The sequence below is a fragment of the Patella vulgata genome, chromosome 3 (genome assembly GCF_932274485.2).
Source record: "Patella vulgata chromosome 3, xgPatVulg1.2, whole genome shotgun sequence".
Classification (NCBI taxonomy): Eukaryota; Metazoa; Mollusca; class Gastropoda; family Patellidae; genus Patella; species Patella vulgata.
In genome coordinates, this window is record NC_065881.2 from 70507243 (window position 1) to 70579331 (window position 72089).

The window sequence follows — 72089 nt, forward strand, 5'->3', positions numbered from 1 at the left end:
TTAGAGCTACCGTGTTAGACATATCTGGAATAATGATAATATTGCCAATGGCCCGGGTCGTATAATTTTAATATACTATCATTCACAAAAATAATTCTCATTCAATTTATTTTCATTGCATGGGAAATACAGCTGCGGCCCACCCGTTTATTTTATTGTAAGGCAATTAGATGACGTCCCAAATTAAAACGCCAAAAACAAAACAAAAAACCTCAAAACCCCAGTAAACAAAACTTGTTACTATTTTATATATTACCATACGATTAAAGTATAAATTATACCATGTTTAAATAATTAATAGAAAAAAAGAAATCTAAACTCACTTCACATCTAATGTCTATAAAAAAAATCTTTGTAGGCCTACAATTGTTTAATATTGCCAATTTATAGGTATTAAGAGAGAGAGAGAGGGGAGGGGGAGAGAGAGAGATGGTTTAACGTCCATTTTTAAATAATTAATAGACAAAATTGTTACTTCAATTTAAAGTCTTATGAAAATATTTTCTAAGTATCAAAGAGTATTGAAGTTAAAAATACAATGAAATACATGTACTATCATTATTAGGGCGTTAGCGGTATTTCTGTCTTCGCTAATCTCCATTTCATTTCACTAGCGATATTCGTACAACTTTCATACAAACTATAGATTAGAAATCAAAAGTAGACTTTCCACCGACTGAAATGGTTACTTCCGCTTGTGTTTACATTAATAAGTTTCAATGATGAAACGGAAATAAAGCTCGAGATATTTAATAATAAAAATCCCACGGCAAATCTATTAACTTACTTCCAGGTCTTAAAGATACATTCCCGCGTACAAACTTTGTGATTTGATGATATATTTGGACTAAACACATATTCAAAGTAACCAATCCATCAAACATTGGCTTCAATTCTCTTTCAAAACTTTGTATTCGCGTGGGATACCTATAGCACAACTCCAATTGGTAATATCATCCGAAAACATGGACTTAAATATTAAATCTTTACGTTGATGACACACACCTAGATCTTGCTTTTTAATCCTTGGAAAGGCTTCGTCGAAATCTGTAAACTTGGGGCTTGTATATATGACATTAAACACTGTAGGAATCATAATTTTCTAATATTAAATGACGAACAATTTTAATTAACATACAAGAAGGGTCACAGCACTGCAACAACGCTATTTTGTTACTAACACAGATAATAAACAGCCTGTCGTACCAGTGGTACTAGACTTACGTGTAGTTACAAACACGTTTAGCGTCGGTGAATTGTTTAAAATGGGTACACCCTTATCTAAGAGATAGGTCACGATATGTAATCATGGATAAACATCTCCAAATCCTCTACGCGTTGGATTTCCGCAAGGGTCGGTTCTAGGCAAAATTTTGTTTACAGCCTGCACAACACCAATTGGTAATATCATCCGAAAACATGGAATTAAATACTTTATCTTTACGCTGACGACACATACCTATATCTTGCTTTGAATCTTTGGAGGGACTTCGACAAAATATGTAAACTTGGCGCTTGTATATATGACATTAAGCACTGTATGAATAAAAAAAAACACAACACAATTTATATGTAATAAAATCACTGGTTTATACACATATAGCACGACGTTTCGACAAGTATTCTCGAAACGTCGTGCTATATGTGTATAATCCAGTGATTGTATTCCATTAAAATTGTGTTGTGTTTTTAATGTGCTCAATCACTAAATGCCACTCAAGGATTAAACTGTATGAATCGTAATTTTCTAATATTAAATGACGATAAGACAGAGGCTATCTTGATCAGCAGGCAGTCTCTTTCCCAATCCGTTACAATTGGCGATTCAACTATAACATCTACACAATCAGTTAAAATTCCTGGAGGTTACTTTAATCACGATCTAAAAATGTAAAGTCACATCTCGACTACTTGCAAGTCTTTAAATTTTCATCTATACAACATTGGTAAACTTCTATAATTTATAACTACAAATATTGCTAAAATGTTAACTAACGCCTTTGTTCTCTCCAAACTTCATTATTGCAATTCACATCTACATCAATTACTAGCATCCAACAGACACTAGAAAATTCAGAACAAAGCTGCACGCATCGTCTCTTAACTAAACTATTTGAAGTATTTAACAGTCTTAAAACTGAACTTTTTAAACGTGTTTTCAAAGTGTGAACATTTTGACATTTTAATTTTGTAATTTTTTAAAACTATTGTTTATACGTTTCGTGTATTCCAATTGTAAAGGGCACATTTGCGACAGCTTATTAGCTGGAGCACTCAGCGCTATACAAATTAATTATTATAATATTAATACATAAGTTATCTTAACCCTGTGCATCTATAGTTGCGCACATTTTTTTCCATTAAATACTTTTAATAACAACACATAAAATCTACAAAGACAATACCTATAATCGTGTTTTAAATGTCAAGGTTGTGGGAACTTTCCGGTTCTTGGCTATTGATTAGGCTATGACCATTTCACATCTTAGTCCAAAAATTCTAGTTTACTTTTTGTTCTTCCATTATGCTAGTAAGGTTGCTTTCCTTTGGTCTTCCGTGAGTTTTTCAACTATAAATAAAATAAAACTTTCAATGGATGTAAACGATTCTTTTCCTTTATGTGTTTGTATCAGTTGTCTGTGGTGGAGGGGGTAACGTACCTAAAGGTTTGGGAATATCAGACTAATCTCGCAACGGCTAGTAGTTGCTCCATGAACATTGTTAAAACCCGGCATTTTATTTCCATATATCTCGGATGCATCCATTTTAAAGTATGCAAATCTGATACAATTGCTTTTGGTATCATATAAATCTGCTTCATTAAATTAATTTTAATGGAATCAAATGTTTGAAGGTAACAGCATCCTCGAAAATATTTTGAAATCTGCTTGTCTTTTACAGAGGTTATATTGACATAATTAAGTGCTTTAAAAGTATACACACAATATAGGTTTATGATTTAGTTATCTAGAGTCTGAAAGGACATATCTTCAAACATTACTCCCCAACTGGAGGAGTATCAACTGTAGAGTAAATATCTTCAAAGTCCTGATTTACGCATACTCACATCAACTCAGTGAATAAATGAACTCCGGTTGTACGTTTGTAAGGAAAATATAAAAAAGTCGTCGTATTAATCCAGCGGAAGTAAATGTGACTATATATATAGACATTAATAGAAAATGTAGCACAGGACACTTTTTTTTCTTCAATGCTAACTTTAACGAAAGTACACACATAGTTTCCAAAATGTTTCTGTTCAAGGATTTATTCGTGGAAAACTCCCAATGATGTCCTTGAAAAACATATTCTGAATTGTTAATAATGTCTCATATCTACAGTGATGGAATACTTTCTCTCTCATAATTCTTTTAGCTAATTACAGTCGTAATAGTTACTCATTTGGAGTTTCAGAACGATCACTGTGCTGTCAGCATAATCAGATTGTTTTCCACATACCCGTACTATTTTGGCCACAACAATACAACACATAGCCAGAGATCATTATCAAAATCTGACTTTCTTTGATAAGTTCACAGAGTTGAGATTCTTGTGAACAAAATTGGTTGAAATAGTATCAAAATATTAAATAGCTGTTTCTAGTAAATAATTAAAACAAACCGTTAACAATTAAAGCTACACAATTAAAGACAAAACCATGAATGTGAGTATGATAACTGCGATCCAATTACCAATCTGAAATGCAAAATGACAAAACTAAAAATGACGTTCAGTCTACTGTTCTGCACTGGTTAGACGAATGAATACGGGCATACGTCATACAGTGTGCTAGGTCAATTTTGCACGGACAACGGCGTTACGGCCTACTACTCTTATATCGAATTCCAACTGTCAGAGGCTATTTTAGTAGTACAAACGTGTGTACACTGTACCTCGGTATTTTGTGTCATCCGTACGACTATAGTGTTACAAACCTAAGTAATTCGTATTTTTGTAAGCTAGGAAATTTTGTACATAATATTGTATACATGTAGTGAAGACGTCATTACTACACAATAGTAAGTTCATTCATAAGTACCGTTAGTTAAAGCTCGCTAAGACAGTACAGTCGGGCGAAGTACTCATTTAGATTTGAAGACTACACAGCTCGGTTAGTAAATGCCAGTCATGTATAAGGGCTTTATTTATTAATATGTTTGTTTTTTATCATGGCTGTTCACGGTTATTATGTCTTGTTGGAAACTACGATGCCAATTTCTTACTTAACGCGATATCGGACCGTCTTAGTCAATTGCTCGTAGAGGGGTCCCGTTATTTGGCGTCATGTGACGTCTCACTCGGCAAGCCGCAGCTTATCGACACTTGGTCAACGGACTCGTCCCAGATAACACGGGACGCGGCATCTTGGAGATTCCCAGAATACCCATGGGCCAGGCTTCCTGTAGTCTTCGATCAATAGTGAGTCGGGTACGGATCAATTAAATACTATTTGATATTTTTATAAGTCGTTTTGACGATTCGGGCTTTAACTTTTGTACGGAGCTTGTTTGATGCCTTGATCCACGTTAAAGCTCCCATTGCTGCTTTACAATTATAATTTTATCCGAGTAGACAAATCCGATTCCGAACTCTTTGTAATTGATTAGTCGTACCGACTAGCCGGTACATGACGTTACCAGATCAGGGATTCAACCCGTGTCAGCGTATACGGTACAGAACAGCCGATCTAGTCCCAATTCACGCTGCGGTACCTGCATCGATGCCAGATCGGGCACTGCCGGTAACTAGATGAAACAACAGCTAATCTGCTTAACTTCACCGGATCAGGTATTTTTTTATTACCGCCGTATCCGGTAGTCTAATTAATCTATACTTATAGTTGTAAAGACTTTTACGTGCTATATATTTACGCCTCTTCCACATGCAGTTATTTATATATGCATTATGAAGTTATACGTTAATAAAGTTTGATCGTTATTATACTAATCGACATTGTTGTTATCCTGACTGTATCATTTCCGTAGATCCCCGTTCGTGTCTATGATTTGTGGCCCCATGGACGCCCACTACACACGCGCATAATTGAGTTGCTTACCCGAAGTCTGAGTTTGGGTCGCAACACTATAGGCCGCTGACACGGGGAAAACACACCAGAAAACATGAGGAACTTACTCCGCCATCACCGGGAGCGAACCCGAGACCTCCAAACTATCGATCCAGTGTCTTAATCACTGGGACACCGCGGTTCCATAAATGATTCAAGATTCAAGCAGGATTTAAATGGGACTAATTAAACCCAATATAAATTCAAAATCATTTTGTTTAAATGCACATTTTGTGATTTCCCACATGTAAAATAGCTCTTCCGTCGACATCGCAAAAAATAAAATATGATCAAATGTTATGTTCTCGTTAAACATACATTATGCAGGAGCAAAATCTGATTATTGCAAGTCTTAATTTAGGCTTCAGATGTTATAGAAATTATAAATCAGATCTTTATTTAAACAACAAGCCCAAAATCAACTCTGTAGACCCACGGATGGCTCGGCTACAGCTCGGATTTAAATAGGATTTCAGTTATCAATTAATTCAAATATGGCGCATCCTGATGAGAATACGTCAGTTAGATCGAGGCTAAATGATATAGTGTACTAAGCGAGGCCGCTGTAGAGCGTTTCCGCATGCCATTGAAAACTTTACTTGATAATCGAGATATGTAGATCGAGTTAACGCCTGTCAATCAAACGATCAGCCACGGTGAAGGCACATTTCACCACCATTTCTAGTCAAATATTACAACGATGATAACTATGTTCAGAATAAAGTAATTTGTCTGAAATTTTCAAAATATTCTTCTTTCATCATCTACTTTTGAACTGTTATAGCACGAATGGTCAATTCTCTGTAAAAATCTCCCATAATGTATCTTTCATAGATATACCAACCTGGTTTTAATATGACTTACTTTGTAAAGAATTTACTTTGTGGTATTTCTAACTGTTATTTTTCAATTACTTTCTTTAAATTGTTGTGTTTCTTTCATAATCCAGTTTGCTGATGCAGAAGAAGAATTTCTCCATGCTGCGGAATTTGGTGATATACATGGAGTAAAACGGTTGATAAACGAGTTCCCTGATTTAAATACAGATTGTATTGATGTACTCCGGCGAACACCTCTCCGACTGGCTGTTAAAAATGAACATTTGGAGGTAGGTAGATAGAAATTTGTATTACAAGAAAATACTAGTGATTGTCTTTTGATATTATGATGGAAATTTGTGAAAATAATTAAATGGAAATTTGTGAAAATAATTAAATGAAAATTTGTGAAAATAATGACATGGAAATTTGCAGCTAGTGGAGATAATGGTTTAATTCGCTGACTCACGCCTTGTAGTGCTACCATTAACTATTATAATATGGACTCCTTTGTCATTGACTTTATTTCTAATGAAATATACCTTCTTTCTCACCGTCACTCGACTACGTTCAAATACAACGTAGTTGTTGTTGACTTGTTTATTACAAATTCAGCGCCCAATACATTGTAATATGATAACCTGGACAGGTTGATTTAATTAAGTTATGTACGTATGAAGGCGTAAGATAAACAAAAAGGAAAATGGGCAAAAACAAGTTCTTGTATATCAACAAGTCACTTTAAAACACGATGTTAAAATCGCTGTCGTGAGAAGAGAGGACGGGTCATCTTCTTCCTTTCTCATAAAAAAAATCAAGTTAAAGCAGAAGGTCCAGCTGACTGATGTTTGGTGTCATCAGTACGGATAAAGCTGCAATACAGAATAAAACAATTTAAATATTTATAAGATTAATACATGCAAGAGCTAAATCGGATTATTGCAAGTCTTTGTTTAGGCTTCGGATGTCATAGAAATTATAAATTAGATCTTTATTTACACAACAAGCACAAAATCCACTCTGTGGATTCAGCTTGGATTTAAACGGTATGTCGTTGACTGATTTAATTTTAAATGGCGTTACGTTGACGTCATACTCCCGGATCGAGGCTAAATGATAGAGTGTACGAAGCGAGGCCGCTGTTGGGCTATGCCTTAACAAATGACATCTAAACTATTTAAAATGCAATAAACTAAACACAGATAATGACAAATTATACAATTCCTGGAGACCGTGTGATGACTGATACAGACATACAAGTAAGAATGAAAATTTACCCTCTCACTCATTTTTGTCCAATTCTTATAAAAATCCAAAAAGGTAAAACACAAATTCGGATATGATGACAGCAGACAAAAGACAGCAGAGATTATGTAGGTGGAGTTAACGCCTGCCAATCAAACGATCAGCCATACTAAGAATCGGTGAAGATGGAATTCAATCCCTTTTCTAGTCAAAAATTACACTGGTGATAACTATGTTCAGAATAAAGTAATTTGACTGAAATTTCCAATATATTCTTCTTTCATCATCTATTTTTGTGAACTGTTATAGCAATGTTAAAAAAATGAAATGAAATGGAGTTTAACGTCCTACTGTTCTGCTCCTAACCTGGGCTAATGAAGACGGGCATACGCCATACAGTGTGCTATGAGGGAAATTTTGCCCGGACAGCGGCACTACGGCCTACTCTTATATCGAATTCCAACTGCCAAGGGATCTTTTACGTGCACGCCAATGTGTACACGGGACCTCGGTTTTTTCGTCCCATCCGAACGACTAGACAGCTTTCCTTGTCAGCCCCTCCGTCCTGCATCACTGACAAGGGAGAACCACGCCGGAAAATCTGGATGAACTTTCTCGGCCAATGCAGGGATCGAACACCCGACCTCCAGGCTAGCGAGCTAGCGTCTTACCCACTTAGCCACGTGATCCCCTATAGCAATGTTAATAAATGGTTGTGTAGGCCCGTATTTCTTTTGTCATTCTTTTTCTTTATATATTATTCTATTAAACCATTCATATTGAACCGCCATACTATCCTTCCCGTGTAACTAGATATGTGATTCCCAACCTTAATGATAATTTATTTTGATAATATTAAGGCATCCAGTTATTTTCCATGACTAGTGATCCAATTTGGCGCAACTAACTTAACATTTCATTGTCGATTTTGAGATCGCTTCATATATTTTATATGACACATGGGGGGGGGGGGCTACATTTTAGAAGGTATATTGAAGTTTAGAATCTTCCATTAGATTTCTCTCAGTGGTTCTTTTCTCTTCCAGTTTATTTCACGCAGCTGATTTACCGTTAAATGTGTCCGCATTCGCACTGAAATGGTTTAAAGTTATGGTGGGTTTTTAAATTTTTGGCTCTCAGTCTTGTGATTAGCCCTCCATTTTTGCGCTTTGTAAAGACCCCCACTAGAACGTTTTTAATGTGAATCATCTAAAAGTATTTGCTCTGGCCAACTCATTTTTCCATTCTCATTTAATTTTAGTTTTAACAATGCTATTAAATTCCTGAAGCTATATTTTAAGTCTTCGGTTGATAAGTAGAGCAACACATCAATTTATACTTAAATTGGTACTCAAAGTAACTGAATATCAATTTATTCTATCAATTTACAATATTATGTCGTTCTATAATTAAATACCAGTAGTTTTATTGGCATGGTTTAAAGATATACTATCGCTAAAGATGCCTAAACATGTAAAGGGGAATTTAAGGAGAACTAGATAATTCGACGAATTATGAGAGAGCTCTTACCTCTTTAAGAGGTGACATCTGTTTTTTCATATTAATCTCTTATTAAACTAGCTTAGTGATTAGTAGTATATGTGTGATTATCAACTCACGGGACACTTCAGCGAGATACAATAGAGATCAAATAATGGAATTAAGAGATTGTAACCATTTATACGTCCACATTTTAATGTGGACGCATATTGTCGTCGCCCCAGTCCGTCCGTCCACAATTAGTTTGTGGACACTCAACAGGTCACAATTTTTATCCGATTTTGAGGAAACTTGAAATATAGGTCTATCTCCTAAAGATCTCCGTTTCTTTCGATATTGGCATGTATCGGACCATAAATTCATGGATTATGGCCCCTGATTGTACGATTTTGATGAAACTTGAAATGCATGTTATAACCCAAATATCTCGTTTCCTGTCGATATTAACGCATATCGGATTGTAACTTTCTGAATTACAGCCCCTGATTGTACGAAAAATCGCGTGTATAGCTTGTGGTCCCTCTAGAGTTCACAATTATGATCCGATTTTTAAAAAAAACAACTTTTGAATATATCACCGTTACACCGTAATTTTGGTTGAATTCAAATTTCATGAAATTCGGACCAAAACTGCTGGACAAAATGGCCGCCCCTCGTACACAAATAGTGTAAACATCTGGTATATAAAGGTTTTGGACCCTCTAGAGCTCACTTTGATCAGATTTTGATGAAACTTGGCTCCTTTCGATATTCGCGCATATCGGATCGTAACTTCCTAAATTATGGCCCCAGATTGTACGAAAAATCATGTTTTTATAGCTTGTGGTTCCTCTAGAGGTCACAATTTTGATCCGATATTAATGAAACTTGAAACACATGTTGATAACCCACAGATCTTAGTTCCTTTCGATATTCGCGCATATCGGACCGTAACTTCCTGAATTATGGCCCTTGATTGTACACAAAATCACGTTTTATCCCCTCGTACGGAAATAGTGTAAACATCTGGTATATCAAGGTTGTGGACCCTCTAGAGATCACAATTTTGATCCGATATTAATGAAACTTGAAATACATGTTGATAACCCACAGATCTTAGTTCCTTTCGATATTCGCGCATATTGGACCGTAACTTCCTGAATTATGGCCCTTGATTGTACAAAAAATCACGTTTTTAGCTTGTGGTCCCTGTAGAGGTCACAATTTTTATCCGATTTAAAAAAAACGTGTGAATATATCACCGATACACACTAAGATCTTGGTTCGTTTTGATAATCGCGCATATCCGAACGTAACTTCCTGGATTATGGCCCCTTAATGTTCGAAAAATCGCATTTTTAGCTTCCGGATTACCTGGAGGTCACAATTTTTTTTCAGATTTTAAAAACCGTTTAAATATATCACCATTTCACCATAATGAAGACTGAATTCGAATTGTGGGAACATCGAAATTGAACTGCCCGACAAAATGGCTGCCGTTTGTACGCAAATTGTGTAAAAGTATGTATATGAAGGTTGTGGACCCTGTAGAGGTCACAATTTTTATTCGATTTTCATGAAACTTAAAACATACTTTCAAATCCTAAAGATATCAGTTCCTTTTGATATTTTCGCATTCCAGACCATAACATTCTGGAATATTGTCCCTGATTGTACAAAATTCGCGTTTGTTTTTAGATTGTTCTCTATCCATCACTTGCAAAATATGGGCGTATCCTGCCTGGCAGCCGCTGGTTCATTCAAGTGAACAGTTTTTAAACTCAATCCCAAAATCAATTGTGAGATGCACAAACCATTAAGAAGGAAAATGAAATCAAATGTGACAAATAATAATGATAATTTATTACAGTCAACGAATAAATGTGCAATTATCACAAAGACATACGAATGATAAAACAAGCATCCCACACGGATCAAATCAGGATAATTTATTACAAATATCCCTTGTTAACCACTCGGACTTACGGAGCAAAACAGAAGGACGTCAAACCATTTCATTTCATTAAAGTTTTGTTTATTAAATGTCCGTTCGGCAAGAAATAAAACTGTTGAATTATGTGAATACATAATTAATCATTCATGATCTTGGATAGTATTAACTTCACAAGCTTTGAACTGCTTCAGACACGTGTAGAATGTAGTAGCGATGTGATTCATCTGATCAGTATATACCGTCCTCCCTATCGACCAAACATAAGGTAACCACTGGTTGTTGATTGATGGGGATTTCAACCTCCATTTAAACAAATCCAAGGACATAAAATCCAACCTGTTCTGCGATCTTCTGAATTAATGTAATCTTCAACAACACGTTAAGGTATCGATACACTGGAAGGGACATACCCTTGATATACTTATCATCAGACTTAATGATGATCTTCTCCGCAGCCATGATGTCAATCTCTGATCATTATTTATAGTATTTTCGGAACCTTGTCATTGGCAAAAAGCAGGGTTATTATAGAAACAATTGTTTTCCGGGAAACTAAAGAAAATGACGTAAATTGGTTCTGTCAATACATTCTGCCATTAAATTTACAAACCCAGATTGTAAATTATATGATATTTAAACACAAGTACCGCTTTACGATTCTGCTCTGAGTAAAATTTTTAACGATCATGCGCCTTTAAAATCAAACACTCTGGCTATTCGATCAAATATGAAGTGGTAAACCACTGAGATATTAATTTCAAAACAGGCAAACGTTCTGCTGAAAAACTATGGAGGAAAACCAACTTGGAAATAAACAGGGAGATATATATAACAAATAAACCGATAAAACAGGCTAAAATATCTTATGCTGAAATGAAATGAAAGGAAGACGGCCATACGCATGCAGTGTGCTATGAGGAAAATTTTGCCCGGGCAGCGGCACAATGGCCTACACTTATATTGAATTCAAACTGTCAGGGGATCTTTAACGTGCACCCTGCACGACTGTGGAGGAACCGAGCCGGAAAATCCCTATGAACTTTCTTGGCCAATACATGGATGGAACATGCGACTTCCAGGCTAGCGAGCCAGCGTCTTACCCACTTAGCCACTGTGGCTCCCTATCTTATGCTAATATTCGATTTCAGCTTGAGTATTCTGGCACAGCATCTCCTCCAGACAGTGAGTTTTTCACAGGACCTGTGATAACTAAGTTTGAACCATTATCAGATACTGAAATTTCCAAAATTATTGGAAAATCTGTAAATAAATCTTGTGACCTTGACCGACTTGGTTAATAAAGTCATGCTCATCGTCGATGTCTCCTATGAAGTTGTAGCTTTCAGATTCAATGATCATATTACACAGAACAAACGATATTGTTATTCCGATTAAACATCGTTTTGAGATCGAAGACATTGTACTACCATGGTTCACGACTTATATGGATTGTCGGGAACAACTAGTAAATATCCATAACAGGCTGAAATACGGTGTGCCGCAAGGTTCGGACCTGGAACACAACACTAGCTTCCAGCTTTACGCGGATGTATGGGATCTTGGTGTAAATTTCGACTCTGCACTGAACATGAAATTTCTAGAGGGGTACAGAAAATAAACAGCGATCTGGTCTGGTGAAATATTGGGAACCCATTTTGCGTTTATGTCATGTCTTTAATAGTTGGTACACTACGTTGTAAAGATAATATTGGTTTGTTTCGTAACGGCAATCAAAGTTATATGCTATTTAAACTTTTATTCAGCCTTCTGACAATATTAAGCAAATGATACTGAAAGAGACCGTCCTACAGCAATAGTATTTACAGGAATGGTATTTGACACGCTCGATTAGCTTATATTTTCTATTACACCACAACGACACACAATCGTACATATGTTCACGCGAGCATAATTACGTCCTTTTTGAGACCTACACAACTTATTGTATGAAACTATAATGTTAATGAACTAAAAAAAATTACTCAAATTTATAATATACACTCCTTTAAATAAAATAAGATAATTATCAGACTATTGCTTTAGTCGCATATTGCATGGAAGTAAGTTAACTATATCTGGAGACAGCCGTGATGCAAAATTCATAATGTCAAGATTTTAAAATGCAGAATAAATGAATTTTGATATCTATTCTTGATTCAGGTGGTTGAATATCTTTTGGATCGATCCAGCCAGCATCATATAGATGAAGCGGTTCTTCAGGCTATCAACGCTGGACATGTCCAGATCGCTGAGACAATACTTAAACACCCACGTTATCTTGAAATGTGGCGGGAAAGACGAAAAATAAGTGATACGGATGGCTTCGTCAAAAAAGTGAATTTAGCAGAGTCACAGTTTTCACCAGATATTACCCCTCTTATCCTAGCTGCACAGAAAAATATTTACGAAATTGTTCAGCTACTACTTTTACGTGGGGAATTGATTCAGAAACCGCACAAGTTTACATGTTCGTGTACGGAATGTCAGAATAAAACAGAGGTTGATCATTTGAGGTTGGCCAAATATAGACTGAACGCATATAGTGGGCTGGCCAGTGAGGCATATCTCTCCCTGCACTCCTGTAAAGACCCTATTCTGTCAGCATTTGAACTTGCTAAAGAATTACGAAAATTATCCAAAGTGGAGAAACATTTCAAGGTATTAAACTTTATTTTGTATTTATTTTATAATCTATGTTCACTATTGCACAAATTGAGGAACCAAGAGGGCTACGACATTTTGGTTTTGTCTTATGCAGTTTACCAAAATTACTATAAAATCAAATATAGTAAAAGATGAATCAAATGCAGACTATGGGGGCGTAGAGGGGTCAATAGCACGAAAGATATCACGATATTAATGAGGTAATATTATGTCTACATATTGTGAATGTTGCGATGATTTTACGCCTCAAAAGACAAGATTCTGGAGTAAATTTGTTGGCAATACTTCAGAATTGCAACATCTTAACGCAAATGTACACATTTAAAACGATCGAAGACATACAAAAATGAACAGTTGATTCAATTAACGCAACAAAAATTGTTATTTCAGGGGTAAACTTATCTCAACGACCACAATATGTTGACATATTACCTTATTTATATCGCAGCAAAAATCGTTATTTTAAGGGTAAAATTAACTTAACGACCGCAATATGATGACACATTACATTATTAATATCGCGATTTCTGTCCTGATATTGATCCCTATATACTTACCTACTGAACAGATGACATAAACCGAGTTAATTGAATCAACGCGCTATGGTGTATGTCGTTTTTCTTTTTAAATGGCCACGTTTGCGTTAAGGTATTGCTATTCTGAAGCTATGTCGACATATTCCATTTCGCCGTATTATATTTCGACATGTTCGTAAAATATCGCCATGCGCTATGTCGACATAATTGGAGACTTTTGGCAGGTGGAATTTTTCCCATCCGTATCACGTATCCGTATTGCGTCAATGTAGTTTTAGAGTTTTGGTAGATTTTCGCGCCGCGTACGTATAATTAGATGAGCAGAGCTTAGTTCTATTACAGCATGATGGCAGTTATCTACCAAGATCACCATCGGTACTAGTCAAGTGCCTAAACGTACGAATACCTGGAGTGAGTAAAGTCACTTGGCAGTCGCTGAGCTATTAAATTAAATATAATGACGAATCTAATTTAAAAAATCTTCGAATTAGACTCGACAGCACTTTTTGGTTTCATTAATGTATCATCTAAAAGAGTGTATACCTCTTTTTCCATAGAATCACATCATTTACAGATTTACAAGATCCCACCTCCCTAAATTTAGCACTTAGATCAACCAACATGTGGAGAGACAGACGGGGAAAATATGTAAAATAATGATTAAATTCCAGTCTGTATCATGGTTAAGATCACCTTCGTGTTCTAGGATACACATAGATTCATAAAAACGCCAAGGCGCAACATTTCAGCGTCTAAAAGTAGCAAAAATGACGAGGATGTTATACGGACCTTTTCCGGATGAAAGCTGTTCGATACGTGCACGGTGCCGTATCACGTATGAGAAATACACACACATTAATGACGTCACACGCAAAATCGATACGAACACGCGATACGGACCAGGAATTTACGCTTGCCAAAAGTCTCTAATACAACTCAGTGCGTTGATTCAATCCACGCGACAAGACAGTCCATATGTTGACATATTATTACCTTATTAATATCGCGGTATCCATTGCACTATTGACCCCTATAAATCTATTTCTTAATCTCACACTAAGATTCTGTTAATGATTTACAAGTAACGTTCCATGAATTGATCTTTAAATTCTACAAAATAAAATCTACACCAATACACAATATGTCCCGAACGTATTTATCTAGAAAAACGACATACCTTATGTACCGTTTTTTTTTTTTTTTTGTATGACGTCACCTTATATTAGTGTTTTGAATGTTATCACAATTGGTGGTTAACGCTTTTCATCTCTGCAGGACAGAGGGTCTAGCAAGGGACAAGGCATAGTCGTTCGGATAGGACGAAAACTGAGATCACATGTACACATTGGCGTACACGTAATAGATCTCTTGGCAGTTAGAATTCATGATAAGAGTAGGTTTTTAAGCCGCTGTCCGGGCAAAATTACCCGCATAGCACACTCTATGGAGTATGCTCATCTCCATTAGCCCAGTCGGAGCAGAACTGCAGGACGTTAAACCCCATTTCTTTTTCATTTCATTTCTCCTTTAACGACATTAATTTTAAATATACTGGTGTGTAATTCACAAAAACTTATACTAAAATATCTTAGGAAATCAGCATTTTCATTGCCAAGAGTTAAGATGTTAAATCTCAACCTATGAAATGGTTGCATCATTAAAATATCGTGACTGTTACGATCTTTCAGAAAGAATACAAGGAGCTAGCAGAGCAGTTAAGTGAGTATGTTATGAAGTTATTAGACAGAATTAGAACCCAAGAAGAACTGGAAATGGTATTAAATAAAACTGGTCAAAGTAATCAGGAGAAATATGAGAGCTTAGCCAGATTTAAACTAGCATTACGCAATCACGAAAAGGGAGTAAGTACATTTCTGTTATTTCTGGATACGGAACAACTTGATTAAAATTACATGTACATGTTTTTCAATGCGTTTCGTTTTATATTCCCCATCTTATAATACATCGGACTCAGTTTTACTTACCCATTGACGAGATTTATCAATGTGGCCTGTTTTAGACCCTGTAATGTAAACATATATTTGGAAGCAGAGAGTAATCCCGTTAAGAAAAAGAAGAAGCCGCCCTAACGGGAGCCGCCTAAATATATTCCAGACCGAGACTATGAGGGATCTCGGGTTTTTTTACAATTCGAACAACTGCTGCTTCTTATCAAACCCACACTTGAAAAGCACTAGGAACAGTGCCGGACTGTCCGTGACAGGTGGGCCTAAGCTCATTAAAAAGAAAAAAAAGAAAGAAAGGAGAGGGAGAGGAAAGAAAAGAAAGAAGGAAGGAGATAATGATAGTGCTCTTAGGTCATTCTGTTATCTAATTATATCAGGAAATCAAAAATTTGCATTCTTCTGCTTTGGTCTGAAATGCTTGGAAAATGGGTTTGCGGTTGTCAATTTTCAAAATTTTCATTGGGGACCCCCCCCCCCCCCAGAGACCCCCTCGGACGCTCTAGCGCCTTCGGCGTCTTTGTGTGGGCCTTGGTCAATGACCTGACAGGTGGGCCTTCGTACCACCAGTCCGGCACTGACTAGGAACATTCCCAACATACACTAGGTCGAACTGGGTGCTTTTTGGTTAGGGATTAAGCTCGAAACGAAATAAAGATTTATTATTTTAATTAGACTGGGGTTAAAGTGCCCAAGCAAAATACACCAATACCATTGAACGCTGATTGCCAGTCAAATTTTAATTTAAAAAAGATCGGCTATAATTATTGTTTTGTTTGGTGATTATCAAAATTTCGCGGAAAGGCATACTCTAACCAAATATCCTACGACTGTCATTGGTCGGATAATTATATGATACTCGGTCCTCGTATAGCTAACTAAAATGAAATGAAGTGGGGGTTAACGTCCTACTGCTCTAGTCCAACTGGGATAATGAAGACGGACATACGCCAAATAGTGTGGAAATTTTGAACAGACAGCGGCTCTATGGCCTACTCTTTTATCGAATTCCAACTACCAAGCGTTATTTTAATAAACACACCCAATGCGTGTACGGTGTTTGGTCCCATCCGAACGACTATACGTTTCCTTTGCCAGACCCTCTATCCTGCATCACTGATAAGAGTGTGCACACCGGTATCGAACACGGGGCATCCAGGTTGGCGAGCCAAAGTCTTACTCACTGCGCCACTGCGTCTCCCATATAGCTAATTACATAATGCTACGGAACGAAACACGTAATGTTTTCGTAATAGTTTTTTGTTTATATATTTTTCTTTGAGGAGGGGGAGAGAGGGATTTTAGTCAGAAGTTGCAGCTAAAATTGTGCATGGTTCAAACATTCTGTCGATGTAGATATTATTGGCCTCCGTGTAACTAATCTATCTATATATATATTTGTGACTGTCGTTTGTCTGTCTGTCTGTCTGTCTGTCTGTTCGGGGTTGGCGGCTACACTAGGTCTGCCCCGAGTCTGAAATTTGGGGTATAGGGGTAGCTCGGACCGGGGAGTAACATAGGCCAGGTGGCGTTAGTCTCCCACTTCCGGTTTCGGAGTTATGACCCCCGAGCGAAGTCTGTATGTTCGGGGTTGGCGGCTACACTAGGTCTGCCCCGAGTCTGAAATTTGGGGTATAGGGGTAGCTCGGACCGGGGAGTAATATAGGCCAGGTGGCGTAAGTCTACCACTTCCGGTTTCGGAGTTATGACCCCCGAGCGAAGCCGGTCTGTTCGGGGTTGGCAGCTACACTAGGTCTGCCCCGAGTCTGAAATTTGGGGTATAGGGGTAGCTCGAACCGGGGAGTAACATAGGCCAGGTTTCGGAGTTATGACCCCCGAGCGAAGCCGGGTATCCTGCTAGTTATTAAATATAAATGGGTCATTTTTGACAAACAGGAAATAAATAGTCTCTGATTGCCCATATCTCGGTTATGTGTCATGTTGATCTTCGTCGGATTTTCATTTTTGGATTCTTTGGACGAATCCCCCAAAGGGGCTCTAGCTGACGGTTTTTCGAAATTCGGAAGTTCGTCGATTAGTTTTAGCATCAATGATTTGCGAAAGTTTTCTTCAGCATTTTTTCGACATTCAAGATGACGTATCTCCGTTAGTATTTGAGGTATCGGTAGAAAACAAAGAACACAATGATTCCTTCAAAATGGCAGATTAAAAGTTTTTGTGACGGCTTCCGGAAACTTCATAAAATTACCGAGGCTTTCGATTTTTCCCGAACATGAATATTTCATTTTCAGAGACCTTGTTCGATAACATTTTCAACCGTTGGCCACCGTATTGGATTTTAATATTCAGCCGCCATTTTGCTTCCTATGTTCGAAAACTTTTTTTTTGGGGGGGGGGGGAGGGGGAGTTGAACCTACTCCAAATGACAATAATTCATAGGGAGACGATTTTTTAATTTCGATTTTATTTACTTTCGGTTTCACTTTGAATTTGGTTTCATTTTTGACCTACTATCTGGTGACCTAGCCGTTCAATGAACCTTGGCCTTTGCATATGGCCACAGATTACTAAATATTTCCCCATTGACTTCAATGTTAATTCTCGTCTCTTAGACCGGCCCTAACTTTTCCCCAAATTTTCGTTGGGTAGAACGCTTTCTGCCACAGACGGGGCAACAGGTGGCAAACTCTTGCCCAAAAGCATGTATGAGGTTCACCATGAAAAACTTGAGATACACAAGCTGGAAGTAGAGACAAGTAAACATGCAATTTTCGACCCTAGATTTCAACCTAACCAACCTCTCAACTCTTGTATCCTTCCGCCTCAAAATCATGAATATTCACCAAAACCTGGCAGAAAATGGAAAATGTATCATCAAACCCTTTTCTTCCATTCTACACCAGAAAGTCACCACAGCTCGCCATGCAAAGGGTGTGGGGAGAGAAAGACTAAAAATAACTTTGGCCCTTGTTTCGTGGGTCACGGCGTAGAAATATTTGATGCTCTGTGTGCATATACTGTCAACTAATATCAAAAAGTTCTATCTTGAAGTATAACTTCCGGTTTTATTAACAGTTCAATATGACAGTTTTTTCCACTTTAGTTGGTATTGGATGTTACTATACTAAATAGTTCATGATGTAACTTTATCGCTGACGCGACAAGACGTGACCTGACGTGACCTCACTTACCGAAACACATCAGTAATGCTTTTAAGCGGTTCTAATTATTTTTAGAGTTGTATACTATATTTTAACTGTTATTTCTAGTTTGTATCCCACCCTAGTTGTCAACAGAGATTGGTTGAACTATGGTATACTGGTATGGGACGATGGGAGAGAAATAGATGGTTTCAACGAATCTTATCCGGCTTTTTATTTATGCTTTATTACCCATTTTTAACCATTGCTTATGTATTTAAACCAAATTGCAAGGTAAGAAAAATTATAATGTCTAAAATGTATTTCTTTGATTCAAAACATAATTATATAACTAACCTAAGACTCTATAACAAGTTTCATTAAAACCAGTCAGTAACTCGATACTCCGTCTTTTCAGACGATTGCAGACTCTGGAACCGAATGTCCATTTCTTTATCCTTGTTGACAAGTTGCTCAGCTGTTATGTTGATATACAATAGGCCTTATTTTGGAAATCGGACATTTTGTATGAACGTCCACTCGAAACAAACTAGGTCATATCGGGACTAACATATGGTTCAATTTTACTTCAATAATTCTCTTGCGCGTAGGGGTAGAGTCCCATATATGATTCCGCGAAACTGACTATATTTTCTATATATCTTACGACGTATCGTCTACAGTGGATTCGGAAGTTGCAATTCATGATATCTTTGTCATTTATGAATGGAATTGAATCATATTTGGATTGATATTTCGTTTAGAGATGCACCTAACACAATAATGTGGTTTACAAGGGATTAACAATCCTTCAAATGTCGCTCATAAATGAAAGTGTTATACTTTTATTGTTCTATATTATTTGATTTAAAGATACATTATGGAAGATTAAATAAAGAGCTGGCAGTTTCCACCATAATAGTTAACAACTTGATAATGTAAAGGTAATTTGCTGAACATTTCAGTCAAATTGATCCACTCTGAACCGAGAATTTAGCGATGGAATTTTCGGCCTAGCCTGGATCATCGTTACACATGTACTAAAGTCTGTACGATTAAAAAATATAGTCTCAATTATCCATTTCATGATTAAATCATGAATGAAAGTTGACTAGAAAATTGGATCCTAATCCAGTAAACATCACAGGCTAGAGATGGCATCGAGAGTTAATTATGATCTGGATCAGTTAATTAATGTCTAATTAATAATTGAGATACCATTTCATGCCTAAAGAAAGACATGTATGTCTAATAACTTACATTTATTTCAGTTTGTTGATGTGTTGAAGTGCCCATTCGTCAAATTTGTTGCCCAGTCTGTGTCGTTTTTCATATTTGTAATGTTAATTACATCATCTATGTTCGAGTCGTCACAAGGTGTATCTAAATATAGAACTTACAAATCAACATTTCCATCGGATCATGTTAAATATGAAATGGTTATCAACTCTACCGGTTGCAGGCCTTTTGGAGATGATTTTCCTTTGAGAACAGAATCGCCTTCAGTACTAACAATACTTATGAGTTTGTGGGTTCTAGGTTAGTAATAATAATATGTTATGAGTGTTAGTGTGCACTGACACTGTGTGTCAATTCTGTATACATACTTTCATTCCAGTATGTTTGGAACATTTAATCCGAAACAAGCGAATAGTAATTATTATTGTGTTGATTCCATCTAGTTAAAGTGGCATTAGGTAACAATATTTAAAGTGCTGACAGTTAAAACATAGATAATGAAAACAAAATATGATGAAACTTTCTGTCAAATTGCTTCACCCTGAACAGAGATATTAGCCATTGAATTTTAGGCTAGTCTCGGTCGTCATAAAATATCGCAAGCTAACGATGGTATCAAGAGTTGATTATGGTCTGGATAACTTAATTATATAATTTCCAAGAAAGACCTGCGGTAGGCAGATTTAGCTTTTGCATAATGCATGTTTTATTTCCATGTTAAATGAGCTAAGTCTCTAACTGAATATGCTCCATAATTAAAAACACGAATGAGAATTCAATATTGACCACTTTAAATCAACATTGATGTTGTTATCTTGCCGTGAAACTATAGGATCATATAGTTATGGTTTCGTGTGCCATTTTGTAATGAATAAATAAAATCATATCCTACAACACAATGTGGAAGTAATTAGTAAAGGCTGATTCACAATCGACAAAATAAGAATTTAAAAAATGTGTAGAATGCTCTAAGTAGGCGTAAACGACTGTCATTCAATTTGAACTGTTCATACATTCATATAACATTAATATGTCCCGTTAGAATCATTTTTGTCTATTTCAAGGTACCAAAAAATATGAAGCCATTTAAGCAAGCGCAACGTACCATTGCCTTCTGTTTTGTCAAAAAGCTAGTTTTATCTATCGTTCGATTTTGTCGGATATATAACAGACATTATGATATTAAAGCTACCTATCTTATTACACTAGATAGTGCTTAGAATTTGGTTGCCTTTGGGAAGGAACAATGTCCTATTTTATCCCAGTCTCTGATAGTGGAAAAATTCGCCTCAGTTAAGGGAGAAGTTATTAGGAATATCAAACTGGGCAACCAGCAAGGTCCCACGTTCGTACACAAGACATGTATCCACTGAAGGTATGGTATGGCATGGCATCACATCTTCTTTCGCCTTGTACACGAATCCACAGACCAGACATTCGTCTCAAAATTCCCCCATGCTGCGCTGAGGGGGGATTAATTAACTAAGTTTCAATAAAGGGTTTCTATTTTTCAGGATTTATGTTTCAAGAATGTAGTCAGATTTATCAGAAGAATTGGAAGGACTATATAACATCATATTATAATGTGATCGATTTTCTTCTTATCTCAGCTTATACAACAAGTTTTACACTTCGATTCGTTTGTATGTATAAGGTACGTTAATAACAAATTCTTCCGACATAACCAGATCCCGTGGACTTAGAAAATTGGACCTCTAAATATGAACTGGGCATATAGCGACAGCGCATTCTCTTTACTTGACGTTTTCTTATAATCCCAGTTGTCGACAGCTACACGTGGAAAAGTTGTAAACACGAAATAGACACCCTTACTCGGATTGGAATGGGGCTTAAATGTCCAACTTGTCTGCACCAATCGTGCTTTAACAGCTGAAATAGCGATTACCTCCCCTTATATAGTCCTTGAACGTGCTGGGGGAGAGAGGTGTGTTTAATACAAGACTAAAGTACGGTAACGTGTGCAACGTAAAGGGGAATGTTTTCCAAAACACCGAGCTTCCGCCAACTGCACCTTTTTTAGAATTGAAAGTAGGATATTTTATATGCACTACCAATTCATACAGTTGATCTCCGCAGGCACGCCTCAACCTCGATAAAATCCAAATTAGAACAATAGATATTCTAGTTAGTTGAATGTCCCCACCACTGAGGTACAATTGGGATTATTTTTTTCTCTTTTATTTTTGTATTTATTGTGTATTTATAGTTTTGGAGCGCTCAACGTGAAATAGAACAATCAACCTCACTTGATCCTGACAAAGCTTTTTACACAATTTATTGGTTAAATGCCGGTAAGATTCTTTATATTATTATTTGTTATTTATTTGACTTCATTGATTAAAACATTGACTTCACCCGGTTATATACGTTTCCGCTTACATATCTTTGAATTTTAACTGTCAAGGCCTTTATTACAATAACTCCTATATACACACAGGTTAACCTCCCAATAGGCACACGTTTCTTGTCTGTCACGCGTATGTCTTCTCCAGGTCCGGCGCAAACAATTCTTGATTAGGGGGAATCTCCCGGGGTCTAGATCGTTAGAGACACTTTGTGGGCTATTTCTGGCTAATAAAATTACTCAGTAAATGAGGTGAAAATTTATTCCTTTTCTAAATCCCTGACCATGCAAACACAGTCGATGGTGGTTTGCTGCGATACCGAACTTGACAAATATATGCATAATAATACCAAGGTTATGAACACTCTATAGTGATCACAATTTTTATACGATTTTGATAACTTGACAATGTATGTTTATAAACGAAATATCTCGGTTTGTTTAGATATTGGCGCATATTGGATCGCCACCTCTTATTTTTATCTTGTGGGCCCTTTACAGCTCACAGTTTTTATTTTATTATAAAAAAAACGTTCAAATATATCGCCGTTACACCATGATTACGGTTGAGTGCAAATTTCGTGAAAATCGGACCGAAACTGCCCGAGAAAATCTCCGCTACCGTTAAAAGTATTTATTACCCAATTTGTGGATCACCCAGAGGTTCGAATTGGACCGGTGTTGGACCGTAAATGAAATGAAATGAAATGGGGTTTAACGTTCTACTGTTCTGCTCCTATACTGGGCTAATGAAGACGGGCATATGCCATACAGTGTGCTATGAGGGAAATTTTGCCCGGGCAGCGGCACTATCGCCTACTCTTATATCTAAGAATCATATTCTTATTTTGAGAGGATGCGCAATAAATACTATCGGTGTAGACTGGAATTACCAGACGCTGGAGATTGCCATTCGATTGAGACCTCGGCGTATTTCGCCGAACATAACTGATTTGAAATTAGAGTAAAAACGGAAACGATTTAATGTAAAATCAGTTTATATATATTCATGTTACATTATTATATCCGTTGTGACGCATTTGTGTCAATTTCTAGGTCCAAAATATTAGCGATTTAGCTCCTTTAAAATATGTGTTAAGGATCAAAAGTTCGTAGAGAGAGAGAGAGCGAGAAAAAGGGGTTTAACGTCCACTCGATACAAACTAGGTCATTCCGGGACTAACATATGGTTCACTTTTTAGCAGTGGGAGGAAACCGGAGGACCCGGAGAAAACCCACGAGGTTGGACAGGCGACCCTACTCCTTGTCACGTACAATTGTTGCCCCATTCTGAGGAAACATAACAAATATGTTAAGGATCAAAAGATCTTGAATAAGAGGATGATAAGGGACACAAGGAAAGAGAGTGAGAAAAACTATATCCCTTCGTTTTTTTAATTACCTAATCTGTTAAGTGTCATAGATACAAATGGGAGTGAGATTGAAATAATGTTCAGTTAACTAATCGTGACTCTCGCAACTGGGGATCTCTCAACCCAGGGATCAGTATAGAGCATTGCAGGGTTTTCATCGGAAAGTCTACGTTCTAGAAGTCTCACTATGTTAAAATCATGTCTCGTATCTAACCGCATAATTACTTGTGTGCGATAACACGGAGAAAGGGGGGAGGCTAAAGACCCCCACCCTAGCTCCGCCGGACCTGTTCTCTGACGACCGAGTGGTTCTTCTTTGCATACCCCGGGACTTTCTACTCTAAATCTTATTTCCATGATCACTCGATTACCATGGCAGAGGATAGGTTGGGCCATTTTGACAAATGTCACAGGATAAGATCTACACCCATTTCTCATAAAACAATTCCATTATACATACTTTCTATATTAGGCGTATTAAAAGTCTTTCAGTATGATTATTAAACTTCTTTCAGTCTACTCCGTCTTCATTAGCACGGATTATGCACAAAGCCAGGACGTTAAACCCCATTTCATTTCTTTCAGTCCCCTGGGTGTCTGTGTCCTTGTACATTTTCTTCTTTTCTGTTTTTAAACTAGGATTCCTCCCTCAGACTATAATCATGAACTTATATTGTGTTTCATTTATTTCCCTCCGGAGCTGGGATAATATTTAATTGATCGCGATATTCTTTAGAGTCATTTCTGGTATTCTTCTACTGGAAAGTTGGTGATAAGTTATCTTGATTAGCACCTCGTTTTGACACAAAACAAATAACTAGCCTGAAACCAAGGGATATTAAAAAGTATTTAATACCCTTGAGATGGAAAGAAGAGACAATAATTACAGCTTATTTTTAAAATCTTTGCAAATTTCTTCCCACTGAGTTGGATTTAATTTTTTTAAAAATGAAAAGACCACAGAAAAGGCGTTATTCGTGTCTCGCATGTATTCTCGGCGAATTTAAAGGAAACAATGGCCCTGATTTGGAATATATATTCATAGTTTAATATGGCAAAATCTTTATAGTGTTTAAAAACCTAGAGGGGATTTTAACAAAAAAAACTGTGCTACGTGTCTGGTCGTCATACAATTGAGCCAGTCCTTTTCTTTGGTTGACTTATTACGTACTGATATGGAAATCGAAAAGTTTTTTTAAAAAAAGAAAAAAAAGGTTTTCTTGTCTAGTTTGTCAGCAAATTGAGACAGCCCCATTCTTTATTTGCCTTTATTACCCACTTATATAAAAATAAATCGACAAATTTGGTGATGTATATTTCACGTTTTGTATTTCGCATTCATAGGCCTATAATAGAAAGAACACGTTTACACAATTTGAGCTTTGATCGAATTTGAATCGCTGCTTACTGGTACAAAAATATACGACTTCCATTGTATCTAAGACGAAGATTGATTTAAGTTCAAACTATTTTAGCAAGGAATATTATTATTAAATAATTCTCTTCCTGCACGGTATGAATTGTCCAGCCCACACACGTTTCACTAAACGTAAAGGCTTTAAATTGAAAATAAAAAGCGGGGGAATTGTGAAGTGAAATCTCATGATAATATCCATGTTTAGAAATTAGCTGGCTGTACAAAACGCGTGTGTACATTTTTGCATTCATCAGAAAAAGTATCTCTCAGTCTCATGGCATGCTACTTCAAATAATATATATATATTATAATATTGTTTTTAGCATGTCGAATAAAATGATTATATCTGGTGGCAAAATCACGAATAATAACAAACTACCAGGTCACTGTGATATTTAAAGAAGATGAGCCCCTAGAAGTTAATGCACAGAATCGGGCTGGCTTGATGTGTTTTTTATTAATGATAGCTGTGCGATTAACTTTTAGCTCTGAAATGCTAGACGGAAATATAGTTTCGCTTGTAATTTATGCTCAAACATTTACTGAGAGTTCTCCATTAAAAACGGGGGTCACGTTGGCTAAGTGGGTAAGACGCTGGCTCGCTAGCCTGGAGGTCGGGTGTTCGATCCCAGCATTGGCCGAGAAAGTTCATCCAGATTTTCCGGCATGGTTCCCCCTTGTCGGTGATGCAGGATGAAAGGCCTGACAAGAACAGCTGTCTAGTCGTTCGGAAGGGACGAAAAACCGTGGTCCCGTGAACATATTGGCGTGTACGTAAAAGATCCCTTGACAGTTGGAATTTGATCTAAGAGTAGGCCGTAGAGCCACTGTCCGGGCACGATTTCCCTCATAGCATACTGTATGGCGTGTGCCCGTCCGGAGCAGAACATTAGAACCTTAAACCCCATTTCATTTCATATCATTTCCATTAAGAACGGTGTAGTTTCCCCTTGGTAGTTGATATAGCACGGAACAGTGTCTAGTCGTTCGGATGGGACACAAATAAAGTTAGCGTGTACGCATTGTCTTGCACGTAAAAGAACCCCTGGCAGTTGGAATTCAAAAAAAAGAATAGGCCTGTCTTCGTTTACGATGGATCAAACTTGACTCAGTACACATCGTTATCCCATGGTTGTTTCAGCTTGGTAGCCATTTTCTTTACTCTACACAAGATGCCGAAAGTTATACTAGCGTGGCGTTCTAATTATACTTTGGCACTCTCTAAAAATTTCTAGCAGAATAGGACGGTGCAAAGTGTTACTTTAATTATGAACTAATATTACCAATGTGGTGGAATTATTCCAGATCAAGTTTAACCATTAGGATTGTGACAGGGAAATAATGACGTCTGGTTCTCATCTTATAACAACGACCTATATAAATATAATACCGTAGTTTCATTAACGAATATAATTACCATACTACGCCTTTATGAAATGACATTACTGGGTGTCATTTATTTGGCGCTACCTGACGTGTCATAACTAAACTCAATTAACTGAGGAAAGACACTAGAAGCGGATATTAATCCAGTTATCCCTAACAAAACGCTTAATATCTAGTAGCGCCTCCTTACGCATATCTTTATTGATAACGCCCTGACCGATCAAAAGACATTATTTATTAATATGATTTAACTGATCATATTGTCTTTGTGATCACCCAATGATATAAATTATGATGTGAGTCGATCAATGGTATTGTATCAAGAACCGTTATTGCAATAGGAAACCGGACGTCCTTTTAGTAGGATTACTAGACATAATTATTGATAGGGATGCAAACCATGTAGCTTATTATATTGATGTATAATTCCACAGCAGTCTCAATCTCAGAGAAATGTTTATATACTATATAGTTTCGGAGAATGAGTTCATCGATATATTTTGGGGATTTTATTCAAGGCTATATGGAGGAAATGCGAAATTCAAATGCAGGGTAAATTATTCGTTGAGCTGACTCCAAAATATAAAGACAAAATTCAACAAGGTTCAGTGCAGGTAAAATTAAACTGTAGGCTATCTATACGACCTGCATGGGTTTGTTTGTAAAAATACATCTCGCCCTGGCTCTGCGACCCACGCCATTGATTTGACATAGCCGGTAAATTTAAGTTATCCTGTTGATGAATAAACCGTTTTTCTTGGATAATAAAGGTTCTAAAAAATCAAAGAGAATGAATCAGACTTGAAACACAACAGGGAACCCATTATAAAGAAGTAATTAAATCTTAATGTTGTGGAGACTGAGCCACAAAATATATAAATCAAAATAAAATGATTAAATTTTTCATAGACTGATCCCTATTGTGACATCTGACTTTATAACTTCTTGGTATACGGTTAGCGCTATATGATCATGTCGGCTAAATTTTTCGTCATAGGTCACGAGATGTAAACAGGGCTAGCGCTAATCCCAACCCTAACCCTGACCCTGGACCAAGCCCGAATGCTTACCTACTAACCTACAATCTCGCCAACAATTACGTGTCCTAACCTTATTTACATCTCAGCGACCTTGACAAAAATTGAGCTGACCTTAACAATCAGATTTAGCCTTGCGGGAGAGGGGGAGAGAGAAATGGGGTTTAACGTCCACTCGACACAAACTAGGTCATTTCGGGACTAATATATGGTTCAATTTTATTTTCATAATTCACTTGCGCGTAGGGGTCTTTAGCAGTGGGGGGAAACCGGAGGGCCCGGAGAAAACCCACGAGGTTGGACAGGCGACCCCACTCCTTGTCACGTAAAACCGGGGATCGAAACCACGCCAGTTGATTCAATGACAGACTTTATGGTACAGCGCGCACGTGCTAACCATTCAGCCATCCAACCCCCCATTTAGCCTTGGTATACAGCATGTACGTACATTAATAATATTTACTATCCAGATCTAGTCAGATTGTGATCTTGGATGGTTTTGGTTCACTGACAAAGGCCGTTGCTGAGGAAGAAAAGTCTTTCTAAAAGGTCACGTCCAGTCTATGAAGGATAGAGAAAATGCGATCAAATTAGTAAAGCATGATGAGATAAAATGAAATGGAGTTTAATGTTCTACTTTTTGTCTCCAACCGGGATAATGAAGACAGGTGTATACGCCATATCACTGTCCTTCGATAGGGAAAATGTAAACGGATTCCAACTGTCAAGGATTACCACACGTGCACGCCACCGTGTACACGGAACCTCGTTTTTACTTCCCACCCGAACTAATAGAAAACTGACAAGGGTAACCAAAGTGAAACATCCCAGCGAAATTTCTAGACCTCTTGATATCTGAGTCAAGTACAATGAAATAGTGGGTATTTACATAGAGTCGAGGCCAGTCAACTCTCATTGTTAAAAATTCCCTAGAATGTTTCCTACTTGAGCTTGTGTATCCCATTTTGGAGGATTTACAGATTTATATTTGGATTTGATTTCCCTTTCTTTACGATATTCTTTTCTGTGTTGAATGAAATTTGAACGGTCACATTACGAAACGAAATAGCATCCGTGTTTTAATCAGAAGTAACTAATTTAGTAGTTTGATCTTAAATTAAGTCCTAGTGAAGGGATAGTAAACAAATCTAAGAATGATTTGATTTATAACACCTAATTGAAATTATATATTGATTTCTTTTCCAGATCGATTTTATTGGGATGCCTGGGATCCAATCAACCTATCGGAGGGTCTGTTTGCTTTTGCTAACATATTAAGCTTTGCCAGAATTAGTTACCTTTTACCAGCTAACGAAAGTCTTGGACCTCTACACATATCACTTGGGCGAATGTTAAATGTAAGATTTGATACATTCGTTTAAAGGCGCTATGCGTAATCTTAGCGATATCGCAATACCTTGCGAACTACAATATTGTGAAAGTTGAATCTCCTAATAACTAGGAGTATCAGTCCAAAAATGGTTCAATTCTGTTCATAGTATATACAACGATATGACGCATTGAATATTCCACCGAGCTATGCTGTCCCCTATGCAACGAGACCGCAACCATATCTGTTTGCCGTGACGGAAATTGATTACCCTGTTTTAAAATTGATTGAATCCAGTAAGGGAGCTTATCCGGCGTTGTTCGTTTGATTTGTTTTCTTCAAGAACTGATAAAAAAAATACAATTTAGGTATATATTAGCGTGGATTCAGTCGTGGGGAATTTTATATTTTCCGAAAATTGCAGAGTTACTTTAAGGCAACAAAGATTTATTTACTAAACTTTCTATTTAATTATTTTTAAAAATAAAGGTTATTATTCTTATATTAAATGCCTGAATCAATTAAATAAAATCATCCATATTCCCTTCAAATTAGATTCTTAGTGTTGCTTTATAAAACTATCACAATTTTGACTTTAGTTCAAACAATTTAGTATTTTGGCAAAGGATGTCACTTACTCCAGAATACCCCGGTGATAATATAGGCCACTTGCCTTCTCTATGGTTTGTGACAAATACTCTAGAACTTATTGACCCCAGCTAGTTTTTCAACTCTATATACTTCTGTTTAGTCACGTTCTAATTAGACATGTAATTAATCCCATATGTCATTTATAAAGGAATACGCACTGGTTAGTAATGACGTGATAAGAAGACAATTTCATATATGATCATGAGTCTTATCTATTTTCCTTATTGTCGGACCCTATATAAACAGGAGTATGCTAACAGAGACGAAAGTGGAGAAGAGGGGCTTGGACGAGTGCATGGACTCACCCGCGTTCAGCCGCTGCCTTGTCAGAGGGGCGGAATGGTGGATTTAATATAGTTATGTACCGTCCCGGTGTGTTCTTGTAGTAGTCTAGTTTCTGTTTAATATATGCCCCTGTTGTAGTTATGTAGCTATGTTATATTCTGTTCCAATGTAAATAAGCCCTATATGTACGAAACCGATCTCTGTTATCACTAAGATAGTGTTGTTGTAGAAATTGTTGGTTAGAGTTTCGTTAAGGTTTAGGGCTAGGTCCAGGGTTCGGGTTGGGGATAACGCTAGCCCTGTTTACATCTCATGACCTTTGATCAAATCTGGAGGTCGACTTAAGAAGTAGATCTAACCAAATACATCCATAAAACATTCGCCCTTACCGGATATTACATCATCACATACATTGTAATAATAGTTGTTTTTATAAAATAATAAAGCAATACGTTTTAGAAATGCACAAACCTCCATAAAGTAATAAATGTGTCTACATTTATCCATTGTTGCATTGTTTTGCCTCAACCCTTCTAATAAATACACCAGTTTTGTTTAATAATTACACGTACATTTGGCCATCTTAATATCAGATCGGCACTTTGGCTATTGGGATCTAGACCACCATTAAGATGTAAAAGACATTTTTCATTGGTTGATTGTTTTGTGGGGTTGCTAATTACTTTCACCTGATTGGATGGTTTTATGTGATTGTTCTTTACAGTTTATTTAGATACTAAGACTGATGGGCCTGTTCATAAAACTATCGCTGCCCAATGAAAGAAAAATAACAATGTGACCTTCCGGTTATGCACATGTTAAATGCATAAGTTGTTTCACTATAGAAAATACAAATTGTTAACAATTTTTTAAAATTTTATTTTAAATTTCAGGACATTGCTAAATTCATGATTCTTTTCGTATTTGTAATGGTTGCCTTTATGATTGGCCTACACAATCTGTTTTGGTACTACAGTAATCACGAAAGTCTGGAGATTGAACATAAGAATATACCAAACATGAATGCCAAACAAAGTTTTGGAGAGTAAGTAGTTTGATAAATCATCATTGCTGCACTATGCCCCTGAAATAAGTACGAGCATGGTTAGTTCCCTTTGTCGAAGTACTGAAGACCAGTCAAATCGCACACCGAAAGATGGCTTTTTCAACATCGAAGTTTTATCCTAAGTGTTGTTTATGGATTATATACAATTATATTAAACACGACTATATATCTAACTAATTATATAAAGCACTACTAGATATCTAACTAATGAATAGTCTGGAGGCTCAGTGCGGAGGGGTGTCCATCAAATGGGCACAAAACCAGACCTAATGTAAAATTTTGCGTAGAATACGATGCCGGGGGGTAATCAGTCCACCGTTCGGGCGTTTTCGAGATATTCGGGGTCAAAGGTCAAATGAGGTCATTTGCACTGAAAGTGAATGCGCTGTCAATATTGTATCACGAAAACATGCTGAAAATGATTGAAAGTAATCAACCTATCAATAAGAATGTAAACTTGCTAAAGGTCAAAAGGTGATATTGTCAGTTTTTGCACTAGGAAGATTTAAAGCAATAAAATGTCAGCGTAAAATATAAAAACTAAAGCTAAACCTGTTCTAATTAATAAAATGAAGATTAAAAACTTATCTTTAGGTGGTCTTAGCACCGTACATTTACTTTAGAACGTCGAAAAAGATCTTGCATAACAGAACCAAAACACTGAGCCTGAGCCTCCGGTCTAGAAGCACAAGTTTAGGACATGCAAATTCATCACAGAGAATCCCATGTACTTTTCGTTAATGATAAAATTATGCAAGCAGTTGTGACCACGTTATTTCGGGTCTTATAAAATTAAGACTAAGTCCAAGTAACTTATATGTGATTTATTAAACATATGTGATCTTAAACATAGATAAAACAACAAATATTTACAAGAAAAGAGAGAGATCCGATCCGTTCTAAACCATAGCTCACTCTATGTTTGAAATACAATTCTACAAAATATATAATAGACAATTGTGACACATTGACAATTAAAGTATAAAATATTGCTTCTAAGTTGAAATCTAAAACAATAGTTCGTTTTATAGAGAGTTTGGTTAATGACCAATACTTAATCCCTCCATTGTTTAGACTGTAATGTTTCGTCTAAATTATATCTGACGTAATAGCCATTGGCTGGTTTAATATGGTTCTATAACCCAGGGGCCAGTTGATATTTGGCTGTAAAGAGTTAATTGACTATGTGTTTTTATAAGAACAATATATCACTCATACCAGTGTCTGTTTAGTTCAACACGTATCTTACTTGAGAAATAATTAGGTAAATAAAATATATTAATGTTGTCAAAGATATGTTTAACAAAATGGGAAAAGTAACATTGGTTTTTAATATATAGAAATCATATGACTTATGTCGGTCATACAGTCATGAAATAGTTTTGTTGCTTTCAGTATCATCGGGTTAACGCTGTGCATGAATGTAAGTCCTGTAGGCTCACTCTGTCGGGCTCAAAGCGAATAGATAAAGCTTGGTGGTGGTAGTTTCTAAAGAAATACCAACTTCCAGTTTTCAGGTGGAGTTACCTATTTGCCAGTAATCACCTTTTATCTTGTTATACTCGTCTATAAGCCATGCACATGCGACATGGCAACGTCCCTTTTTTTTGTCCTAGGAGTAATGTCAGGCTTTATAATTACCGCTTACCTAAGCTAACAGACAACAACTAATAATCCGGTTTATCAGGTCACACAGTGCAATAAACTGTGTTGACGATAACTTCCAAACGGTTCATTATTTTGAGCTAAAATTTTCTGACTTGGTTAACATGCTATTCATCAACCTTTCCTTTAACAATGGAAGTCTTTTGTTTAAATATTTAAATATACATGCAATTCTTTCCCTGGGTATTTGACTGACGGATGTTCCCATTCAAACTGTCAAAACGTATTATTCATGTATGTAAAGTTGATGAGGTATTGGCGCGCATTAATCCCAAATCTACTATTTCTTACAAACCAGTAAATGCCATAAGAATGAAAGATGACAAACATTACCAAATAACGACAAGAAAACGAAAGTGAATTCTTTAATTGTTAACGGTTTAAGAGATCCGATTGAAAAATTGACATTTTATTACGTCGGAATTTATTTTCCCTCCCCATTTACATTGTAACATGTAGTTTTACTTAAGTTTGGTTTGAATAATTTGGGGAAAATGGAAAGGAGCCATATCAAAATCATAATAATTATAACATTAGATTGGCAATAATTTATATGGTAAAAGTGCTATTTTCTCTGGGGAATAGATATAACCATATCTTATGTATTTTGTCTGTATATGGATATTTAGAGAGAGAGAGACAGCGAGAGAGAGAGGCAGAGAGGGACAGAGAGACAGAAATGGGGTTTAACGTCCACTCGACACAAACTAGGTCATTTCGGGACTAACATATAGTTCAATTTTATTTCCATAATTCGCTTGCGAGTAGGGGTATTTAGCAGTGGGAGAAAACCGGAGGACCTGGAGAAAACCCACGAGGTTGGACAGACGACCCCACGTACAACCGGGGAATCGAAACCACGCCAGTTGACTCAATGACAGACTTTATGATACAGCGCGCACTTAATGAGTTAATCTTAGGCTTTACATTAGCACATTAGCACTTTGTTTTATTCTAGAGGATTGAGTGGCCTAAAGATTTAACGGATGCACTTTAGATCTCAAGGTCTGTCATGGAGACAAGTGGCGTGGTATCTATTCCCCGTTGGTACGTGACAGGGAGTAGGGTCGCCTGTCCAACACACTGGGTCCTCTGGTTTCTTCAAACTCCTTATAATGACCATTACGCGCAAGATAATTATGAAAATAAAATTGGACCATAAGGTAGCCCCGAAAAGACCTACACTCGATTTCGACAAAACGTTGATATCACATCGTCAATTATAAACAGTAAAAATCCTTAAGCACGCGCTTTTCTCAAATTAAAACATTTCCGAAATAATGTGAAAGGAAATGGTTTGAAACGTGCATTGTGTAGAGTCTAAATCTACCTATTGTGGGACTTTATAGTTTCAAATGTTATACAACTGATTGTTTAGACATTTATTTACAAGGCAAGTCCATAATCAACTCTAAAAGTCACCGGGTGCATGGCTTAGATATTGATTAGATTAGAACACCTTCTCCATTTAATAATTTAAAGATAAAATAGATTTTGGATACTTCGGGGGATTTTTGTATCGTAACGATCGAGACTATCTTGTCAAAACCTCAAACACGCACAACATCGCACAGAATAAAGTAATGTGAGTGAAATTTTCAATAAATTTAATTTCCATTATCTATTTTTGAACTATTATAGGAAGAACCTAATTCATCTATACGCATTTTCATATATATATATTATGTTGTTATTGCAATTCTTTTAGTGTATTATATTTTACAGTGTTAAGGCGACATTTAGAACAGTATTTTGGTCCTTATTTGGACGAGGTGAACCAGATGTTGTTCGATTAGGTGAATATAATAATTATGTAACAGAAGACATTGGATATATTATATATGGGGCCTACAACGCAACATCGGTGATAGTTTTACTGAATATTTTGATCGCCATGATGACCAGATCATTTCAAAAAATAGCAGTAAGTGAGATACTCTTAATATATTTTGGAGCTGCAGTGACTAAGTGAGTAAAACGCTGGGCTTCTAACCAATCGGTATTGGCTGAGAATGTCACTTGGGATTTTCCGGCTCGGCCTCCCCTCCTTGTCAGTGATGCAGGACCGGGGGGGGGGGGCTGGCATGAACAGCGTCTAGTTGTGCGGATGGGATGGGAACCCGAGATCCCGTTACAGATTGGTTTGCATGTAAAAGAAGACCGAAGTGCCGCTGTCTGGGCAAAATTTCCCCCATAGCACACTGTGTAGCGTATGTCCGTCTTCATTAGCCCAGTCGGTGCAGAACAATTGGACATTTACCCCATTACATTTCGTTTCCTAATATATTTTATATGAACTGATTATGCTTGCTATGGCCATCTTCTATCATCCCGCTGACGATAGGGTGAACTGGTTAATGGTAAAGTCTCATAGCTTTAGAGCTATCTTTCTGCTCCAACGAGGCTAATGATCTGAAGGTGCATAATAAAATCCTTCATCGATTTCATACTGTCCATGGTACTTTTACGGGCACACCAATCTGAACGAAAAGGCGCGTTTAATTGTCATATCCCCCTCCTCTCTGTACCACTGACATCGGAAATCCAAGCTGGGAAATCACGATGAACTTTCTCGGACAACACCTGAATTAACTCCGGATACCCATGGTTATTGAGCTATAGCGCCTTACTCACGGCGACACGTTCATTTTTGATGTCTCACTTTAATTGGGGGGTTGGATGAATATTTGCAAACGATCTTATGTCGACTGTATAGATTAAAACCTAGGGTTTAAGCCGTGTGCTACATAGATCATTAGGTCTATCATTGAGTCAAGTAGCGAGGTTTCGATTCCCCGCTGATACGTAACGAGGGCTAGCGTCGTCTGTCAAGTCCTCCGACTTCCTCCCAGGACTAAAAATCCTACGAAATGGCACAGTTTGTTTCGAGTAGGCGCTACCCTCTCCCTCTCTCAGATTTAGATTAAAATCTTGTTGAACAAATTTAAATAAATTTCAGGAAGACTCTGATGCAGAATGGAAGTTTTCTAGGAGTATGTTATATATGGAATATATCGGTGATTCGCCTGTGTTACCAGTGCCTTTTAATATATTGTTAGCCCCTAGGGGGATATTTAAAACTTTATATTGTTCCTGTTGCCAAAGTCCAGACGATGAAGTAGTCACAGCTAAACCGGGTGAAAATCTTCCGGTTGAAGAGTCCACAGGAACCGGGGTAAGTCTTGTATTTTGGGAATTAGTGATAGATAGGGTTTATATTGAAAGTCGACGTTTGGACCGAGATTTCTGTAGAACTGTGAAGCGGATAATTTGATAGTGGCGTATTGGCACCACGATGTGTGCTATAACCAAGATATGTCTAGGATATGAAACTGACTATATTTCCCGAGATTACGACAGCTTTAGTTGATATCGGAGTTTGAATAGGCATATTACTACTTTAGCGCATAGCCGCATCCAGAATGCTATAGAATTTATTATAATCTAAACTAATAGAATCATAATACCAAATGCACAAGGAACAAGATCCAGTCCTCCATACTTGTAAAAGGTCCACAAGTCATCGTTTTGGGGTTTGTCTTTTCTATCCTGCTGAGCTTGCTGTGCTAGCCCTGTGGAAAATGGATGTTTCTTCTATCACCCATACCTGTCTACATAGTTTTAAGTTTTGGAGGGTTTGTCGGGTTTATTGTGCCCTTTGCACCAATATCTTGTAAGCACTCTTAGCTCAAGGTCTTTAGTTATACCCGGAGATACGACACCTTGAACACTGACAATCTTGTTGTCTCCCTTCACAAAAATGTCGTTGTTTGGCATGGCAGAGAGAGAGAGAGAGAGAGAGAGAGAGAGAAAGAGAGATAGAGAAACTGGGTTATTTCGGGACTACCATATAGTTCAATTTCGCTTGTTGGGGTCTTTAGCAGCAGGAGGAAACCGGAGGACCCGGAGAAAATCTACCAGGCAGGACAGGCCATCCTACTCCTTGTCCGGTACAAGCGGGGAATGGAAGCCACGCCACTTGGCATAATGACTGACCTTATGATTCAACGCGCATTAGGCCACCCAATCCCCCATGTTAAAGAAGACATAAGACGTTCAGATTCCACTATCCAGCTCTTACGATGGTTGTACAGATGGTCACCCCTCCGGCATTATATTGATATAACTTTATAAAATGTGAATAATTTTAAAGTAGAGGGTGTCGGATGCGAGGCAGAGTATGTCTACTTTATTGAAAACAACTGATACTATGTTGTCATGGGAACGACGGTTATATTGGCACGTATCCTTGATGAATTACCACTACCAAAACATTATTTAAATCATTGTGTGTTGCCATACTTTTTCTATTCTGTTGCACAATAACCAAATAATCCCATTAATGGTAGAGAGCTCAAAACTCACTCAAAACAAAAGATAGCTATTTCCGGACTTGTTTGTTCAAAGCATATTACTGTAGAATAGTATAGCTAAATGGGTCTACTTTTCTGAGTGATATTTGATTATGAAAACACAATTACGGTATTTTTGTCCTGGTTAATTTCCACTTATTATTTATGGTACCATTTCCAATGCATATAAGATATATTCACCTGCGTCACTTTTTGCTACCTAATCCATTTCGTGCTTACGATATTCGTTTTGTTTACTTCTTTTTTGGTCTTTTCTGTCCCGAGGTCCATTGATTATGTCCAATTCATCGTCTATTGTTAATTCCCACGGCACCCGTTTAAAATAGAATCTGACCACCTTATATTCTACAATGCCGTTGCTTTACCTCCCCGCCTCCGATCCATGGAATAATGGAATAAAACGAAGGTGAGGTTCGAGTTAAACATCTGCAGTTATGTATGTACTAGATACAGTTTGTTCTTTGGCCATACGCATTGTTATGCGGTATCGACGATAAAACCTACATATTATTCTTCACCGCTTCCTTCAATGTTGATAGGATCGCCCAGTTTAGCGATCACATGTAAGGTATTCGTTTTCGTTGTTTTTATCTCTGGACCAGTAGTCGTCTTTGGCAGTACTTGTTGACGGGTGTGAGATAAGAGTCCAACATCATCTGCAAAATACTTAATCTCTCCATTCATCGAGGAACTCCCGTTATTGTTTTATGAATGGAAAGATTAGGAATGATAATAAAACGCCACTTCTATATACGCCTGATCAAGTACAGAGTATGCGATCTGCTCATTTACTAAGCAATTTATATATATATATATTATGCATCCATTTTATAAATTATTAAATATTCATAGATCAGGCGAAGGATTTGTTGTGTTATGCATGTGAATTTTAGAGAATGAGTTAATTTGATTTTGTATCCTCCCTCTATAAGTCTGGTTTTCATTACTCGTCAAAATCATTCTCGAAAATCCAGATTTTGCTAGTAAATTCCTATTTCAAGAAAACGATACACGTTCACGATGAGGTTTTAATATCTTCCGTTCATCCAATCACATGTGGAATGACGATGGGTCCAGCGTAGGTGTAATTGAGTAGTGTGTTATCAGATTATTGTTTTTACTGTAATGACTTTTTACTTCGTTTATCATTCCAAATTTGACACTGGAGTAGTTGATCAGAACTGCGAACAGCCTGAAGGATCCCAAAAATAAATATGGCAACTAACCGAAACGACTTATTTCCACAAATTACAAGAAATAATAACAAAAAAGTCACACGTACCAAATGTTATTTCGATCAAGCGATCTAATTATGTAGCACCTTTATCATTAAAATGATAACATTTATGTTTAATGACAACGACAAGGCGATTCTAAATGTTTTGGTATGCATGGAACTTTGCTTAACGACAAAACAGTAAACTTTCTCATTTCTGTGTCTAAAAGTAAATTTTGGTGAAACTTTTCCAGGAAAAAAAATGCGTTTCATTCTTAATCGGTTCTATAATTGTGATGTAGGAATTTAATGTTGTCTTTTTTTACGTTTAAAATTTTTATATCGTTCGAAATTCTTTACATGTCTGTATAATAATTAGACCGTTTATATATGAATATATATTTATGCGTGTGTGAATTATTTGCAGGGATGAAGGGATGGGTCGGTCGGTTGGTTCATAATATTCTCAGATTTTAAAAGAAAAGAAATAATGTTGTCTTTTTTACGTTTTAAATTTTTATATCGTTCGAATTTCTGAACATGACTGAATAGTTATTCAGCGATCATATATTTATGTGTCGAGTTCATTGTGGGGATAAATGCGTGTGTCGGTCGTTTTATAGAAGTGTTCAAAATATTCTCAGAATTTAAAAAAAAACAAACGGAAATCTATTTTGATCTCATTTAGTTTTAAAAATCTAAGCCGGGAATTCTTGTGGGGATGAATGCGTGTGTCGGTCGTTTTATAGAACTGTTCAAAATATTCTCAGAATTTAAAGAAAACACACTGAAATCTTTTTTGATCTCATTTAGTTTTTAAAATCTAAGCCGAGAATACTTCCTGTATGTGATGGCTTGTCATTTTGTCCTTGATTACTAATTAGTTCTAACTATAACTTCTTATAAGCACCATAAATATGATTTATTACCCAATATTAGTATTTCATAATAGTTAGGTATAGCATGTGGTATTATTTGGTAGTATTTTTTTTTATTTAGTATTGTGTGTTATTGGATAGTATTGGATAAATCGTACTGCCCCGCAGTGACTAGCTCACCATGGACAATTTGTTGAGACAAAATAGAAATAAACGCATTTAGGTAATATTTCGTTTAATATTTAAAACAGAATGTTCCTAGATTCCTATAAATTATATGGCCATTAGTAGACACGTTATGACTTTCAAATAATATAATTCAGGTGACATAATAATTTGTCAAGATAGATTTTGCTTTAGCAATATTATGATCTTGCTTATTTTATCTTATTTTATATTTGATGAACATTTATATAGTCTAGGTCAAACAGACATAAAATCTGACAACAATACTTTGTTCGGGTTTTTGTTTAGAAATATTATTATTATTATGCATTATTAATGAAAAAAACTCGGGACACGGAAGCCGAAAATATCTATCATTGATTTAGTTATTTACTTATTTACTTTAATTTGCAGTATTCGACTCACTTGTATCAACACACAAATTGTGTTATCTGTGAAAGTTCGTTTAATGATTTACAAATACATGCGGAAAAGTAAATGTTAAAGACTCCGAACTTGATTTTAGCGCTATAGAATCCCTTTTAACCTACAATATTGTGAAAGGTGAATCTCTAATAGCAACATCAATCCAAAATGGTTCCAGTCCGTTCAGTAATTAAAAGGATATGACGATGTAAAATTTTCATCTACCTTTGCTGCCTACTATTTAGTAAGCCCGTCACCGTCTTTAACAAATTGATGGACCTAGTTCAAATCCGATTGATTCCAAGGTGGGGATTATCAAGCGTTGGTATTTTGGTTTTCTTTTCAAAATTAAATCTTAATTAAAAAATAATTACCCTGAATACCTATTAACCCCTGTTTTATATTTTCCGAAACATGCAAAGTATCGTTACTTTAAATAACAAATTAGTTTAGCTAAATATTTCTTTACTCGTTCATTGAAGGAGTAATCATATCACTTAGGTAATCCTATCCCAGTACACAGGCCGTAATCCAAGACAATAAGTCCGTGAAAGGATGCCGCATTCTGATTAAAACACAGATACTATTTCCCGTCTTTTTTTATAGGTCAAAATTTCGTTTAACATGGTTTCACCTTACCAGGATCCGGAAGAGTTGTTAAAAAAACTCGCGTTCTGGGTGATGCTATTTATTGCCAACAAAAAGATCTGTTGAGTCGAATTCAAATCGTGTTGCGCACAAGACTGTGGGTAGACATTCGCAGCGATAGAAACAAATCAAAGCAACAGTTGCATATAACTCAATTACATGGAACACAAGTTACTTATAAGTATATTTCTGGTGACATTTAACCATTTGGAACATCTCTTTATCTAAATTTTGCATGGATCTTTAAATAAGAATTGAAAATTTTCGTTTGCTGTCTGGGATTTGATTTACTAGAAAAATAGGTTAGGAACCGCTATTAACAAATACGATGGATAAAATTGTATAGACGAAAAACAATCATTTAATTATAGACGCTAATTCAAAGGTCGACCATCTTAGTACGTGCGGGATAATTGGAGAAGTATATTGCGTTGGACATTAGTAATTACTAATTAAATGAATACTTAATTTGAATTGATTGGTTTATGGTTTTCAAACAAACAAATCCATAACGAATTTGTCTATGTGTAATACTAGTCCAATCGGTGTAGAAGAGTAGGACGTTAAACTCATTTCATTTCAATCCATGTATAATACTTAAAAGATACAATGCATTTGTCTATGTATAATACTTAAAAATACAACGAATTTGTCTATGCATAGTACTTAAACATAAATTATGCAAGAGCTAAATCTGCCTATTGCAGGTCTTTCTTGAGGTCTGAAATTTTATCTAAATTATTAATTAGACGTTAGCCTACGATATTTAGAGGATTGGAATACATTTTTTGAAAAATAATTAAACGTAAAAATGGATAATCGAGACTTTGATTTTTATCGTACCAGCTTTAATAATGATGATTGAGGCTAGCCTAAAATTAAAAAAATTAATATCTCGGTTCAAAGTGGAGCAATTTGACTGAAATTTTCAGCATATTCTATTTACGTTATTTATGTCTTTTATCTATTATAGCGAGAATTGTCAATTCTTTTTTGTGTATGTATTATATGGAAAAATAGAAGTTAGTATTTAAAGGATTTTAAGGAAATGTGCGCCTTCTTTAAATCGCAAAATTGGATGATATTTTTTTATTAACAGAAATTTAATTTATATCATTCCATAACTTTACATTGATGCGTCTTGTATTCTGAGTTAAGGAGAACTGAAATCATTAGTCAAAATAACTGTGCTTTTGTAAAAGTAATTTTAGATAAAGATTTGAAAGAACTGTCACTTTCTATAAATGTAAAAGCATTATATTTGTCCTTCAAGGACTTCGTCTATCCTAAATGGCAAAATAAGGCCACCAGAGATTCATAAAACAAATCGATTTTAGTCTTATAAAAGGAAAAAAAATAGAAACAGATGTAGATTTTATATTGTATTGCCAAATAAGCATATTATATTATTCTATAAGAATACGGAAAAGAGATTTTAAACCCTATCAATTCTATAGTGTAATATTAGTTTTACATTAAATGTTAAAGGAGCTAAATCGCTAATATTTGGGACCTAGAAATTGATACAAATGGGTCGCAACGCATATAATAATAATGAATGTATATAAACTGATTTACATTCAATCGTTTCCGTTTTTACTCTAATTTCAAATCAGTTATGTTCGGCAAAATACGCCAGAATGCTCAACCGAATGGCAACCTCTGGCGTCTGGTTACTCCAGTCTACACCGATAGTATTTATTGCGCATGCTCTCCAGATGGCCACAGATCACTAATTATTTCCCCATTGACTTTAATGTTAATTCTCGTCTCTTAGACCGGCTCTAACTTTTTCCCAAATTTTCGTTGGGTAGAACGCTTTCTGCCACAGATGGAGCAACATGTGGCAAACTCTTGCCCGAAAGCATGTATGAGTTTCATCATGAAAAACTTGAGATACACAAGCTGGAAGTAGAGACAAGTAAACATGCAATATCCGGCCCTACATTTCAACGTAACCAACCTCACAACTCTTGTATCCTTCCGCCTCAAAATCATGAATATTCACCAAAACCTGGCAGAAAATGTATTTTCAAACCCTGTTTTTCGATTCTACACCAAAAAGTCAATAAAAATCGCCATGCAAAAGGGGAAAAAAGGGAAAGGGAGAGAGAGACTAAAAATAACTTTGGCCCTTGTTTCGTGGGTGACGGCGCGGCGTAGAAATATTTGGTGATCTGTGTCCAGATAAGAATATGACATCACCATTTGACATGTCTTGTGGAATATATCTAGCCTCGTTCTTCGAGTTCCTTGTTAGAAATGGCGCTGAAAGGCATTATGGTACACGATTCGTGTACCAATGGTACAATTTTTATTTAGTTTTAAATATTGGATATCAGAAGCCCATCTTTTCCTGGTAAGATCACATGATCAATGTTGATTTAAATTGTCAAGTAATTCGTGTTTTCAATGTCGAAGATTTTGGATGATATTGAGTTAGAGACTTAGCTACTTTAAATTATAGTATTGCGTGTTGATGGATATAAGCGGATATAAATAAATACATGATGTGCGGAATGTTAGATAGGTTAATTATAATATTTAAGTATGAAACAAATAAATATGTGGAATTATAATATGTTCGTTGAATTGAATGAAAAGGGTTTTAATGTCCTTCGTCTACTGTACCGACCGGGTGCATACGTCAGACATCGGCACTACGGTCTACTTTAATTTTTTTATGTGTACGCTTAAATGTGTGTGTGAGGGAGAGAGAGGGAGAGAGATAGAGTAGGTCATTTCGGGACTAACATATGGTTTAATTTTATTTCAATAATTCGCTTGCACATAGGGGTCTTTAGCAGTGGGAGGAAACCGGAGGTCCCGGAGAAAACTCACGAGGTTGTAAAGCCCTCCGTCCGACAAGGGGAAACCAGTTTACATATTATTCACTTACATATGCTAAGAAATGAAATGAAATGGGGTTTAACGTCCTACTGTTCTGCTCCCAACTTTCTCGGCCAATGCAGGGATCGAACTACCTCCAGGCTAGCGAGCCAGTGTCTTACCCACTCAGCCACCGTGATCCCCCTACCTATGCTATACGCCATGTATAGGAATAAATTGAAAAGTTAATAAATAATGAATAACTGTTTAACTGAGACTTCAGCATAGGAAGGAGATATTTAACATTTACATCGGACTGGATTAATTCCGACTTGACGGTACATATCAATTTTTCAAGGAATTTGTATCGAAAGATTTGTTTCCAATTCGGCTAGCTAGTTATACGCTATACTCCCAGTTGTAGCTTAGAATTGAAATTTCCTTGCATCTGTTCTATTTAAGCCAAGTAAATTCCCTAGTATTCTAAGAAAGAATTTATTACGAATATTATCCAAGAGTTGCGCCAGATATTTTTTTTCTCAACTTTACGTAAAATGACAACTTGATTGAATTGAAATTCCCTTGAAACTGTTCTATCTAGCTAAGTAAATTCCCTAGTATTTTAAATTTACGTAAAATGACAGTTTGAAATGTTGGAGGTCGAGCTTCCAATTGAAATTTCTTGGTATTCAAAGTCACATGTTAAAGTGGTAATAAATATTACGAAACTTATCCACAAAATTCGACAGATGTTTGGGTTTTTTTCTTTTAAGAGTGTAAAATGACAATTTGAAATGTTTATATAATAAGAATGGAGGCTAATGAAGTATATTACGGTCTTGTTGGGGTGCTGTGATAACATGTATGTATATCTCATCGTCTGCCGCTAAATTCCTTTCCGCTTCGACAAAAGCGTCGGTGGGTTATGTACATGTGTTGGCTAGATTATTCTAAATAAATGATAAAAATAGCTAGATGAGGTCTAAAAATAACCTCGAGGCATCCAAAACGTCCGTCGTTTGATTGACAAGCGAACACCTGATTAACCTTAGTTATTCGTTGAGGTGAATAAATTACTTCCCCTTGACCTATTATAAAGACAAGAAAATTGTTTAAAGGAGCATTATGCAAGATTTGATAAAGAGCTGACAGTTCTCGTTATAATAGTCAAAAACAGATAATGAAAATGGAATATGTTGAAAATTACTACACTCTGAGACGAGTATTTGCCATTTGAAGAGCACTGTAGCCTCGATTTCATTGCTACCGTTGTTAAGATAGTAAACAATGTTTTGATTATCCTTTTTTTTTATTTAAATCAATGAATCATTTACGAACTTTGAGAACCATTTACGATTTATCTACGAATCGGGAAAAAAAATTCGGATTCGCGACGGGCCAAAATAAGCGGTACTGATCCGTTCCCGACATAACAGTTTCCGGAGCTCAAGTGACAACATCTGCCAGGAGTACGACGATCTACGGGTTCGGCAGCGACCGGTGTTTTTTTATGGCGTTTAGGGACCCAAGAATATGCCGAATTGCCCCGAACAGTGCCGAATTATCGTAAACTTTTCCTAGCTTTATCGGCATAATTCGTGGAGATCGTAGTGTATTCGTAAAGACTTTGGCTTATCCTTCTTAACTGAATCGCTACAATACTCGATTTGCCACTATTCGGGGCAATCTGTTGTAGTCCAAGTGAATGTCAGGCGTTCGGGTTGCTGTAAGCGGTCGTCCCATTTGACTGATTATCTAGCTATTTGAATGAAGTCGTTTGTATTGACCGTGAACGCGGCCGAATATTTTTGAACAGTTTGCGAGAATGATTTTTATTAGTCAATAATCAAATTGTCAATTCATCGGTTTCATCTTTTGTATTTCTGTTCGCGCGGAAAGTCGCAGTGATCAGTGGTTGCACAAAACGGCACCAGGTCTATAGTTTTCCATAAAATAAATACAGAAACATTAAATGAACTAACCATAACAGTAATGAATGCAACTTTCAAAACTATAACATGATGTATCGTTAAAGTAGTTAAGTCTCTAACTCAGTATCATCCAAAGTCTTCGACATTGAAAATGCGTTTCAGCGCAATTTGTAACAAGGGACTCGAAAACCGACGCTAGACAAATTCCACAAGTCATGTCAAACGGTGACGTCATATTCTTATCTGGAGAGCATGCGCAAGAAATAATATCGGTGTAGACTGGAATAACCAGACGCCAGAGATCGCCATTCGATTGAGACTTCTGGCGTATTTCGCCGAACATAACTGATTAGAAATTACAGTAAAACAGAAACGATTGAATGTAAATATTGATGATATATTATCATATGGGTTGCGATCCATTTAAATCAATTTCTAGGTATATTAGCGATATACTTCCTTTAAAGATAACGTCCAATATATAAACTTGATCTTTCTAAACTTAAAAACTAAATAAAACAGACATAGATTTAGTTGTCAAAATCAGTGTGTTATTAATTAAACCTAACCTTATTAATTGTAAATACCCGTTCTTTGAACTCATTCTTTGATTCCTTGTTCTACATCTGTGATTTGTGTAGAACGCAATTATTGTGTATGTCTAATCGAAGGCGTTCAACAGAAAATATGTATTGAATAGCATGCAGTGATTGTATCCAACAAATTAATTAATACATCCGTTATTTTTCTTCTTGCAGGCAGCAAATCTAGCACACGACAACGTCGCCATTGAGATGACAGAAACAAATGCATCAACACCGACCGAACGAAATTTTCCGACCACATCTTCAATAAACGAGGAGCCAGAGCGAGATGAAAAAATAACTTATACGGTAAGTATATAACCATGTATTAAATCTATCGTACTATGGGAAATCTCAAATTATAGAATATGCGAAATTTGACCGTAGGCAGCTCCATAAGCCCAGATATGTTGCGGATGTGAGTGGCATCCTTGGCCAGACAGATTAATACATTTTATCGCCGACAAGCAACCTCTTGTGTGGCCTCTGCTGCCTTGACACAATGGCCTATTGGTTCCACTCGTTAATTTATAATTTTCTAGTAATTTACCCCTTCGTGGTGTTAACTTTTCCTCCGCGGTGTAAACAATATATCCTAGTGGAAACCTTTACTAGCTAAATTACTGAAATGAAATGAAATGAAATGGGGTTTAACGTCCTACTGTTCTGCTCCTAAACTGGGCTAATGAAGACGGGAGCTAAATTACTAGAAAAGAGTCTAAATTAACGAATGGCACCAATAGGCCACAGTAACCTAACCATCATTGTGTATGTTTACTACGCGGTTTGACCTGTAAACACAAAACGCACCTATTACCAATATATATACTCTAATTTCATCGATTGTCTTGATAGCTAATTGGTAGCAAATATACTATGTAATTGGATCGAACACTATTTAAGTAATCGACAACAATTCTGGAGTTCCCCAAGGAAGTGTACTGAGTCCGTTTTTATTTTTAATTTATTTAAGTGATACCTTTGATAACATTACTAACAAAATAAGGCTACTCGCCGATGATACTTCACTTTTTACCATTATTCATTATGATCCTCTAAATAGTAGCGCGAACATAACTAAAGATCTGAATATTATCTCATTCGTGGGCTAAACAGTGGTGTGTAACTTTTAACCCCAATAAAAATAAGATTATTTTTACTTGGAAAAATACAATTCATCCAGACGTTGTCTTCGAAAATACAAAAGTTATTTGGGATTAAAATTTCAGTCAAATCATATTTTAAATATGTAATAGTTATATACCTTGTTTTCAAGGTGTATGGGGTGATACACCGTCTCTTTTTTTAGTGGGGCTGAGACAGTTGAAAATTGCGACTCTTTTACCATAACATGTTCAAAACGGGTTGTAGATGTTCAAATAAATATGTAAATCATGATTTTGTTATTTTTGTCCCTTTTCAACTGATACACGGCCACTTTTCAACTGATACACGGTCGGTGTATACCCTCCCATTTTCATCAAAGAGTCGAGAAAAAGTATGGGTATAAATACCAGAAAGCTTGCGGTCGTCTAAATATTTTGCGTATACTGAAAGATAAAATTAATAGAAATTCACTTAATAAAACATATCTTGCTTTTATTCGCCCGATTTTAGAATATGCTTATATTGTATGGGATAACCGCTCAATGAAAGATTCTGACCTACTAGAAAGTGTTCAAAGTGAAGCAGGTAGAATAATAACTGGCCTTATAAGAAATTCATCTAAAAACAATTTCTACAAAGAACTTGGCTGGAAATCACTGTCAAATCGCAGAATAAAACACAAATTAATATATCTATATAAAATAAAATATAACCTATGACCCACCTATCTGTCTGAAGTCTTTTAATATTTACACCATTAGTATCAAATTATAACCTTCGTAATTAAAATCAGAATCTCAATGTCTACCATTGTTTATTGTAAACATACGATTTAACTATTTTATATGTTTGGAGAGAACTTATAAAGGCATTTGACTGTTGTTCAATCCAATTTAGTTTATTGAATAAAATATTGTTTAAACTAGCAGTGAAATGAAATGAAATGGGGTTTAACGTCCTACTGTGCTGTTCCTATACTGGGCTAATGAAGACGGGCATACGCCATACAGTGTGCTATGAGAGAAATTTTGCCCGGGCAGCGGGATTATCGCCTACTCTTATATCGAATTCCAACTGCCAAGGGATCTTTTACTTGCATTTAATGTATACACGGGACCTCGGTTTTTCGTCTCATCCGAAGGACTAGACACCACTGACAAGGGGAAACCACTTCGGAAAATCCCGATGAACTTTCTCGGCCAATGCAGGGATCAAACACCCGACCTCCAGGCTAGCGAGCCAGCGTCTTAACCACCCAGCCACCGTGGTTCCTAAATTAGCAGTAGTCCTGGATGGAAATTATGTTCAAAATTCTTAGGCTATACTATGTTAATGTGGGAATCGGTAACGACTCCATCGCCCTGAGGATTACGTGACAAGATTTATCAGTAACAGAGAGCAGTAAATTCTCGTTTGAAAACTACTATGTAGACACGTTTTGAGGGGTAAAACGTTAGTGCTCAACCACTGCAAAAAAGACGTGCATGAAGCTTGTTTGAATTCTTCGATATCTGTGGCTTGCAGTTAATTTTTGGGGTGTTATTGGTTAATTATGCCGCACCATAACTGCTCTTGGTTTGTAAGAGTCTTTAATTGATCTATAAGCATACTACTCGTTGTAATTAATTGACTTACATAATTATTAGCTTAAAGTTATTAATTCTCTCACAGCTTAACTTATATATAGCGGAATTCACGAGACAATTCAAAATTTTAACCCGGTAGTGAGTATACTAAATTTAGGACCACATTAACCTGGAGTTGGCTTTGTGTCTTCGGATCTGTCGGGGCCCTATCACATTCCACATTCATGTATGCAACCCGTCCTTTACTTATGAATGACAAAAAAAACATTGAGGGAATGGTAAGAAATCTTTAGATCTGAAAGGGTAGCATAACTAGTATAGTTGAAGTTTAATATCGTCAAAAATATAACTTACAGTAGATGATGAACAATCGATCCTGTGCTCTAAGTTTTATTCACCTTTCTCGCACCCCACTCATAAATCAAAGATAAATAAAATGTCAGTTTTTTTTTTCAATCATGGCCGAAGGCTCCAGACCACGTCCGACAGTCAGAGGCCCAGTCCGCACCTGGTAGATGCAAGGCCAGGCGAGAGTACCTTCTGGAGATATTAGGGATATCGACGATATCACCAGGGAAACGAGCATGAACTGAATTCATATAGCTCAGACGTAGTCCTGTGTTTTAAAAAAATAGTCATAACAAAAGTACATTATTTAGAAAACATCATCATAAAGTTGAAATTTGTATCTATTTTTGGTAGCATTTTTTATATTCATCTTGGGTAGATAGAGATCGGATTTGTCCATTTTAATTTTCTTTTCTTTTTCTTGTTCCATTTTGTTTCAGTAAATTTTGAGTTAAAACATGTTTAAAGAAATATAATTCATTTAGCTATGCGTAGGACCCGATCTTCGTAAATATGTTTCGTGGAATTTCCCAATCCAATCCATGAACTTAAACTAATAAAACAATAGACAACTAGAGACTGTGATATTAATTTGATAAACATGATATATAATTAGAGAACTGGTGCCGTTTTATTATCAGGAATCATGTCTGTCTTTATTTATAATTCGTTCTTTAATTCAAATCTGTTTATCGTCTACAATTTTTATACTACAGCGATAAAAAATTGGCTTATTGAATGGAAACGCTATTAACTCTTTAGGCTGACTCTTAAACTCTCTATTAATACTTTGTTTCGCTTTTGATTCGTTTAAAACCTCAGACGGTCGGGGAAGCAAGGTTAACGCGTGTGCGGTAGTTCACGGGGCCCGACATTGAGCCAAGTGTCTTATTTTGATTTCCCGCGTGTACGTGATAAGGAGTAGGGTCGTATGTCCAACCTCGCAGGTTTTCTCCGGTTTCCTCGCACAGCAAGCGAATTATTGGAATAAATTGAATTATGTAAATCATCAGTTTACGCAATTTCTAAATCTGCAATTATTAATAATTATTGATATTTATGGTTGCATGCAATAATCAATGTACGACACTTGAGAGATACTTAAAAGTCAACAACTTGATAAAACAAAAAAGACAATCTTTTTTGGAAGGAAATGTGAACTTACAGGCTAATTAATTTTCTTTAGTCCGCGAAAGATGGAAGACAAAGAAATATAAGCTATGCTCTTTCGAAAATTGTGTAGCGAGGGAGAAGGCAGATGTACATTACCATTGACCTTGACTCACTGATTGTTATATCTAATGGATTACCTGTACTATTATTTAACGTATTATATTATTTCGTTAATTGAAAGTTATATGTTCTCGTTTCGAGTATTCCAATCCGTCCTCTAATTGCCTTCCATTGCTAAAGAGCCTTACACGATTTATTGAAATAAAAATGTAACACGCCTCGAAATGGCCTAGTGTGTGTCCAGTGGCGTTGATCTCTCTCCAGGCCCTTAGCTAGCGGGGGAGGGGGCAAGAGTGGCAGTCCAACCAATGTCACTCGGCTTTATGGGGCGCCCATACTGATTGGGCACGTTGGATTCGTATTGTGTCCAATGGAAAGGGCGTGGTTCGGCCTGCTCTGTCTCTCGACCTGGAATGCATTCAGTTTTAAGGTATGCTGAGTATACATAACTAGAGAGCCGTATAGACAAAATCTGGACCATTTAGTGTGGCCTTTAAACTATGTTTCGTCATCCCTTTTCATCACTTTAGTAGTAAGAAGCATCTAGTGTCGGATTCCCCAAGGCTCATAGACACGATTAATTTTCCGCATATACGCTCGTATATCTCTTTCGCACATTAGCTCAGAAGTCAAGGCTTCTCTAAGGATTTGACCAAGTCAAGTTGTCGCATGTAATACCAAAATCCATAACTAATAAACAATTTGTCAAATAACATGCCAGTGGGAGCGAAAACCTATTTTCAATGACCCAAGAAAATTTACTGAACTTCGAGTGTCGAAAGATGAGATTAATTTTCCCGAGGACATGCTGATATGGTGCACTATTACATATTATTGAATTATTTTAAAATTGTAATGAAAATTGCTGTTCTCTTCTTAAAGACATCGTCTGAAGCCTAGAGTAAACGGACAGGTGGTCAATTCTGTTATAGTGTTCAATTACTGATTTACATTTCCTGCTCTAATTGATGCACTCTTAGAGGGACACATTCCCTTCAAGTCTTCGTGGTTGCACATCAACACTCTTATCCCATTAATTTCCATAAGCATTTCGATTGTATTAAGTATTATTATCATATGGGTGTTTTTAAAAATCTTGTCATTGACTCTAATACAATAGCTTGCGATTTACAGTCGGGCATCATCCAAATGCACGTCCTCAATTCCTCCCGTTTTGTATCCCATACTTTACACCAGGACCACAGTTTCGTAGCCGATAAGATTACAATGATACAAATTGATGTTGTTCCATCCAAATAAATTGTTTGTGTTCTCTAAAAATACAACATTTATCTATGCTATCTTGAATTTTACTGATATTATACCTACAACCGAGATCCGTTGATGAGATATGATAGTAATCCCTGACTCCCCCGGGCTTATCCTCAGATCTCGCGATACAGAATACAAAATCTGCTTACTGGAAACGTAAATCCATTTTGCCAATTTGCCGTGATCTTTCTGCAACAAAGGCTTGTATTGGTGTTTGATGAACTAACATAAAGGCGCACCTTCCGCTTTATATTACCATTTAAATAAAATTAGTATCTATTCCTGGTATTTCAATCGTAAACCAGTGTATATAAAATATGGTTGACGGAATCGTCTCTAGATTAAATCCAATATTGAAGAAATTAAGCGTAGTCTTTCTTCTCTTTACTAAACCTATTTTGTCTTTGATATAATATCAAATAGAAGGTATGTAGCTTAGTAAAGCTATTAAGACTCTGATAAATATGTATGGAAAAAAATATGCGTAAAAATAACTCGACACGACATCGTCATAGCTATTCAAAACATGGGATCAAAGTGGTTATTACTTTCCTTGGAGGTGCTAGTGGGTTAAGGGGTATATGGAAAAAAGGGGTTCTCTATCAAATGCCAAATATTATTTTCGGACGGTAGGGTAACAATAAATAAGTGTTCTCTATCAAATCTCATGGGATTAAAGTGGCATATTACTTTCCTTGGGACGTGGTTGGCGTTTTTGGTTACCTTTTGCATACGTGGGCGTTGAGGGGGGGGGGTATGTTAAATAGCTAATGATTGCTTTCAAATTAGATAAACTCAATCGGTTCAGAATTTAAAGATAGAAATCAATTTCTTAATGTAGTTTTAAACCAGTATGAAATCTCCCTATTTCCAATCACGATTATTTATTTGGATTATATAATTCATTAAATTAAGGAAAGGCGAGCCTCTGTTGTTTTTCCCAATAGGGTATACGCACCCCATACAATATTCGGACTAGTCTTTATCTGCATACCTAATTGTACATCGACTTTAATTGATTTTAAAAATTAACCAGTTTATACATAACATTGTGACAATTAAATGTACATGACTCACAAGCAAATGCAATCGTAGTTTACAAAATAGATTATACTTTATCGAACTATGAATAGCTTAGACTGGTTTGTTCCACCGACAGGGAACGTAAGGAACGTCATAAGTAGCCTAGGTGCAGTCCTTCATCCAGAGTTTGCACCAAAATTCTAAAATATATCGTAAATGAAACTACTAATCCCATGTGTGAACACTTGACTGCCATTAGATACAAACAGGTGTCATAACCGTCATAACTATGGAAATTCGCAAATGTCTGGACTATTTTTAAAAGGAGACTCCCCAATGATTACATATTATATAAAAACGTATTGACCCCCCCCCCCCCCGGGGGTCAGTTCAATGTAAACAACAGTTTAAAGTACGTCAAGGTCTTGCGACATTAGCAAAGTTTTTGATAAAGAGTCTGGTATGTTGGGTGCTGCAGGAAGCCGTGGAGGTTTGTTATCGCGGTCTAAAGAACCACCTTGACAATGGCTAAAAGCAGTAAATCACATGGAGCCCGTCGGGGTACTTGGGTCTCTGCAATGTTTATTATACATTAGTCATTGGAAAGAATGCTGATTGAAGAGATGCAAACTTAAAATTGAATGTGAATACAAGAATACGTTTTATCAATTTACCAGTACTTTATACTGTAGCTATCATTTGTGAAGGGGAAGACTTACTCTTTCTAGTACTACTTGGGGGAGTTCACATAGCTACGGTATGTCTGTACCAATCTTGTAAAGTAGGCAAGTAATGATACGATTGTAATCAGTTAAACCAATGTCAAGTGATTTGTTCAAACAATTAACATTTAGAGACAAATACACCATTTTAGCTCAATTATTTATAATATTTAATCTCTTGTGAATATTATTGTTGCTGTGGTGGGTGTCACAATAATTGTTATGTTTGTGCTTGCTTCGCCCACAATAGTACTTATAATCATTTATGATGGAAATCGATATTTTTTGTAGGTGGTTTTGTGGAATGACCCTTTGGATGAAGATTTATTTAAAAGCATGTAGTACAAAATATATAGAATTAACACTCAAAATTTAATACTGCTCACTTATTGACCAGCTGGCTGTACTATGTTCTGTTTGCTATGAGCGAATATAAGCCATTACTTTACTTAAAAATAAGGTTCATTATATTACTTAATAAAAATAATCAGTAATTACTCAGTAATATGCTTCGCCTGGTAACCATTTCTTGACTTTTCTGATATTTTTAATCTAAAAGGATTGTTTATATTACGATTTCAGAAAGTTATGCAAAGAATTATCCAAAGATATATATTCGACATTCAAAGAGAAGCGGAAGTGACTGAAGGTAAATCTAATTATATAGAATCTATTCTAAGTGACTGTTATACCTGAAATCATCGTTCAGGATACGTACTTGTATATCTGTAGCATTTGACGATTCGTTGATTTTAAAATTGCATTGTGTTATAACAAGTACTATATGCATATAAATTATTAAATGGACCAAACACTGAGCATAAAGTCATCGCCTCCACAAGAACATCACACCCTAGAAAAATCAGAAAAAGAAAAAAATGAGTAGCATTTGGGTTCCTGGTCCAGAAACATATATATTACTATCACCTTTAGTACCCGGTTCATTCTTTGATCTACATCAGTGCCCAATTTTACTTCAGATGATTTTGAAGAAATAAAACAAGACATTTCCAGTTTCCGGTACGAGGTTCTAAATCAATGGCGAATAAAGGAGGCGGTTCAATCAGAGATGGCGAAAAACCTGCTTACCATGAAGAAGCATATTGAAAGTTTACACAGTGAATTAAGTGAGAAGTTGGGGTAGTGAATCCAGCGACACCGGAGGCCAATGAGGCTTCGGTCAAAGATAAAAAGGAAAATTGAAGAAATGATAGTGAAAGTTTTTTGAGGCCTTGTTCAATGGGATTGTCAGATCTTAAACATATATATATGTATAGTGACAACAATATACACAAAATATACATCTATTGTTTGTGGATGCATTGAGGTTTATCTTGTAGATTTTTGTTTTGCGTGTAGTGCGGTCCTCCTGCACTTACCATTAGAATATAGGTGCTATAGGACCAGACCGGTTGTGTAAATACCAAAATACCAGAAAGGCCAACTCTAATATATTATGTACGGAGGTTACATTTGTAGTTACAACCTTTTTTCTACTTGTTCTACTCCAAATAGACTATACATACAACTATTCTGATGGTTAGGGTAGATATTAACCTCCAAAGACAAAGAATATAAATATATATGAAATATATATCTATATCCACAAACAATAGATGTATATTTTGTGTATATTGTTGTCACTGTGCTATTTATTTTTTATTTTCATTTTATATAACATTGTAAGCATTTTGTTGGTTTCGTATATATTCAAAATAGTCAATACTATTTCCTCAATATATTTAACACTAGAAGACCTTTTCAGCGATATTTCCATTTGGAATTAGTTATAAAATTAATAGAACGACTTTTATTATGTGTTCATTTTCAGCAAACATCTTCTATAAATGTTTATGTAGTATAAATTTATCCGGCAGAATAACTATTAAGTGATGGACAACCAAAGCCCTTTAAGCCATATGATTACTTATAAGTGATTAGAATTCTTGTAAATAACTAATAAATCAGTGGTGGATCGTGTTATTAAATAGGACACCCTTTGGTGATATCTGCCTTTCAATGATTCCTTTGTTGATGTATGAGGACAAGTCTGAAGTGAAAACAATCAGGTCCCAGACAGATGTAATTCAAGATGTATTCCTTCAAGGATGAATTCGTGAAGGGTCCTAATAAAAATTGTTAATCTAATAATATATATAAATACATATTTCTATGAATGGGAAAGATGTGTTAACACTACATTCTAAAAAAAGAGACAACCAGGAATTATATATCATTAAATATAGTCGCATTTCTGTATTAATAATTAATGTCCTTCTTTTTCTCTCATTAAAATGGGCCCCTCCGTCTGCACGTCACACTTTTTGGGACACAATAACTCTAACTGAGCTAGAATGTTCAAACTTGGGGTAAGTGAATGAATGCCTTGATAGAGTTCGAAGATGAGCATTTCCCGTTAAAGCTAAGTAGAGCTAAACAATTTCATTGTTCGATGCTTTGGGACAAGATAACTTTGATACTAACTGATGGAAAGTGATAAAACTTAGTGTATAGTTCACTACCAACTACTTCAAAACCTTGACTGAGTTTGATCGTGAACATTTTATGCTTGGACTAAGACTAATAATTAGTTTGATTGCTCTGTTGCGTTCCGCCCAAGCTTCCCTTCTGGGCGGGCGCTCCAATTATATTCGGGTTCGTTCCAGTACTAGCTTTTACCAAAGAAACAACCGAGTCTAGATATTGGGTAAATAATGAGTTTAATAACAAAATCAACCAAACATATGTTACAAATCTAGATTATGGTTATATATAAAACGGTTACCGGTTCAGTTGCTGATGCACAAATAGACAAGTAATTTTATTAAAAATAAAAAATAAACCCCACCCAAACTGTCTTGTTATATATATCTAACCCCTTACAGCATAGCTACATGAATATGCCCCCATATGTGGAGCCGTCCCCGATATGCTGACACCTTTCCATATTAGGAATGTTCCCAACTAATTACTCTTTCTCATATTTGGTACGAGTCCCGTATTTGAATACTGTTCCTCCATTTGATAACAATCACTCTTAGTCCCATTTTTGGGTCGCTGAGCTTGACATTAGTAATGTTCTTTTCAAGATTTCCGCCCCACAGTGAGTCCCCGTCTCTCAGCTTGATTATTTACGTGGCCTTATCCGAGCATGAATGCTCCGGGTACACATCAAGGTGGAAAACTCCTAGCTTGGTTATTTACGTGGCCTTGTTCGAGCATTAATGCTCCGGGTACACAGCGTTCCCTTGATGGTTCCATCTCTTTGTAGAGAATGGGTGGTGGTAGGACATCCGTTGGGGGGTCATCGGTCGTTGGCGGTGATTCCAGGCCATGTGCTTCGCTGCCTTGAACTACGGCTCTTTTATACCTCCTTTTATACGTCACGTCCTGTCATGGCTGTCATGGCTGGTGGTCAAGAAGACGACGAGCGAATTGCACCGACTTTCCGAGACAACTAGTAAACAAAGATATATTAGAACTTTGTTATTTCGTGGAAGAATATCCAAATTCCTTAGTTAACCCGTCAGTGTCTAATTCGTTCGTCCGCTAGGGCCTAATAAACTGAAAGTAACTTCCATACTCGCGGGCTGCCATTTGCTCTCGACACGATGCCTTCATTGTTATTTAAAGTACTTCGTGATTCCATTAATCGTTAGATAGGGTGATTCTATTGTTGTCCCTCCCTATTACATATTTGGCCATAGATCACTAAAGATTTCCCCATTTACTTTAATGTTAAGTTTTCGTTGAGTAGAACGCTTTCTACCACAGATGGAGCATCATGTGGCAACCTCTTGCCCAAAAGCACGTATGAGGTTCTTCAAGGAAAACTTGAGATACCCAAGCTGAAAGTAGAGATAAGTAAACATGCAATTTTCGGCCCTACATTTCAATCTAAGCAACCTCTCAACTCTTGTATCCTTCCGCCTCCAAATTATGAATATTCACGAAAACCTGGCAGAAAATGTATTTTCAAAGCCTTTTCTTCGATTCTACACCAAAAAGTCAACAAAAATCGACATTCAAAAGGCGGAAAAAGGAAAAGGGAAAGAAAGACTAAAAATAGCTTTGGCCCTTGTTTCGCTGTGCCCGTTTTTTATCCATGACATCATGTCATATCCATTATTTGTAGGTCCTAGCGGGAATTTGTTTACACAGCTGCGCAACACCCCGTGATACGCATGTCAGCCAGTAGCTATTGATAAGTAAAGGCCAGTCAATACAGTTACGTCATGCTCGAATCAACACACCAAGTTGAGAGACCTCAGGCTCGTAACAAGCTCGATACTTTTGAAGATAAATGTGTAATTAATTAATATGTGTGATCTATTAATTTGGGGATTTCCGCTGGGGACAACAGCCACACGAATAACTCTTTCCTGCAAATTAAATCAAATCAAAACGACAAAATAGACAGTTTAACCTACCAAAATCCACCCTTGCATTATCGCACATTACTGTAACATCAACACGTGTGCCATGATGGAAGCTTTATTAGAGTGACGTAATACATTAGCGTTTTTTTTGAGCGGGTCATAGGAGTTAAAGATCACAGGGGTTACTTACATAATATGGCACCCCTCTTTGTGTAATAAAAGAGAACAAAATTGGCTATAGAACTGAAAGTGAAAGGCATGCATTAATGTTCACTTTCACTGTTTGTCTAAAGATAAAACACATAAAAGGCTAGCAATTTTTAGCCATGATAATTCTTATCTACGGCTGCAATTCATACACTATTTGTGGCTTTGAGCAAGTAAAATTAGGTTCAATTGCAAAATTTTCAACACATATCATCACAGTTTGCACAAGTATTTATGTTACAAATACATGTAGTGAAGAGTGGGCCACTGAAATCATAATCTTATCGAACAATTTTTCTATATTTGCGAGTGACATGCCACCCCGTGATTCTGGTCCGGTGGCCATTTTAAGCTAACAGAAATTTCGCATAGCAGTTGGGTTTAATCAAATCATATTATACGGTAAGGTTTCACCGTTATTTCAATGGGAATTGGTTTATTATATGATAAGCTATGTACAGTACAATTTGGGGTCAGTGTTATTGAAATTAAGGGAGTTATAGGCCAGTAACTTTTTTTAGTCAAAGGAAGGCCTTAGGACGGTCCACTACTGTGGCTGGAGCAAAACGGAAGACATCAGTAGTGGAAACATTTCTAAAGAAAGGCACGCATTAAATGTTTCATAATGATTGATTATCTATTTTAAATTATGGTTGGAAACGGGTTAGGTTCTGCACAGATATTCCGATCTCGACTTGTTGGGATTTATAGTAGATGATTCTCTTGTTGTTGAAGGGCTTACAGTATAATTATTAGGGAAGACCAATGGTGCGTTTGGTTGATTCTGGTTAGCTGACCTTCCAAACATTCTCATTGATCCATCGTTCTGATGCTCGTTGTTAAACTAGTACACCAATCAGCGTGTTCAGTGACTTTCTTCTGGATGACACCTTGTTCCATACTGTCAAGTTGAGTTTTAAGTTTATCCTTGATGTGTAGGGAATATTTGCGTGGAGGATCAATAAATGGAACTGTATCCTCTTGGGGTTATAAATGAGCGACACCTGGCAAACTTCCAACTCTGTCGGTTAAGTAGTTCGGATGTAGGTAATCCAAGTAAATGTATAGCACTTCCAGGCACACCTATTGTGTAGAATTTAGCTTCTAACCATAATACTTGTTGGTATCGGCACATCAGGTTTAGGCTACCGTAGCACTTAATTTTCAAACTATTGTAAGTTACGAGAGTTGTGTTGCTGAGGCGATTGTAGATGGATTAGGATACCCTTCTGAGTTACGTTTCTCAGGACATATACGACGGACCATACGTAAAGGTACCGTATTACTTGTGCTCCAGTATCAAACTTTGGCTTGATAAATCATCGGTATGTTGTACCATCTCTATTGTGTGTCGGTTTTGCAGGTAAACTGATTTCAATCTGGACAGAAGCCTCATTTCGCGGTTTTGCTGAATTAATTTCAACAGTTGATTTCACCGGAATAGTAGCGTCGTCATAATTAAGATTGTCAAATGTGTTTCTGTTGATGGCGTTGTCTGTTACGATTGGGGTAGCGCCCCTCAGGCTGTGATATTGAACATTGACGACGTCCTCTTGTTGCTCGATGTGACAGACTTCTAGATTTGCTGATACACACTTGTTCCCAAAGTCCAATCACTCCGCAATATGTACATCTGGAATTTATCGCGAGACAGCTATCAGGTTTATTGGAATGGTCCAATCCACAGCACTTGCATGCGATCTGTCTGATGTCAGAAATGTTGACTTGTGATTGAGAGTCTAAGCGTTGCTTCAGATGACGAATATTATTGCTTGTTGTCTCGAATTTTGGTTCATGTGACAGAATATCCTGGAGACTAATATTGCTGTTAATCGTGTAAACTGTTGAAAATCGAGCCGTTCGGCTCTGAAATTGGATGTGGTAATCTTGAGTCGTTGCTCAAATTTTGCGTATATTTCCTCGGGACTCACCCTCTGATCCTCGGTTATAAATCTCCAATCTTTCATCATTCTCTGTTTACATATAGTTTAAACTTCTCAGACTTGTTGCCTTTACCACCAAATTCCATCGTTGGTGGAGATTTGTGAATCTGAGTTGCCATTTTTGCTGTGTTGAATTCCGATGTTGGGCAATAAAACTTGATAATAATTACTACTGACGGTGTGTCAGGTACTGAGGACAATGTTGATAAACGTTCATATCAATAAAATTATCTCACACAGTGTTTCTGTTGAGTTTTCATTGAATAGATTTCTATTGTTTACATATTGGTGGAACCAAACTTCCTATCACGTGGATGGCTAACTTGAACAGATAACATTGTCGTCTGCGCATTCAAAATTCCTTGTTACAAACGATAAAAATACCGCAGTTTATTAAATGCTGCCACAGCCTCTGAACCTCGTTGATATAATTCGTTGCAGTGACTGTCCTTCCATCGGTTGTTAGTCATGCTCTGTTAAAATAGGTTTTTTTTGTTTTTTTTTTTGCACACAGTGAGAAGACGATCCCACTCTAGCCACCATGTAACATCACCACGCGTGTCATGATGGAAGCTTTATTAGAGTGAGGTAATACATTAGAGTCATATAATATTATGACAATTACATGGGTAATTAGATCACTGGGGTCATATTAGGTGCACTTATTTACACAATAATAACGGCATTGTGAATGACAATGTTTCCGTATTATGTATGACTTTATGATGCTTAGTTTACCAGACGAATTTCTTTGGCTTCCATATATTGACATAGAATGTAACTTTTGTGGCTGTTTAAACGAACAGTACTTTAAAAATAAGGTCTAATGATACAAGTGACAATCTACTTTTGAAATATTCGGCCTATATTAATATATATCAATAGATGTATGAAGTTAAAACCGTAGTAGTGTTAATATAGAAAAAAATAAAGGTTAAAAATGTCTAAAGAAAGTATATACTATTGTTTAATTGTCTACATGTTTCGCTTGAGCTTGTCAAGACATACAATAACAATGACGTGACGTGACGTCATGGAAGAATAAACATAAAATAATACAATAATAATGAAGTAGATAATATATAATATATAGCATAATGTTATAATTATTTTGAAATGTTTAATTTGGGTTTAAATTTGTCAATAAAATATTGTTCCTTCAATCTCATTTTCATGGGATCTGAATACGGCATCTTAAAGAAAGGGTATATATTGAACCCGCCCTTACCGCAGATATCAAGGTGCTCACTTAAAGGGATCTTCCTTAAATGTTGTCTATGAACCGTTACTCTGTTTTGTAACCTGTTCGTGCAGCCGATGTACAGTTCGACAGAGCCACTACATTTTATGACATATAATACATGAGTTACTTTACAGTTCATACTTTCTTTGACAAAAAATTCTTTTCCACTGTCAAATATAAATGATTTACCTTCAATTAAATATCTAAACGTGCCACAATTATCCCTTCCACATTTTACAACTTTCCTCCGGCGAAACATGTAGACAATTAAACATAGTATTTACTGTCTTTAGGCATTTTTAACCTTTATTTTTTTTCTATATATACAGAGAGAGTTGTATATAAACAAGCTCTACAATACAGATTTATTTAGAAATAACCTCTACAAATATATAATCATTGGGAAATATCCACTAAAATATAGAGTTGGGTGGAAATATCCTCTAAATATAAAGTTATTTTGAAATATGCTGTTGAACATAGTAATAAGGAAGCAAGGTTCAGGTTGTTTCGAAAATCGCGTACAAAATCTCTACCATACGAGATGCGTGGACAGCGGTGGCCGATACTCTAAACCTTCCCATGGGGGTGGGGCGACAAAACGTCGAAATTTCGAGTTAAATTCGACTTTTGCGTACAACGATCAACTTTCATGTTGCCAACAACACTGCTTAAGAAGACCCCGGAAACTTCTTTCCCCCTTTAAGAACACCCCCTTTACATCCCCTGAGTTATGGCAAATCGAGTCTTTCTTTTCTTACACCCGGAGCCTCTCCTTTGGATGAAATATACCTTGGGCGCCTCCCTGCAAAGACATTGTGTCTTATCCAAATAAGCTGGATCAGCCTATTATGTTGCTTCCTCTGACAAGTTTCTTAGGAAACTTGTCTACGATATCACCCTTGGTGGAAGTGGACGGGAACCTCAGCAACGTCAATTTTACCGTTAAATGTTTCACTACTGGTCCACTAGAACATGACACTAACTTAAGAGCGGGAAATCCCCTTCTATCCCGGATAAGAACGACAAAACGGGGAGCCCATGAGTGAAATGACCAAATATGAGGATTAAATTCGACTTTTGTGTATAACGATCAACTTTATATTAGTGCATATGTCGACCGACCTAAGATGTCATCAAAAAATTGCTTATAAGAAGACCCCGATCCTTCCTTCCTCTCTTAAGAACACCCCCTTTAACCCCCTGCGAAATGACTTAATTCAACTTCCGCGTACAACATTAATTTTTTCGTTGGTCTACTAGGACATAACACTAACTTAAGAACGCGAAATCCCCGTCTATTCCGGAACCACAAAACGAGGGCCCATGGGTGAAATGACCAAAAATGACGATTTAATTCGACTTTTGCGTACAACGATGAATTCTCATGTATACCGCGACCAACCTCAGATGTCATCAAAAACACTGCTTAAGAAGACCCCTGACCATTCCTTCCTCCCTCCCTAGAGAACATCAGTTGATTTAGCTGATGACCCTGAAAGCTCCTGAAGTCCATTCTGTTTCACCGAAATACAACCTGTAGGATTCGTCAGTCATGATATTCCAAGATCTTCCAGACGGATTGATATTCTTTATTACTATATTTGACCATATGTCTGCGTGTCCATCTCCATGCCGCAAAAACTGCTGAACCGTTTGCCACGATATTTTGTGTGGGTGGTTACCCAACATTTCAGCATTCAACATTGTATGCGATGCGTTTGTATTTATATTCTTTGAATGACATTTAGTAATTAGAACAAATTACACTGCTGTGTTTCAACAAGATTTCACAACTTACATACACAAATAGGTAAAATAGAATGAGTTGGTTCGTTCCTGGAGTTTTACGTCCACTTCCACCAAAGGTGATATCGTAGACAAATAGAATGAGAAAATATGAACATATACTCTTATAAAAAAAAGGAACGCATACTGACATTTCGTCATCGGAATACCCTCGCTCTACCATCGTAATAGGAACTGTGACTCGTCGCTGAACCAAACTGTTCCCCAGCGTTGCTGGATTTGGCAGTGTCGGGGTATTTCAAAACAAAAGCTCTGACGGGACGTCTGGTTCGTGATACGGTTTCACGTAGGCGTTTATGGACTGTCTGATCTGCAGTAGAGGTCGTTGTTGCGAGCCGTGTCCGCAAATAATGTAACCTGATGTGACAATCCAGGGCAGGTGGGGCCACTCTTGTTTGACCCAAGCTTGGGTGGTCACGTGCTGGACTTCGCTGTCAGTACCTATTCCAAAGGCGAGAAATGGTACACTGGGAAACATTGAACAGCTATATAAAGCTACATATTGCTGGTATTCACCTGCTTGTAACCGACCGATAGCGTTGTTGAGTTGGTCTTCGTTCAGATGTGGCATCACTTGGCTCGTGTGTGTTTACATGTGCAACTGATTTTGAAACCGAGAACCCCCGGATTTTAAAGGCCTTAGATTTGGGTTTCATGCGAAAAGCTTGTGAAGTTGTTAAACTCATCTGTCTTGGTGCAATCAAGAGAAAACAAATTTCGGCAAAAAGTATGACTAGTCACAATTATAGTGACCCTACATTTAAAACAAATAATGGATTTCTTTTATCCTTACATAATGATAATAAAAACAAGTAAGGTTTATGGAAACAACGATCCCGTTCATATAAAAAAAAACAAGTAAACAAGAACGGAATAAACTTAACGTTAAAAGTATAACCTCTCGATCCCTTGTTATTTTTGGAAATTCATTAAACAAATTAGATACTATCTGCCACCATATTACTATCTAGGGAAAAGAAAATTACAAGTCCATTCTAAACTAAAGTTATGCTGATCAAATCTACAAGGTCATAAATTCCTCAGACACGTCGATGATAGTCCTGCGATAAACACACTTATTTTCCAAGAAGTTCAACAATATATTATTTGATCAAAAATATTTAAATCTCCATAAAACAACTCTTAGAAGGAATGAATTCTTACTTTATTTCCAGCCCAGCACACTGTACACTCATCTAATATCCTCGCCTCTCTCAACTGGTTTCTGAGATTTGGAGGTATTGGACGATTGTACATTGTACATGCCTTATCATAACCAAGATTACCAAGTCGTACTTTTAAAATAGATTTCCATCTAATAAGTATTTATTAAAACATAGATATGACGTCAACCTTTGATGTTTTTAACCATTATATAGGAGAATGTACGCTTTTCTTAAACAATCGTCTATTATGTATAAATAATGGACAGTTTTATAAATAATAGACGATTGTTTAAGAAAATACCAATAATAGACACGTATCTGAAAAATGAACATGTATTTTGGGATAATTTATTCTCTGAACAAATTAAATTACAGAAAATAAAATTACTTTAAAACCTCATAGTTACCGAAATGGCACATGGCCGAATGTTGATTTTACGTGTTTGTCTACAAATGAACATGTATTTTGGGATAATTTATTCTCTGAACAAATTAAATTACAGAAAATAAAATTACTTTAAAACCTCATAGTTACCGAAATGGCACATGGCCGAATGTTGATTTCACGTGTTTGTCTACATAAAGAATTCCACTTAAATCCTTCCGTTATATGTCACTTATCCGTTTAATAGTACGTTCGGCACTAGATCGGTGGTACGTTTCTATACGCCCATATTTTCACACCTTCTTTGTGGACACTCTACAGGTCATAACTTGAAATATAGGTTTATATCCCAAACATCTCGTTTCCTTTCGATATTGGCTTGTATGGGACCGTAACTTCATGGTTTATGGCCCCTGATTGTACACACTAGAGGTCACAATTATTAGCCCATTTTGATGAAACTGAACATGTGTATTTATAACCCAAAGATCTCGATTCCTTGCAATATTGGGGCATATCGGACCGTAACTTCCTGGATTATGGCCCCGGATTGAACAAAAAAACGTGTTTTGAGTCTGTGGAACTATGCAGGTCACAATTTTTATCCGATTATAAAAAAGGTTCAAATATATCACCGTTACACCATAATGACAGTTGAGTTTGAATTTCGTGAATTGGTTTGTGCCTTTGATCCTGTGTCCTGTCACTTATATCAGATTATATATTAAGTTTTAAATCAAAATTGGGACGGCTAGTACCCTCCATATTAACCACAGTATTAAGAAAATTATCAATATCTAAATCATTCTCGCGAGTAGCCTTTCCATCACAACTTTGACGGCTATTATCCCCCATATCAAGAACATCACAATTTTTACGGCTATTCTCTTCCATATCGAGTACATTACCAATGTAATCAGTATCCAGATGCTTATCACATATAGTCTCATTATTGATATTTGTTTTCGACTGTGTTGTAAACATGTGGTCTACGTGTAGAATATTTTGGACTGTCTGGGTATGCTTGCATTGTATGACTGGAGTGTTTTGTCACATGCATTCATGAGCATGTGCATGTTGTTTTAAAAATATATATATTATTTTATGGCTTGTTGTTTTAGAAAACTATCCATTATTTGTATCTCTATGGTGCTATGTTTTAAGTTTGATAATAGCCCCAGACTGTCCAATATGTAAATACAAAGAAAAACTTCGGGGCTAACGCCCCTCAGTTGTTCTTTCTATTTACGGGGGGTTGGATGGCTGAATGATTAGCGTGTGCGCGCTGTATCATACAGTCTGTCATTGAGTAGACTGGCGTGGTTTCGAATCCCCGGTTGTACGTGGCAAGGAGTAGGGTCGCCTGTCCATCCTCGTGGGTTTTCTCCGGGTCCTCCGGTTTCCTCTCACTGCTAAAGACCCCTACGCGCAAGCGAATTATGTAAATAAAATTAAACCATGTTAGTCCCGAAATGACCTAGTTTGTGTCGAGTGGACGTTAAACCCCATTTCTCTCTCTCTTTCTTTCTATTTACATAATGGACAGTCTTCGGCCATTATCCATCACTTAAACAAGAGCATCGCTAACGGTGCAATAATATACGTCCACATTCCTGCTTTGATTGATATGATACTTTTTAAAATAAAGAGAATGAAATATGAAATGGCTGTAATATGACAAGAGGCAAAGAAGGCTAGGCGTTGGGTTTGTTTTACCCAATTTACAGACAAAAATAATAGCAAAAAAGTTGGTGTGACACTGCCGGAGGGGGTCGGGGCATGCACCAAAATAAACAATTGCTGTCTTTACTGTATAAGGAATAAATATGCAAAGTTCCAAGATGATCCATTCAGACTTGCAGTCTCTAGACGATAAATACAAATGTTGGGTGTGGCTCTGCCCCTTGGGGTTGGATATGGAACAATATAAATAGTTACCACCCTGTTATTGAAATGACAACATCAATAGTTGCCGTCCTTAGGGTATAAGGAATAAGTATTCAGAATTGTGGTCTTCGGGCACTAAAGGCAAACATTGGGCGTGGCTCTAACCCGGGGGTTGGGCCATTCACGAAATCAATAGTTGACGCCCTTAGGCTATAAGGAATACATATGCCAAGTACCAAGTTGATCCATTCCGAATTGCGGCATGTAAACGATAAACACAAAAATTGGGCGTGGCTCTGCCCTATAAGGAATACATATCCCAAGTTCAAAGACGATCCATTAAGAATCGTGGCCTGTAGGCAACACACAGAGACATAAAGAAAAATGGGTGTGGCTCTGCCTCTGGGGGTTGGGCAATCAGCAAAAACAATAGGGATCATCCTTAGGGTACAAGGAATAAGTACGCAAAGTTTCAAAAGGATCTGTTAAGAATTGCAGCCTTGGGTGTGGCTTTGTCCCAGGGGGTCAGCCTTAAGGTATAAGGAATAAGTATAAAAAAGTTTTCAAGAAGATCGATTAAGCATTGTGGGCTGTAAGTGACATACAGACACACAAAACGAAAATGGTCGTGGCTCCGCCCCTGGGGGTTAGACATTCACCACAAAGAATAGGGATGTTCCTTAGGATAAAAGAAATAAGTATGCAAAGTGTCAAGGTGATACGTTAGCAATGCGGTCTGTACATGACAAACAAATCAATACAATAAATGATCGAGGCTCTGCCACTGGGGTCGATCATGCACCAAAAACAATAGGGATCATCCTTAGGGTATAAGGAATTCATATGAAATTTTTACAAAACGATCGATTAAGAATTGTGGCATGTAGGCGACACACAGACACAAAAATAAATTGGGCGTGGCTCTGCCCCTGGGGGTTGGGAATGCTACAAAGAATAAGTATGCAAAGTTTCAAGATGATACGTTTAGAAATGCGGCCTGTAGACAACAAACAAAACAGTACAAGAAATGGGCGTGGCTTCACCCCTGGGGATCGGGCATGCACCAAAAACAATAGGGATCATCCTTAGGGTATAAGGAATTCATATGAATGTTTTTCAAGACGATCGATTAAGAATTGTGGCATGTAGGCGACACACACAAAAAGAAATTGGGTGTGGCTCTGTCTCTGGGGTTGGGCATGCACCCCAAACGATAGGGAAGTTCCTTATGGTACAAAGAATAAGTATGCAAAGTTTTAAGATGATACGTTAAGAAATGCGGCCTGTAGACGACAAACAAACAAATATCAAAAATGGGCGACACACACAGACAGGGGCGACGGCAATATACGTCAACATTATCATGTGGACGTATAAAAATCGTCTCTATATTAATGTAATTATGTATGTATGTGTGTGTATATTTATAATGTGTACATTTATCTAAATCAGAGAGAGGGGTTACAACCAATCCAAATTCACTCAATAAAAAAATTATTTCTTGAACCAACCAGCGGCTGCCAGGCAGGATACGCCCACATTTTCGAGAGATGGATAGAGAACAAGCTAAGAAGAAAGTGATTTTTCCTACAAATTCGATATGCGCAAATATCGAAAGGAACCGAGATCTTTGTGTTATAAACTTACATTTCAAGTTTCAACAAAATCGGATAAAAATTGTGACTTCTATAGGGTCCACAACTTTGATATACCCTATTTTTACGCTATTTGAGAACGAAGGGCGGCCATTTTATCTGTCAGTTTTGGGCCGATTTTCACGAAATTCGAACTCAGTCGTCTTAGGGTGTAACGGTGATATAATAATACGGTTTTTTAAATCGGATAAAAATTATGACCTCTACAGGGTCCACAAGCTAAAAACGCGATTTTTCATACAATCAGGGGCCATAATTCAGGAAGTTACGGTCCGATATGCGCGAATATCGTAAGGAACTAAGATCTTTGGGTTATAAACTTACATTTCAAGTTTCAACAAAATCGGATTAAAATTGTGACCTCCATAGGGTCCACAACCTTGATATACCACATTTTTACGCTATTTGAGAACGAAGGGTGGCCATTTTGTCTGTTAGTTTTGGCCCGATTTTCACGAAATTCGAACTCAGCCGTCCTGAGGGTGTAACGGTGATATAATAAAACCTTTTTTTAAATCGGATAAAAATTATGACCTCTATAGGGTCCACAAGCCAAAAACGCGTATTTTCGTACAATCAGGTTCCATAATTCAGGAAGTTACGGTCCGATATGCACAAATATCGAAAAGAAACGAGATCTTTGGGTTATAAACTTACATTTCAAGTTTCCAAAAAATCGGATAAAAATTGTGACTTCTATAGGGTCCACAAGCTAAAAACGTGATTTTTCGTACAATCAGGGGCCATAATCCATGAAGTTTTGATCCGATACATGCCAATATCGAAAGCAGCCGAGATCTTTTGGGGATAAACCTATATTTCAAGTTTCGTCAAAATCGGATAAGAATTGTGACCTGTAGAGAGTCCAATTGTGGACGGACAAGGGCGACGGCATAATACGTCCACATGAAAATGTGGGCGTATAAAAAGTTATGTTGTCCCAAAGCATTAACCAATGACATTGCTTAGTTTTAATCGGGAAATATTAATTATTGAACTCATGCAGTCAAGACACGAAGTTTCACCTCTATCACTTAACTAGAATCAAAGTTGTCGAACTAAAGTTCCTCGACCAATCAAATTGCTTATTGCACGGCTCACCCTGAGCAGAAAATACTCATTATCAAACTTAGTCTAAGGGTCTCGTCCCGTGAATGATAAAGGGATATATCGAAATGCGACAATTTTATGAAGAGGCATGCCTTTGGAAGATTACATTCAGAATTTTTTTTGGCCTTCAGACACTAAACAAAAAAATAAATAAAATGGGCTTGGCTGTGCCCCTGGGGTCGGTGCATGCACCAAAAGTAAAAGTTGCCGCCGTTAGCCTATATCGAATACATAAATGCCAAGTTTGAAGATGATCCATTCAGTATACGATAAATACAAAAATACGGTTTGGCTCTGGCCCTAGGAATCGGGACATACACCAAATTCAATATGTGTTGTCCTTAGCTATAGGCTATAAAGAATACCAAGTTCCAAGACAATCCATTCGAAATTGTGGCCTATAGGCAACACACATACACACAAGAAAGCATAAGTGTGACTCAGCCCCTGTGGGTCGGGCATGAATGAATGAAATGTTATTTTATGGCACGTCAGCTCCAACCGGGATATATTGCGACATACATAAACTTTTAAGCATACAAATATTAAAATAGATACATGGAAATGATATATACAATTAAAATTTAAAATAAAAACCTGTCTCTTTTAAAATGTCTAACACTTTATGATATAAACCCGGCTGGGCAAACATGTGATGGAATTATTGTAATGACTGGCAGCCGTAAAAGTACGATCTAACATCTTTGAGATGCTTGCACTCAATGTGCTTAGCTGTCAAGGGAACATGACAGTGTTCACGTTCTATTTGAGGCTCTCGCTTTAATATGAAAATGTGAGTTAAAAAAGTATGATCAATTCTAGAGCGACAAAAAACAATCTCGTCCCTCCCATTGGTTCTATAGGAGTTTGGCCAGTCTCCTAAGATAGGCTTGGTATGATGAAGTTTATGTGTATCTGAAAGATCCCAAGACCGTTGCCAGTGGTCATATATAAACAAGGTGATCGACGATTTAAAATATGCAAAAGGTGAAAGGAATTGTGACATGGGAAGATCGAAAGCATGCTTGATCATTCCGTTTAATATCAACATGACTGGGGAGCCAGCAAAGGATCGTGTCCTTGCCGATAAACTCGTGTGATAGTATCAGACGATAAATGTCTGCTACTAATGGGTGTACAAACTGGTTTTCGTTTTTAAAGAGGACAGAGAATCAGTAAATATGAAGTGTTTTAAAGGGGCTAAATATTTGGGACCTAGAAATTGAGACACATCGGTGACACCGCATATAATAATGTAATATGAATGTATATAAACTGATTTACATTCAATCGGTTTTTACTGTAATTTCTAATCACTTATGTTCGGCGAAATACGCCAGAAGTCTCAATCGAATGTCAATCTCTAGTATTTAATGTGCATGCTATTCAGATACGAATGGCGTTACGGTTTGACATGACTAGTGGAAAATGCCTAGCCCCTTATTACAAATGGCGCTGAAACGCATTATGGTACACGATTCGTGTACCAATTGTGAAATTTTTAATTTGTCTTAAATATTGGATATCAGAAGCCCCGCTTTTCCGGGTAAGATCACAACATCAATGTTGATTTAAATTGACAAATAATTCGTGTTTTCAATGTCGAAGATTTTGGACGATATTGGGTTACAGACTTAGCTACTTTAAATTAGGTGATAATTGAATGAATTCTAAAGTCTGAAAAATGGCCCAGAGCTCAGCAGTAAATAAGGAAGCAGCAGGTGAAAGTCTTGACATCAATGATTCCAGATGGTGTGACAGTAGCCGAAACTACCCATCAGCATCTTTTGAACCATCTGTATAGTATCTCGAAAGAGATACTGAAACACCGTGGGACTAGTATCTTTCTTTTCGTTAGATCTAAATAGTGCAGGGCCGAGTTCTAAAGAAAGGGGTCTTCGCAATACTGTAATGATTAATACCAGCCTCTGGCAAAAGGGGTTGAATGAGAATACCGAATGATGGAATAGCGTTAGTTTTCAGCAAAAATAGATGTCCATGATATTAGGCTTAGGACTGGGAAGTTCTAACTAGCTTAGTTTTCAAAAGTCGTTGCAACTCACCGCTGTGGAAAGTTTTAATATTTATTTCTCGAGAAATAACCCTAATGTATTGTAAACAAAACTGCCACACTCCAATTTATGTGCCAGAAACGTTTTAAACAAATAATCTAAACGACAGTATTTTTGTCCTCGCAATAATAAAAGTAGTGAGACGGCGAGCTTTCAGCCAATGAAAATCTAGTAAATAGCGCATATCTTATCAACAGAGCTTGTACATACTGTTTTTTTCCATATTCATTTTCATTAAAATCAGAACTTTTGTCAATTAAAGTCATTACAGTAATATTTAAAGGAGCTAAATCGCTAACACTTGGGACCTAGAAATTGACAAAAGTGGGTCGCAATGCATATAATACTGTAATATGAATGTATATAAACTGATTTACATTCAATGGTTTCCGTTTTTACTCCAATTTCAAATCCGTTATGTTCGGCGAAATAAGCCAGCAGTCTCAAGCGAGTGCAAATTTCTAGCGTCTGGTTATTCCAGTTTACATACGCCGTTTGATTTGGTGCAATGTGTCTAGCCTCGTCCCTCGAGTCTCTTGATACAACTAGGGCTGAAGCGCATTGTGGTACACGATTCGTGTACCAATGGTAAAATGTTTATTTTGTCTTAAATATTGGATATCAAAAGCCCAACATGAATGTTGATATAATTTGACAAATAAATCGTGTTTTCAATGTTGAAGATTTTGGATGATATTGAGTTAGAGACTTAGCTACTTTAAACACATCAAATGCGTTTTAAACAAACATTTTTTTATGGAGAAAAACAACAATAAGCATTAAAAATTACTTACGATGTCGAACATTCCGGCATTTTGAAAACGTCAAATCTAATCGCCTAAACACCTCCTGGGACGATTAGGTCGATTTGCCTAATCAGTTGAGTTAAATCGTCTCACAAATGTAACGATTAGCATAATCAACTTGGTTCACAAATGCGTATAATAGCTAATAGGTCTAATCTAATCGGTTCACAAAAACGCCTGATATTTCATAACCCTTGACATTGTAATTAATGACTAATGTAATTTGTTAGTTATGTCCCATAAAAATGTTTTGCCCTTCACCAGTTTAAGCTTCAGTTTTGTTTTAAAACTTGAAAGTTTGCCCACCACTGGTTTGCGTGATACCATGTATTGTGAACAAGTACTTTATATATTTCTTAACAACAACCAACGTGAACACTCACAGCCTAGAAAAAATTTAAGTACTAAGACTAAGAAAATAATAATATAGAGCGAAGCTCTAAAGC

The 72089-nt window shown here is 36.7% G+C and overlaps 1 protein-coding gene across 1 annotated transcript; it reads left to right on the forward strand.

The window, feature by feature from the left end:
- Positions 1-12725: 12725 nt before the first annotated feature.
- LOC130012185 (short transient receptor potential channel 7-like) lies at positions 12726-45977 on the forward strand. Its single transcript, XM_056099607.1, has 11 exons — positions 12726-13219; positions 15450-15623; positions 18956-19120; positions 20098-20365; positions 21580-21719; positions 22293-22377; positions 28850-29001; positions 30803-30954; positions 34366-34564; positions 35600-35815; positions 45869-45977. Exons 1-11 carry the CDS (start codon positions 12845-12847, stop codon positions 45875-45877), a joined length of 1935 nt encoding a protein of 644 aa, XP_055955582.1. The 5' UTR covers positions 12726-12844; the 3' UTR covers positions 45878-45977.
- The last annotated feature ends 26112 nt before the right edge of the window (positions 45978-72089 follow it).

Excerpts from the sequence above, each read along its gene's own strand:
- LOC130012185 (XM_056099607.1), top strand. The coding sequence starts at position 12,845 with ATGTGGCGGGAAAGACGAAAAATAAGTGATACGGATGGCTTCGTCAAA. Across the intron at positions 19,121-20,097 it reads TATTTAAACCAAATTGCAAG|TTTGTTGATGTGTTGAAGTG; the intron begins GTAAGAAAAATT and ends CATTTATTTCAG. Across the intron at positions 34,565-35,599 it reads GATCATTTCAAAAAATAGCA|GAAGACTCTGATGCAGAATG; the intron begins GTAAGTGAGATA and ends AATAAATTTCAG.